The 72,089-nt window shown below is 34.1% G+C and overlaps 1 protein-coding gene across 2 annotated transcripts; it reads left to right on the top strand.

The window, feature by feature from the left end:
• Positions 1-26,037: 26,037 nt before the first annotated feature.
• Positions 26,038-46,430, top strand: LOC145614114 (histone-lysine N-methyltransferase ATXR2-like). Of its 2 annotated transcripts, none has more exons than XM_081669116.1 (16): positions 26,038-26,230; positions 27,105-27,301; positions 27,410-27,485; positions 33,065-33,150; positions 33,242-33,570; positions 34,180-34,292; positions 34,375-34,406; positions 35,138-35,286; positions 36,347-36,434; positions 37,292-37,340; positions 37,417-37,471; positions 37,571-37,640; positions 37,767-37,836; positions 38,159-38,235; positions 45,856-45,912; positions 46,027-46,430. In XM_081669116.1, the coding sequence occupies exons 2-16, from the start codon at positions 27,218-27,220 to the stop codon at positions 46,138-46,140; spliced, it is 1,449 nt and encodes a 482-aa protein (XP_081525242.1). In that variant the 5' UTR covers positions 26,038-26,230; positions 27,105-27,217; the 3' UTR covers positions 46,141-46,430. The 2 variants fall into 2 exon arrangements, with proteins under 2 accessions (XP_081525242.1, XP_081525241.1); XM_081669115.1 differs by having other exon boundaries at positions 27,095-27,301.
• Positions 46,431-72,089: the final 25,659 nt, after the last annotated feature.

Raw genomic sequence — 72,089 nt, 5'->3', positions numbered from 1 at the left:
TTGTACTCTTGCTTTAAAATGACCAAAGAGTGAGCATGAGGTAAACCTCTCTTTTGGAACTCAATCACATAGATCATTACTGCAACCTCCCCAAACACCTTCTTTTTTTTTATCAGATGCTTTAAAGCCAAAAATTTTGCTCTAAAGATCCTTGCAACTATATCTGGTTTGTCCTGTGCCTTTTCTCCAACAGCAAGCTCCTTTTTAATTTCAGACCAATTAGCATTACAAGTCATTGTAATAAATAGACCCGGCTTACCAAACCGCTGAACTAATGCCATTGCATTTAGGTATCTCTTCTTAAGATCGCGAGGACCACCAATAAATGTTGGAGGTAAGATCACTCTACGACCAACATTTGCTGCACAATTCTCCCCACAGTCAATAGTGTCTAGGATTCCTTGATAGAGATCTGCTCTAATAGCTTGCTGATTTTTACGAAAGAAATCCAATCGTGTATTCTCCACTTTGACATACATATCCACTATATACTGCTGAAAGCATCTACCTGCTCTTAACAGCATATTATTGGGCCTGCATTGAAGCTTGTATGCATAGTATTCCCTTGCTGAAATGTTTCTGTCTATCTTTGAAGAACCGCCATTTGTACCTACAAAGAAACATTATTTTTCCTTGTTAAAAAGCATAGCTGCAATGGAAAACAATGACTATAACGGGAGTGACACACATATTTCTAAAAGTGTTTTGTATCCATGGTATTTTTTTCTTTTTCTTAAGGATTTTTGGTCCTTTTGACTTGCTTGAACGATGGAGGTAATAGGATATACATACGTCTTGCTTCCTCCTCAAGCAAGTCTTCTGTTGTATGAACACTGCATGAAGAAACAGGATCAGGTTGTGATTGCAGCTGCTGAATTCCACCATGTGACATCTTTTTTAAGCCTTGAGTCCATCCACAGTCACCAAATGGAAAAAGAAGCGGGTACTGCAGACACTAGTAGAAAAATTCAAAAAAACACCGGTTCAAGGCCACCGGTTTTCACATGTAATTTAAGTTGCTCTTTTTATGTGAGTTATTTTGCATATTTATTTACACATGTTTATTCTAACATAATGTTTATATATTCCAAGTTTTGCAAGGTGCTAAAGGGTGATCCGTTAACAAGCAAGGACCTTAATGAAGTACGAGACATGTTGGCATCTTTCATCACTTTCAATTTGTAAATGTTACATCATTTTGATTTTAAACTTTAATTTGTTGAGTAAAGTTTAGACTACTTTATATTTATTGTTAATAAGTTAGTAGTGTGCAAATTTGTACTTATGTAGTATATGACACTTTATTTATTATATTGCATTTGGTTTTTAATAATTAATGTCTACATATATATTTATAAAGCTAGTTATATATTATTATATTACAGCAGAAATAATAGCAGCAATAATACAGGAATTACTGCAGGGAATTATTGCAGGGAAGAAAAAAAAAAAATAAAATAACAGAGTAATGGCCACCGGTTCAGCTATGAAACCGGTGGCAAAAAACTGCCATCCCTCCAAAAAAAAATGGCGGCAAATTAAAATTGCCACCGGTTAACCGGTGGCCCAATTAATTAATACCACCGGTTAACCGGTGGCAATTAATTAAATTGCCACCGGTTTTGAACCGGTGGCCATTTGTACTAGCTTTTGCCACCCCCCCACTAGCCAACGGTTCAAAACCGGTGGCAAATGGGGGTTTTGAACCGGTGGCCAAGTCTATTTTTCGCCTAGTGAGAGGATCGTAACAACCATAATAGTGCATTATCCTATGACATGACTTTTTTTCAGATAAACCACCTTTAGATGACTCACTGTGAGATGAATGATCTTCAGTTGAATCATTTTCAGCCGAATTTTCCTGGAATCCATCCCATCTTGCTGTAACCAAAATATGAGGGCTTTCTGCCTCGCTGGAAGATGTATTTTCTGGCCATATGACAGCAACTTCATCGGTGAAAGGGGCGTAAACACGCTGATCTGGCACAGTTGTTTTGTTTATCAAAATCTGCGTAGACTCATTAATTTGGATCTCTCTCAGTGAACGAAAGAACTTGGCATAAGGATTACTTCAGTAACTTTCATTAGAATAGCTAACACATCTTCCCTTAGTTCTGGAAAACAGCCTAGTCGTTTCTGAGCCTCAAGCTGTCCATCATAGAAATAGAGCTGCATATACTTAGGTCCTTCCTTTCCTGGAAGTAAGTAAGGAATGTAATGGTATATCTGACCATGCAGCTTAAAAACATAAATCCCTTTTTTAGTCTTAGCATCATATTTTCCACCTAACGATGTAAATGCAAACAAATTGTTATATAATCGTATGTACTGTCTAAAATGCTCTGCGTCCTCATCCATAGAAGTCAGAAGCCTCACAAGCTCTGCTGGGTAATCATTTGCAGCGATCTTAACCTCACCACCAAAACAGCAGAAATGAGGTGTTTCAAAAGCAAATTTGCGTGCCCTACAAGTAGAACACTCAGTGGGCAAGGAAGCTGATATGGCTCTGTAGGTAATCTCTTACCAATTGATGCATCAGGGACCTCTGATCACGATAAAAGATTCATAAACCACTCATGTATGTATATATCAATCAACATGTAAAACCAGAATGAAATGCTCTAGGAAAACATAAATTTAGTTACATGTAACTAGATGCCTAGTCTTTGGTATCTTTGCACGTTTTATGGAAGGTCCAGCCTGTGCCCTAAAAAAGAAAAAGGAATACAACATTCTATCACTGGGTATATTTTCTCCTACAAGGATGAAAAGCAACTGCTACTAATCCTAACTATTCTACAATTTAAAAGAAGTATCTCCATGTACACATACTTTTATCAGCAATCGCTTTTCTGTATCATACCTCTGTAGTTCATCTTGAGATCCAGACTCTAAACTCTTAAGGCGTTTAGTAAGATATCCATTTGAAGATGATGGTTCTCGTAATAAACGGTCTATAACATGCTCAGTCAAAAAAATGTTTGGGAGAATTAGGCTAATAATTTTAATTAGTTATGAAGGTGTGATTGAGTGTATTCGTCCTTTGTGTCGAACTTATTTGTGCTTTGCTATTTCGTTTAATGTTTTGGGATTTTTGAACATTGGTTTGGTTTTAATAAGGGCCTTATATGGTTTCAATTTGTAAGCTTTGACTTATTCGTTTTTCTAAACTATGTTATTTTAAAGACTTAAGTTTGATTTTCCGCTGCGATAATTTGATAAAGCCTTAACGTTTTAACACGTGGCGGTAGCATGCCAATGGTTCTCCACTAATTTATTTAAAGTAAGTGGTTTGGAATACGGAGAATTATTGGGGTGTTACAACACCTACATAACTCTCCCTCTCTAAAGTAGAGGTGTCAAAACCGAACCGATCTGAAAAAAATTATCCGTTTCGAACTGTAACCGATCCGATTTGATCCGAGAAATTGAAGACCCAAACCCGATCTGTAACCGAACTGAACTCAACCCGAATCCGAACTTGACCCGATCTGAACTTAACCCGGCACCGATTTGATCCGACCTGAACTCAACCCGAATCCGATTTGACCCGACCTAAACTCAAACCGAACCGATTTGACCCGACCCGAGCTCAACCCGATCCGAAATTAACCCGAATAATAACCGATCTAATCCAATCTGTTTTGACCCGAACTGATATTAACCTGACCCGATTATAACTCGATTTGATTTTTACCCGATCAGAATTTAACCCAATCATAGTTAGTTATTTACTTTTTTATTTAAGTTCTTATACTATATATTTATTAATTATTAATAAGTTAACTTTTTGACTACAAAGAAATAATCCGGAGTCTTAAGTTTACTTCATGTACATATCAATTATATTAATTTACTTTCTAAGCTGTAATAAATGCCACAAGATCTAATAAACCTAAACATTAAGCGGGAGTTTATTGATTTACTTGTAAAGCTCTAGTTAAATGCTGCCTAAAGCCTATTGTCATTTTTAATGAATTTCCTCCCATTCTGTTATATTTTATGAACTAATAATTCTTTTCTCTAACACCTACAACCAATTATATCAATATAAATCACATTACTACTAGTCTGATGCAACCTATAAGAAACAATTATGAAAGCAAAATAAATAAAGTTTTAATGGATATATCAAGCGCTTACATTTTCATTATAATAATTAAATATATTACATATACATAATCCAATTATTCAAACTTAGGTATTTTTTTCATTAGTTTCATTTTCATATACAAAATACGCTGCATATAATATCATTGCAACGTTCCGACTCTAATAATATGTTATGGGTACGGCTTCCTCAAAAATAACAAAAGCCTTGCACCTTCAAATAAAATTCTTGACTTCACAAAAAATACAAGGCATGAGATTTTAAACAACTCCATGCTCATTTAGATGCAAAATCATCACTTGAATCCAAATGACCTGTAAAAGAAAATGAACAAGAGAATTAGATATATAGTTGTGCAAGTTCTAATTGCTTCAATAGTGTGCCTATTGTTTAGTGATATAAAAGGAGTGTTGAATCATTTTACTTGTTTACTACTCTGTACATGGTAATAATGTCATATTTGTCGAATTTATCATCACTAAAATAGAAGGCTAAAAGAGAACAAAGAAATTAAATGGAAACACCAAATAACCTTTAGTTAAAAGACACTAATCCAACACAACAATGAAGACATACCAACCCCGAAGAGTAATTGCATAATCAGTTCAAACTCCAAAGTTTAATTTGGGTATCCCAAATAAGATAAACTGAAAGGAAAACTATAACATTTACTTTACTCTTGCTTCTCCTCTACAATTTTTGTTATAACAAGTTTGCTATGATAATTCTAAGATGATTCAAGAGTTACAATTCAGCTTGAATGAGGAAAGGAGGAAAGACTAAAAAGAGGAAGGATAGTTCAATCATACAGAACCGCAAAACAGAGCCACAAAAGTGACAAAACCAAGATTCACAGTTAAGGTAAGCAAAATTATCACCATTTACACCAAATCATACTAAGATAAAACAGCTCACACTCATACATTTTATAGAATCTTAACATTTTCCACCTACAATTTATTCCTACATAATGTTAAATGCTAATTTATAAACACAATGCAAAACAAATCTATCAACTATTAATTAGTAGCGTATCTCAAATGACAGCAAATTATAGAATGTCTCAATATTGAAATGATAAAGGGTGTGAATATACCGTGAGTATCTTGCTGCAAGTAACAATCTTAATCTACCAATTGGATACCTTCTTCAAAAATTTAAGTAGTTTTCTCCACCTAACCACAAATTTATTTACAAAAAAAGTCAAACATACCCAAAAAACATGCATGAATACATTAGGGGTTTTCTGAAATTTAAATAATAGAAGAAAGTAATTTAAACCATGCTTAACATTACTACTAAAGTGATTTAAACCATTGAAATTTGATGTTAAGAGGACAAAGGGACATACCAAAAAAATTCATTGACACAAGATCCCTTCTTGAAGCAGAGCACCATGAACATCATATGGTAGAAAACGACAATGTTAACTAATTAGCACTAATTATGTAAAAGAGCATATACTTATAGAATAAACACTTAAGAATAATTTTTTTTTTTTTAAAAAGTTACAATTTCCAAAACAAAACATATTTGCTCCTCTGGGTTCACTGTCAGATAAATCAATAACACAAAATGTAACAGCAAGAAACAAAACTTAGTTTCTACAGACGCATCAAACAAAAGAATGTTGAGATATCAAAGGGGCTTACCAAAAAGAGGGTCATTAATGCAAAAAGTGCTTCTTACTTTCTTAGTCTTCGTCATCAATCACTTGAGGCACAACCTCCCTAACAACATCCAAATTGGAATCATCTATAGGTTCATCATAACCCTTTATCCAACTTTGAGTTGTTATCAAAACCTCAACATTTTTACTCAACAACCTTGACCTGAACTTAGACAAAATTCTGCCTCCCATACTAAAGGTAGATTATGAGGCGACAGAAGTAATTGGAATGGCTAAGACATCCCTAGCCATACGAGCAAGAATGGGATACACAGAGGATTGACCTTTCCAATAATCAAGAACATCAAACTTTTTCCCTTCTATGACTGGCACAAGAGGGGAATTGAGATATGAATCAATATCAAATTTGACCCCCCTGCTTGCGCCCATACTTGCAACATATCTCTGTTTTAAATTAATTAAACATACAACAAAGCAAACACACACACAGTCACAAACACAAAACAAATTAAGAACCTCCGGAATAATAAACTTTCAAATAACATAAATAGAATCACCTTTCTAGTGTTAGTCTTCTTATAAGGCCGAGAAAGAACACTTGAACCACTTATAGTAGAAGATAAATCACTTTGATCAGACAACGTAGAAGTAGTTTTAACACCAGAATACGAGGTATAAAGCTCAGTAAAAGCATAATAAGCCTCGTCCACCTTTTTAGCACTCTCATCATGATGATACAATGTGTCATACATATCCTTCACAATTTGAGCTTTATAACACGGATCAAGCATAACAGCGATAGCAAGTATGGAAGTATAATTTTTCCAATACTTAGAAATTTTATCCAACATAGGAGCAGCCATTTTTTTAATGCAATCATCAGGGTCAGCATGAGCAGAAACCAACAAGCTTTCAATATAAGCAATGTTTTCAAAATACAAATTAGATGTAGGGTACTCAGAACCAGAAAACAGAACTGTAACATCATAAAATACTTCAAGAAAATCACACACATTTTGTATGGTTTGCCATTCAACAGCAGTTAGACAATATGGCAAACCAGATTCTAAAACACAAAACCTGTCAATACCAACTTTAGCTTCCAAACACTTTCTGAGCATCAAATATGTCGAGTTCCAACGAGTTTTCACATCAAGTTTGAGCATACCAGAAAAACCTGACTTTGATGACTTACATGCTTCTTCAAATCGAGTAAGTCTTGCATCAGACCAATCAATGTACTTTGCAATTGAGCGCAATTTAACAACACTTTCATCAACTATGTCAAGACCATCCCTTACAATTAAATTCAAAATATGAGCTGCACATCTAACATGAAGAAACTTGCCATCACATGGCAGAGAATGAGATTCTAGCAAGTCTTTCCTAAGCTCATCAACCATAACATCATTTGCCGATGCATTATCAATAGTAATAGAAAAGACTTTCCCTTTAAGATTCTACTCATCAATCAATTTGACAGTAATATTATAAATATCCTTGCCATTATGTGGAGGAGGCAAATATCTAAAAGACAAGACTTGGACCGAAGTGTCCAATCGTCATCAATAAAATGAGTAGTGAGGACAATATATCCACGAGATGTGCAAGCAGACCAAACATCACAAGTAAAGCATATTCGGCCAGGTAAATTAGACAATACATTAGACAATATAGCTTTGTGCGTGTCAAACTCACGAATGCAATACTTAAGAATGGTGTTCCTTGATATATGCTTAACAAGAGGATTTAAATATATATGAAGCTCCCTAAGTTCAGATTGCTCAACAATTTGAAGAGGATATGCATGACAAATTATGGCTTTAGCAAACTTAGCACAATAAACTTTTTGATCAAATTTACTAATAGAGTGAAGTTTTCTAAATTCTTTATATTTTTGGCAAGAATTACAGAGATATTTTGAATGATTAGAAGTACCCTTTACACTTTCTGATCGAAACACTGTTTTCAAGCAATGTTTACAACGACCCAAAATTTTCTCTCCCTCCATGTAAAGGATGAAATGTTGCCACACCCATGATTTCCGCTTAGCATATAAATCAGTGATGGAGTCTTTTACGGTCAAATCTTCCACAATTGGCTCGGGCTCGAGCTCAGAATGTAAATCACTATCATCTGATAAACAAAAAAAAATAAAAAAAAAAATCAATATACAATCAAAGTAAATGAATAACTAAAAAGAATAATATTGGAGAATCATACCTATATTAGACTCAAGATAAATATCATTTGGAGCCATTGATGACAAGAACAATGAACATCATTAAAGATACAAACAAAACAAAGATAAAACAAAATAAGCTAATAGATGAGTCTTTGATGCATTGGGGTAAGCAAGAGACAATTGACAGACCTTTTAGTGCAGACCTCATTAAGCTAATAATCTAGTTCATCTTTCATCATTATTTGATTTTTTAAAAAAATAAAATAATATAGCAACGTTCCCATACATAAATATAGTGCAGACCTTAAACAAGGAAAATAAATTCCATAAAACAAAGGAAAAAGCAAAGAACAAACAAAAACAAAAACACCCAGAAACAAAAGCAAATAAAAAACAAACTAAGCAAAGCTACTCCTGCTACCAAACTAAGGGGGAACCAGGCATGGTAGATCTACCCCTCTAGCATCCTCTTGTAAATCATAAATCATATATCAAAAACTTGCAATTAGTGCAGAACTTATTTAATAATAAATCATAAATCAAAAACTTGCAATTAGTTTTATATCTTTGCAATTTAGTATAGATGTTGACCGTTTACAAATTTATTTTAATCAAATGAGCATACGATCCCCATGTATATTATAATACTCGTATTAGCTGTATATAATAACAATTCATCCGAATAAAATAATCTGGGTAGCCTAAAAAGTCAGATCTATATGTATACTTTACTAATTTCAAAACAAAAAAAAAAAAAAAAAAAAAAAAAAACAAAACAAAACAAAAAAAAACTAGCAATAACAAGATAATTTAGTTTTATATAATGGTGGAACTATTAGAAATTAAGATAGGGAGGTAAATTACATACCTACAAATGAAATGGAATTACCAATGAATTGAAATATATGTATGAAACAGAGAAGTTACCCAGAATTTCGTTGCTTCCTTCAAATAAAATAAAATAAAGGAAAGAGAATGAAGAGGAGGAAGGAGCGGCTACAGAGAGAACTAGGGTTAGGTTGGAGTTCATAATGGGTTTTTTATACCACCTTTTCTTTTTTCTTTTTTTAACTTTTTACCTTTTATTTTTTTTTACATAATTCTTTTTATTACTTCATCATTTAGTAGAATTTTTTCCCACAAGATTATTATTATTACTCCCCCGTCCCCGATTGATAGTCACTATTGGTAGAAAATTACGGGAATTAATAAACATAAATAAGAGGTAGCAAAAGTATTATTATTACCAACTAAAAAATATGTAATTACACTCCCTATTATTTTCACTATCAATATAGATTGTATATTTGTGCTTCACTTTCGTGCCAACTGAACTCGTGATGATGTTTCATTTCATATACTACATATTTTGTATATATCTTGTCATAACTTAGGGTCTACTCTGTTCACCTTATTTTCACTAACGATTTCAGGTGTGACAAGTTCACATAAGTTCACTTCATATTTAGTAAGTTCTAAAAAGGGTTACCCAAGTACAAATTAAGACTAAAATAATAAGTTTTAATAAGGTCTAGTAAGTTCATATAAGTTCAGGTAAGTTAAGATAAGTCGGGTTAGTGAAAATCAGATGAATAGAACACACCCTTATAGACTTTCTTTTGAGCCTTATCTAGTGAGAATGGGGCTTTCGGCAAAGTGTCTTTCCCTCTCGCATCCTCCGTCACATGTAGTTGTGGTCGTTTGCAATATTTGGCAATGTCATATCTAGCTGCAACTGTGTCTGAAGTATGTTTTTTCACATCCATCACTGTGTGAATTAGCTGGTCAAAGAAATTCTTTTCAATATGCATGACGTCGAGGTTGTGGAGGAGGAGAAGAGTCTTCCAGTACGGTAGCTCCCAAAGAATACTTTGTTTAAACCACCCTAGTTTCTTCTTTTTCAAGCTTGCGAGTGCTTTAGGTCCATCTGTTGCCTTAGCCAAGTGTTAAACTTGTTGCCATAGCTCGTCGCCGGACATTATGTGTGGCGGTGTCCCCTTTTCAACCTTATTCTTACAAAAAGCAACTTTGTTGTTTCGAAAAGGATGTACGGGAGGAAAAAATTGGCGGTGACAATCAAACCATGACATTTTACCACCATGTTCAAGCCAAAAAGCTTTTGATTTGTCCAAGCAATATGGACAAGCTTTTTTACCGGCTGTTGCCCATCTAGAAAGCATACCATAGGCTGGGAAATCACTTATAGTCCACAAGATTGCTGCACGCAAATTGAAGTTTCTCCTTTGTGAAATGTCATAAGTTGTTGCACCAACGTCCCACATTTGTTTCAATTCTTCAATTAACGGTTGCATATACACATCCAAGTTCCCCTTCGGATTTTTAGGACCAGGAACGAGCAAAGAAAGGAACATAAATGGTTTTTTCATGCACATCGATGGAGGCAAGTTATAAGGGGTCGGAATGACGGGCCAACATGAGTACTGACCCCCAAACTTGCCATTAGGAGCAAACCCATCAGTACACATACCAAGTCTCACATTTCTAGGTTCAGATGCAAAATCGGGGAAGGATTTATCCAAGTGCTTCCAAGCTTCACTATCACTAGGATGCGCCATTGTGCCTTGGACTCTAGGATTTTTGGAATGCCGGGTCATTTCCTCCGCAATGTTCTTTGTTGCAAACAACCGTTGTAGCCTTGGAGTGATGGGAAAATAGATGATTTTATGGGAACCAATGACCCCTTTGAATTCCTCTTGTATCTGTCCCTATCGCACACTCTACACTTATCCAGCTCAGCATCAGCTTTCCAAAATAACATACAACCCTTTGGGCATGCGTGAATCTTCTCATGCGGAAGCTCAAGTCCGTTAGGAATCTTCTTTGTATCGTAGAATGTTTTTCCCATCTTATTATTGTCGGGAATCGCTTCATTTAGTAATGATGCAAACCCATCAACACACCTATGGGGCAAATTGTATTCCGATTTCAAAGATACAATTCGAGATGCCATTTCTAGCACAGACATGGAGCTACCTTCGTACAGTGGTTGCTCGGCAGCCATTAAAAGCTCTTGAAATGCTTTTGCTTGAGCATTTGGCTCTTCATCGGAACCACTAGTACTATCGTCACCCGATGGTTCATGATTACTCCCAAGAGCATCGAGAACCACCTCACGGTACGTATTTGGTTGCTCTACACTTGATGTAGGAAACCCTTCACCATGAGAAACCCAATCATAGTAATCAGGTATAAACCCCTTTTTGAACAAATGGAGTTTTACTGTGTTTGCATCATGAAGACGTCTATTCTTACATAACAGACAAGGGCATCTTACTTCATCTACGCCCGGGCTCTCAGGATGAGCTTCACAGAACCGTATGAATTGTTCAACACCATCCACAAACTCTTGCCTAAGTTTACGGGTATTATGGCCATCGTATCTATCATACATCCACCAACACTCTTTCCTTTTCATGGTTACAAAATCTACAACACTATGAAAAACAAATCACATTAATCATACACACTGAACTTGTATTCATTACAATAATGGCATAAGATCCAATTAGAATCGAAATGATATCCAAAGGTCCTTATCATGACTTGAACGGGAAAGTTGATGTTATAAATATTATTCTTTATTAAGAGATTTAACCATATATATGTCGATTTCACAAGCTTTCAACTTTTTACTCATCAAAATTATCACAAACCCCTCATATAAACACATATATTTTTAAAATAATTAATAATAAATAAAAAAAATAAAAAAAATAAAAAAAAGGCCATAGAAATTAATAATACATTTGTCCCCACTTCACATTTCTCCATTTTAATCAAGGATTATCATCATGTAAATAATTTCGATAAGCTAAAACAATTCTATAAGAATCCTTTTTTTAAACGGAAACAGAAATTAGCTAACACATGAGTTCATACCAACAAAATGTCTATTCCAATCAAAATACATCCAAATATACTTAAATTTTTTACCCACTACATACATTTATATGTGAAAATGCAGGAAACTAATTTAAATGGCCAAGGTACTTTAGAGTTTTACAAGTGAAAATGTACAAAACCATCCACCAATTTTAAATGGAGAAAACTAATTTAAATGCTGAAAACTAATTGAAATGGCCAATGTAATTTTACATGTGAAAATACACAAAACCATCCACTAAATTCAGAGTTTTGGCATAAATTAACTAAATTTCAAAAAAAAAAAAAAAAGAAAAAAATCAGCCACTTACCTGAGTATAATGGACAGCTAACGGAGAAGGCTAAGACAGAAGAGGACACCGGCGACGATAGGCCTGCGAAGGAGAAATTTTTTACCCAAATTTTAGGGTTTTCCCTCAATTAAACTGAAATTCAAAAAAAAAAAATTAACATCGACTTACCTGAGTACCGCCGTCGGAAAACAAAGGAGGGAAGAGCAGGAGGGGAATCCGGCGACGGTGGGCCTGCGTGGTGTTGATTTGCGACCCTAAGTTAGGGTTTTCGCACAAAATAACGACCCTAATAAAATTAAAAGAAAAAAACAAAATTAAAATGACATACCTGTGTAGCGTCGACGGCCGGAGTCAAGTCACCGGTGGGAACACCTTCGGAGCAGCGACCGCTTCAGTTCGGTTTGCGAACTGATTGAGACCCAAAGTTAGGGTTTTCGAACTAATTAACTAAACTAATAAAATCGAAAACAAAAAAAAAGAACGGCATACCTGTGTGTAGCGTCGGTGGCCGGAGTAAGGTGGTCAGTGAGAACAACGGCGGAGCAGCGACCGTGTTCTCCCTCTTCCCCCTTCTTCTCTGCTTCAAACTTCCCCTTAGAAAATAAGAAAGCCCGACTTTCTTTTAGTTTAGGATTCAGCGAAACAAAAAAAAAAAATTAAAATGTTACGACCGTCTCTACGACTGTTTAGAACGGTCGTAATTATGTTGAAAAAAAATAAATTCTATTAATTTTAACGACCGTTACAACGGTCGCAATTTATTAAAAAACGGTCGCAATTAATTAAATTTATGACAGGCTAATAAACGGTCGCAAATAATATTTATTGCGACCGTTTTTTGACCAGTCGCAAGAAAACAGTCGTAATATCCGCGAATTTTAGTAGTGTATTGTATATTATAGATCATTTTATGTTTAGTTTGATAACACATATGATTTGTAATACACTAATTAATATTACTTTAAACTTGTTGGAAATATTTTATATTGATAAAACTAATGGTATTGGTTAAAAGTGCGGAGTACAATTGTGCATTATTGTAGAATTATAGGCGTTATACGTCGCACGGTTATATACTCACTACATACATATGCAATAATTTATGCTTAAATAAAAAGAATTTACATAGTAACAATTAACTATCAATATGTTCTTTCAAAAAAAAAAAAAAAACTATCAATATGTATAATGTCAAGTTTTTAATATACAAATTGAATTAGTAATAAAGTAATTCTAACAACTCTAACAAATATCTTTAAAAAATTGAATTAGTAATAAACTAAACTAATAGTACGTGTACAGAACTCATAGCCTCATGGTAGGGAATATTTCAAGCATCATGATAACCCCAAACTTGAACCCCACTGTAATCATACACTAAAGTATGGTGGCGTTCCAAAGGGAAAGACAAAGAGCAAAAAGAGTCGCCAACAAGTTTTAGGAACTTGTAAACCCAAAAGACAATCCAAAGGACCGTCAACTACTCCATAAGGTCTTGAACCAAATAGGGTCCGGGGATAAAGGTACGAATCCAATCTACAAAAGAAAGGACCCGCCCTATAAAATAGGCCTCTACTTTGTTCTGCTCGTATTCATGTGCGCTTTTCGAATAACATACAAACATTATATTAAACCTATCCTGTTTAATCTATGTTGGTTGAATATTAATGCACAAATAATACTATTATTGGCGATCACTTGAGTTAAAATCACATTAGCCTAAACCAAATTAATAATTATCTTATTAAGCGTGATTTCAAGTACAAATTCCCTTTAACAATCATAAAAGGTGTGATCAAGCAATAACAATAAAACATAAATAATATCAAGCAACATAAGCATAAATCAATAACAATAATAATGATAATAATCAAGAGCATGATAAGGCATAATAAAGCTTGAATAATAATAGCAAGACCCTAGGCATGATACTAACAAGATTAATAACAAATCCTAGTCTGTCACTAAACAATAAAGATCAAAGCTTTAAACCTAACATGGTACTAACATGATATTAGAAAGAATAAAGGCACCCTAAACATGATACTAGAAAGCAATAATAACATCCTAACATGATACTAGAAAGCATTAAAAGCATCCTAACATGATACTAGGAATTAACAATAATAAGCATGCAATCTACATTGTGAAAGAAAATAGAGAGTAAGCTAATCTACTTACTTTGAAGCCTCGTACCTCTTTCTAATAACAAAATACACAAGTTAGTAAACTTCAATGAAAATAATAAAGAATAATTAAAGAATTAATAAATTGAAATCAAATTAAATAAAGTTTTGACTAGTTTTGGACCAAACCCTCAGAAATTATCAACCTTTCACGTCTAGGGCGAAGGCAACTTCGAACTTGGCTAGGTGATTCAAGATCTTGTGAATGCGGAATATTGTGTTTAATAAAAAGGTAGTTTAGAAAGAGAGAGAAAGAAAAGAATTAAGTAATTCTTGAGAGGGAATAGAGAGAATTAAGGAAGAGTATTGATGAAAATTGATGAAAGTTGATTATTGTGAAAATTGATAATTGTGAAAACAGGAATTCGGACCCTATTTATAAGAAAAATAGTCCGGAAAAACATAGAATTTGATAAGGAATAAAACTCCACTCTTTCGCTAACAAACCGACCTTGTCGCCAGAAATTTATCCTGTCGCCAGGCGACAGAGTCTGTCGCCAGGCGACAAGCCTGTCGTTTGGCGACAGAGACAGTTTTTACGGATTTTGTTTTTATCATATCTTTTGATCTAGAAATCCAAATAAGTCATATAATATGTAGTTGGAAAGCTCTTGAAGTCTACTTTCTAATGCAATTGGAATCAGATTAAAATCTTTTGTAGATAAAAAGATATGGACGAAATAGTGAAAGGGTGTCAGTTTATGATAGAGTTTCGTATATCTTTAATATCTTTTTCGTTATAGCTCGGATTTATTATTATAATATATCATTGGAAAGATAATTTCAATGTCTATCCAACCATATAAAATTTGGATAAAATATATGAGGCACGAAAATAATACCTGACTATCTTTGAACATCTTTAAATCCGAATAGAATTAGGAAAGTTTTAAAAAAGGAAAGTTTATATTCAAATCAAATTCTATGATCTTATCTTTTCAAAAAAGGATAATTAAGATATTTTAGAAACTTATAGAAGATTCTAATCAATCCTAATTAGTTTAGGAATAGGATTAAACCTTTGGACCCTCCTCATGATCATTGGGTCGTAGGTAAAATCCGGTTTGGACCCAGTTTAGTATTTTGGCCATAACTTCCTCATTATTCATCGGAATTGGGCTTATAATATATCGTTGGAAAGGTCTTTTCAAGCCCCATACAACTACACTATTATTGGACCCTTATCATGGACCAAAATAAACTGGATTGGACGTTTTCATAAAATAGAGGGGTTTTTTAAAACAGAAAGAAGGATTTTAATAAAAACTAACCGCATCACTTGACTTTTCACACTTTCACTTTATTCGATTATGGTTTGACGTGACAGGTATTCATCACTGGGTTTGGTTTTGGGGAGACACAAATGGGTGTCTACACTCATATGATTGTACAACTGATGAAGTGTTGTAAACTTGTAATAACCTAAAAAAATGACATACTTTTTTTGTATATATATCACCATATGTAACTATTATTCGTCAATACATTAATAGCTCGGTATCACTTCTCACTTATAAAGGTATGATAAGTCATCAATAATTATTCAATCTCAATTTTCCTCAAAGATAAAAATTACACATAACTTGATCAAATGAAAAAACTAAATCTTCGTGCTTCGTAATTAATAATCATATTGACCTAATAATAAGGTAAAAATTAAACAATATCTCTAATTTAAAATAACCTTATTTGGATATGAATTTGTTCAACTCGACCAAAAATCCAGCCAAACAGAAAAAGGAATTGAACTGAAATTGACCGAACCGAAATTAACCGGACCCAAATTCATCCGACCCGAAGTTACCCGGCTAAACCCGTTTTAAACCCGATCCAAATATATCCGAACCGAAAGTGAATCGATCTGAAGTTGACCCGACCCGTATCCGACCCGGACTCGATAGACCATGACCCGAATTTGACCCGACCTGAATTGGACCCGATCCGAGTTAAACGGATAATTTTGATCCGAACATATCTGACTCGAACAGACCCCACCCGAATAGACCCGACCCAAACTCCATCCGGTTATCCGAATTGACACCTCTACTCTAAAGTACATAAAATGGCATCAAATCTAGCTGTTGTCACCTTGTAATTAGCATCAACTATTACAAAGTTAAAGACATCAGAAAGATAGTCCACAGGCTTCCTAGCTAAGCTCTGCTTTGCTGCAGCTGCAGTTGGACAATAATCACTAAACAGACAGCGGAAACCTACTCCTTCTTTGTGAGGCATGATAGTAAACCATGAAGTGAACTGATCAGGAGAATGTTCAATGATTTCAATTGGAGTGCATCTTATATCGACAACTCTATAGATAGCCCTTAGAATAACAATAAAGTCCACTACGATCTTCTTATGGTTGTTTTCAAGCTCATAACTAACTTCCTCATGCATACAAATCTTAGGTTCCTCCCTTTCAATGCGCTCCAGCTCCTCCTTTTTAAACCAAAACAGCTGACCGCAACGGTCATACATCTGCTTCCTTAAATAGGTCACATCATCGATGACTATTTCATATTTCTTCATAAGATCATAGACATCCTTTCTAGCAGCCACCTCACAGGACTCTTCTACACTCTCAGTATAGCCACCTATATAAACAGAAGCAATGGGACCACAGTCTGTCTTTATCACCACACAAGCAATGCTACCTGGTTCATCTACAAACTGGTAATCTGGATCAGGGAAATTCAAGTAACTGGTAATCTGCTTCAGGAGAGGTCGGAAAGGCATTATCACTTGCGTGGGTGGTAAGTCCATGACCTGTAAACAATTATAATTCAATCAGTCCATCGATAAAGGTGCGATTCTTATTAAAGACTACTATGGTGCAGGCAATCCTAGACCTACACTATAACCCTCATGCTGGAACCAAAAAGTCCATTGCATCAAACCAATCCCTAACAACATAGTAGGTCCTTATAAACAGCTAGGAAAAAATAAGCATAAAATAATAACAAAAAAACACAAGGAACACCTTTCATGATCAGAGTTAGCTAAGAAACTACATAAATGAACACATGCTTCTCCTACAAATCAATGGCTCTAAAGGGAAAAAAAAAACTAACAACCACACTCATCTTTCCTCTACACAACTATGACTGCTGCTTAAAAACCAAGATCATTCATCAGCTCACTTTAAAAACTCAACACCTAAAACTCCACAAAAGAGACTAAAATTCCTGTAAATAAAAATTCACTACTACCCTGCACTCCAAACAGAACAGCCTCCCTTCCCCTCCTCCCTAAAAAAACACAATCTAATAAAATACACCCTTCTGCTAACAACATATGACATGAAAGCAGCATTCTAAAACTCAAAAGCAACAGCCATATTCCATGACAACTATAAGCTAAATCTAATGAACAACTCACTGAACAAAAATTAAGCTATAACAATGGATTTTTTTGAACAAAAACTATTTAACTTGAAACCCACTGAACAACTCCATAGACAGAACACACAGCATAGACAAAATCAAGCAAACAAAAACTATTTAACTTGTAACTAAATGAAAAAAGCAAAGAATGATTCAGCACATGAATTACACTCCATAGACAGAACACACAACATAGAAAAAACACCAATCAATCTACAAATTATAATCAGATTGCTGATTCAAAAGCACAAAATGATTTAGCACATAAATCACACTCCATAAACAGAACACACAGCATAGGAAAAACAGCACCAACACGAAAATTATAATCAGATTGTTGATTTGTCCTTGTCATAGTCCAGTAATGTATGGAATTGTCATTTGTCATGGCTAATCACAGTCCGGGTCCGTTTAATTTCTGGCAGTTTTTGCATCAACCAAACAATGCAATTAACTTAAAAGATAGCTATGTAACAATGTTGAGCTAATGAAAGCCAAGTTACCTGAGTTTCCTTTGTCTAAAATTTATCAGGTTGTCGAAGGCTTTCAGAACACAAAAAAGAAAAATAAATTTAGATGCAAGAATGCAAATGACAGACAGACTGCAAAGAATGTGAGTTCTTTATATACACATCTAACACAAGCACACACTAATAAGGTAATAATAAATAAATACTTTGCTAGTAAGCAAAAGGAGACACAAAGTCAAGACCTATAGCCAGTCAAAGAAGGCAAAACTCTAACAAGCCTTAAAATATGGAGGACCACACCCACACAAGCACACAACCTCATTGACTACATTTTTTTTTTGAAAGGACCTCATTGACTACATTAGTGTAACCACTCTTCTAACAAACCCATCAGCTGGACACTAATACAACAGCACTAAGCTAATTAATTCCCAATAATCCTTTGTTTTCCCTTTTTTAAAAACAAAAAAAGAGCCAACAACACTAAGTCAACTAATAAGCATATAATCTAACAGGAAAAAAAGGAAAAACAGAAAGCAACAAAGCTAACTTAAAATATTTTTCGAAAAAAAAACATAAAAAAGGGGAAAAAAAACCTTCTTAACAACACTTTTCGTAAAAATCATAGATAGTTTCTTTTCCAAAAAGGACAAAAGGAAAAAAAGGTAAACAAAAAAAAAGACTACAGAGCAAATTGCAATCCAACCAACTGGGCCCAGAGTAAAACAAGGAAAAGCATCAATCAGTAATGCCAAAATCCAGCACAAAGCAAACAACAAATACCACGTGGGAAATAAAGGAAAGGAAAAAAAGGGGGGGAAAGGTGTGCAAGGGCAGTACCGTAAATGCACTGTAGATTTGGAACGGTGACCCAACTTCTGGTTCTTAAAAGGGTAAGGATATTACAACAACAACAATAACAATAATAATAATAGTAATAATAATAATAATAATAATACTAATAAAGCCAGATTGTATCTCGGCTCCCCACCAATTTCTTGTAAATTGATTGACTTTGTAAGTTTTTTGATATTTTTATAATAATACTAATAATAATAACTATTATGCGGTTATACCATATTTCATTATTTAACAAGTTAGGAGTAAAAATAGGATCAAGTTAGTTTTTAAATAAGACCGGCCCAACTCTTTGTTTTTTTTTTAATTTTATTTTTTTCATTTTGAGAAATTTTTAAAAAAGTGTTTTGTATTCTTTTGTCATTTTAATATTTCATATGTTTTTAAAATATTTTAGGGTTCCATGTTTTTAATATATTTTTCGTAAATATTTTAATCATATAGTATATTTTTCTTAAATATCTTAATATGTATATTTGTATATAAACATATATATAATAAATAAACAAAGATCATTAATCTGTAGTTAAAAATCAATAATTAATAAGTTCAGGTAAGTTTAGTTCAGTTCTAATAAGTTCAGTTCAGTTCAGCTTATTTCAGTCAATGAGAACATGCCCTAAATCTTGTGAATAACAGGTGTACATTAATTTTAGGAAATTTTGACATTTAATTACTACCACTAAAATGCACTACTTTGATTTTACTACTCGTCTAAAATTTTATTTTATTTTTTAATACCGTCCAAAACAAACAAATACTATATATATATATATATATATATATATATATATATATATATATATATATATATATATATATATATATATATATATATATATATATATATATATATATATATATATATATAGGTTTTGCTACCATTTAACATTTTTAGTTACCATTTTTGTTTGTGGGACCCACTTAGTTACTTCCTTCCATCTTCTTCCTGTCTCCCCATGAATCTCAGTCATAATTTCCCACCCATTCACAACAGTTTGCCCATTCGAAACCTCACCTCTTTCCGGCAGCCTGATATGTCTATTTTATACAGTGATTTACCCCCATCCCTTGGTCATAATTAGTAGTGTTTTTGGCTCTTTAGAGCCACTTTTATTACTAATTTATGTATTCTAGTGTTTCCGTATTTTTGGTTGAGTTTTGTAGGGAATTGCACACTTGGAGCATTTTCCCGGAATTATTTAGAGCAATTACGAGCATTGGAAAAGCACGACCATCTTTCTTATCCCAAGGCTAGTTGGAGTCATCAAACTGGTGATTAAGGGCTCAACTTATGAGAAGACGAGGCATTGGACCGAGAATTAAAGCCCCAAGGAGGAAATTTAGTTTGGGCCGAAATTAATATGCCCAAACTAGAAGTCCAAATCGCCCAAAGAGTCATGGCCTAGTCAGCCACCTCGCTCAGAGGCGCGCCCGACCGGGCAGGGCGGAAGAACAAGAAGCGCAGCATCTCTTGCCCTATCTTGCGCCCAATCGGGTGCGAGAGATACACACTTGATGAAAAAGGCGGGCCCGATCGGGCGGTGCCTAGCCTAATCGGGCGCGTGTTTCCAAGGAAAAATTTAAGCGTTGTTTACTTTCGTTTAAGCTTAGGATTTGTTAGCTTAGTATAAATATGCTTTTGTTAAGCGAGTTTAGCATTCTCTTGTTACTTTTTATTCTCTTTCTCTCTCTAACTTCTCTCTCTCTCTCTCTCTTTCCTCTTAATTAAACTCTTAGTATTACTTCTTCTCTTGTTTCTCTCTCTACAACTCTTGATTTAATTCCATCCTTTACTTCCCTTAACTTTGGTAACGATTTCTTCTCTTTTACTCTTAGTAATTTAATCTCTTTCTTTGATCATGTCTTATTTAATTGCTTTGATTAGTTTAGATTTAATTTTGTGTGAGTAGTTTTCTTTCTAGGGTTTATGGGGATCCATAAATAATATGAAGGGGTAATTTATTATTATTAATTGTCAATGCTTGATTAATAACCTATTTATTGATTTAATGCTATGCAATTAGATTAGCGTTGGTTTAATTTGTATGAGTTTAGCAACATTTATTCGAGATTCGAGAGATGAGAATTGATGTTTAGGCTTAGTTTCAATAGGTAGGTTAATTTATAAATGGTCAAGTTAAGATTTGAGAGATGCGATTTGATACCGGTAGATTAATTCTGTAATTGTAATACGCAGCGAAAGCCCTTTATGATCTGATTAATTGATGCATTGATGATTGATTGTTATGTTTTACTCTGGAGTATTATTTATTGGTGAACCTATGCCCTAGACCTTTTATTCATTGATTTTCTCTATTCTTAATCTTCCCTACTTTTATTCTCCTTAGATTAGTTCCCTTTTACAATAATAATTTGGTTACTAATAATTTAGATTGCTTTAACTAATTAGGAATAGAAAGACTAGTTTCCCTATGGATTCAACCTTACTTCCCCATCTATTATTAGTTAGTGGTTTTAGGAATTACTTTTGGTTAGGTGATACGCTTTAGCCTGCCACAGCCCTATCCATTCTCCGGCAGCCCTTGCCCCTCAACAACAGCCCCATCTGAAATTCAATAAAAGAAGAAATGGGTATTAGAGAGAGAAATTCAAAAGAATAAATTTTGGTGAAGCTGCAGTAGCCTTTATTTTCATCACCAAAGATGCCAATAGAAAAGAAAAAAGGAAGAAAAATGAAAAAGAAAAAAAGACCCTTCTTAAGGATTTTGAGGAGAGAGAATGAGTGGAATGATGAATTTTACACTAATGAAGTATCAGAATCTCAGGAAAAAACCAATTTAATGCCACCATCTTTAATGGAGAATAGAAGAATTTCTATTCACATTTATTTGATGATTAAAAGGATGGAAGTTTTTGGATTATCAATGATGATGAAAAAGAAGAATGAAGTTTTTTGGATCAACATTAATCATGACAATTGCAACAACTTGGGACAAATATGCTAATCAAAGGTTGTGAAGACTAAAGATAAGAGCTATCAATTGGAATCAAAGAGCTATCTCCTAATCGTTAAGCTAGATGTCTCTACGAATAACAAACTAAGAGAATCACAATCAAAACCAATCGATAATTGCAATTCCTAAATCAATTGGTCGTGTCATTAGCAATTACAATGCAATCTAGCATAATTCTCAAGGCCTAATCGAATTCCACACATGCAAACTTACATTAATCAATTTAATTTCAACAATTAACCAACACAATCTCGAAATTAAACACAATCAATCAATCATAATAGTTTCACCCTATCCCTAGCCAAAGAACTACTCTAACATCATCATCTAATCAACAAACAACTATAGAAATCAAGAATCATCAAAATATGAAGAACCATTACACTAATCAAAGATCAAACATCAAAATCAAACCATCAAAACCAATATCAAAATCAATCAACAAAATCAACCAAACAATATCAAATTGAATAAAGCAAATAAAGAGGAGAGAGAGTGAGCAATGCTCATTGATTGATTAAGAAGATCTTCAATACAATTGTCACCATTGAATCTTCAATCTCTCAAACCACCATTGAAATCCCTTACTTTCTCTCTCTAAAACTACTCCTAAACTAGCCTAAACTAGATAGAGAAGCTCCCAACCTAAGCTAAAATATGAGAGAGAAATTATAAGTTAATACTTGGTTCTATTACAAAGGGAAGCCCCAAACTATTTATAAATAAAAGAAAGAAAGAGTAAAAATCGCAAAGCAGCGTAGCTTGGGCAGGCGAGATAGCTTGGGCAAGGAAACCCATATTTTGCATGGGTAGCTTGGCCAAGCTAGGCTTGCTTGCCCATGCTCGGGCTGCTAGTGGAGCTTGGGCAGGCGCATTAGCTTGGGCAAGCAAAGGTGCCTGGCCAAGCAAACCCATATTTTGCATGGGTATAGTAGCTTGGCCAAGCTAGGCTTGCTTGCCCATGCTCGGGCTGCTAGGAGAGATTGGGCAGGCGCATTAGCTTGGGTAAGCAAAGGTGTCTGGCCAAGCAAAGAAATATTTTGCATGGGTAGCTTGGCCAAGCTAGGCTTGCTTGCCCATGCTCGGGCTGCTAGGGGAGGTCATGCGCGAGGAGCTTGGTCAGGCAAGGTAGCTTGCCCAAGCAAAATGACTTGACCAAGACAGAAATTTTTCCTTCAAATCCTTAAACAAACTCTTCAATTGTTTGGGCAAGCAACTTGCCCAAGCCAGGCCACTATGCTTTGAGTTCCAACTTGATTTGCTTGCGCTCTAACTTTCCGTACTCGGTTTTGTTGACTTCCAAAGCTTGTGTTAGGCTTCCTTCTCGACATTTGAGCCTCGGGAAATCCCGACACACCTACAAAACAAGCCAAACAATATGGAAGGCGAGAGAATAGCAAAGAAATGCATTAAATGATAAGAAAGCTATTAAAAATATGCATTTCTCTAAAATAATACAAAAGCACGCAAATCAAGATTTATTACCTAAAAACACGAAATAAAAGGCTAAAAATAAGCATAAAACTACGAAGAAAACGACCTTATGAGTGCCATAAATGACACTCATCAACAACCCAAATAGACCTCTCACATTTTTAAAAGCATCCATTTGCAATTCGATCATCATTATTCTTTCATTGGGGTTGGGAACCATTCTTTGTAGACAACTATATAGTCCTATTTAATTTCTACATTAGCTTGAAAATTAGGACTATAATGAAATTGAGGGTTTCAAAATAGGCAGCAACATGTAAGGGTTTGTGCATGTGATCCACCCAGCGCTCATCAACAAACCAAATGTTTTAGTGGTATAAGAACTAACCAAATTGCAATTGTAAATGTTTGTAAATTGAATAAGTAAATGAGAAAAACATACTTTCTTTCCACAAAGATTTTTTGCTCGTGTCATTGCTTCATAGATGAATCCCATCATCGGGTTTTCGTCAGAATCTACCATACGTAAAAGTTTCACAAGTGGCAAGACGCCCTTCAAACACGTTACAACGCTTTACCAAAACCCTCAAGTATCCAAAACAATTCTTTGTATTTTTTCCCCTTCGACTAATTTAACAAACTTAATCGATCTCCACTTATTGCATGCAAACAAAGCCAACAATGGTCTTTTTGTTCATTTAAACACCTCAAAATCAGGTATGAAGTTGAAAATCAAGTGACACCATGCCTAATAAGCTATCTGCCTTTTGTAAACTCTTTCATCCATGTGAGGACTAAGGTTTTATTACAGTATATAAAAGTTGTTATCTTCCTAGCCTTTACAATTGTCACACTATGAACCTTTTATCTATTCTCTTATCTAGATCCTCTAACATTAAGTTAATACAATGGGCAGCACATGGTGACCAAAATAACTGACTTCTTTTCTCCAAGTCATCAATTTTTCACCAACAACTTTATAATTCGCAGCATTGTCGGTGACAAACTCATAACTTACACCACATCCTCTTCACCAACTTGTTATACAACAACATCTAACATCTCAAGGACTTTTTCTGCTGTCACAGAGATGTCTAATGTATCAGAAGAGGAAAGAAAAACAAGACCTTTAGGGCTATTAACCAATAAGTTACAAATATATCGTCTTTTTCCATCACTCCACCTATTTGAAAATTCCCATTAAAAATAATCAACCTAACAAAATTAAATTTACTTGTATGTTATCTAAAATTGTTGATTTTAATAGTTAGGGCAAGTTAAAAAAAAAAAAAAAATCAATTATAAACCTAGAAAAAAAAAATTCAATCATCAAGACATCAACCCAATAATTCTAGAGATACTAAAGAACTGAACCTATGGTCAAGATAAAATTTAAATTATTTGTCTTAAATTGTGTGTGTGTGTGTGTTTTTTTTTTTAAAATTGGATTAGTGCTTAAGTACAATAACTGTTAACGGAGGTAGTATCAAAATCCTCCTCAAATAACTTGGGTAAAAAGAAGACCACACAAATAATTGTGGTTTTTTTTTTTTTTTTTTTTTTTTTTTTTTTTTTTTTTTTATATTTGTTTGTAATTTAATATTTTTTATATTTTTAAATTTTTTTTTAAAAAATTGTGGTATTATTTTTTGTTTTTAGTTTTCAGTTTTTTTGAAAACCAAAAGCAGGAAACAAGAAAAAAGTGTTTTCACTTTCCTGTTGTTTTCAAAATCACGATTCAATAAGTTTGACTAATTTTCAATTCATTATATGATATACTTCCTCCGAATATTTATAGTTGCAACACACACTTTATCACGATATCCCTACCTTATAAAAAAGTAAAAAGTTACTCTTATGAATAGTGTAATGCCAAGTATACCCTTTAAAATGTGTATTTACATATATACCCTCATTAATGTATACAAGTTTTTTTTTAATGAATAGTGTTTGGACAATTATACCCTCTAAAATATTTAATTATGTACTTATTTGCTCTCATGCTTTAATGTTAGTTGTCTTGGACATTTATATACTCATAAACATAGTTGTTTACATATTTTTTTGTCATTAAATCTGTCAACAACTAAATTTATGATTTTAAGACCAAGCCGAAAGAGTCTCTAGATTTGACTAGCTATGTGCGCGCATCGCGCGCGTTAACTACCTTAGTTTAAGAAAAGTGGACCTCACATGTTGTAATACACTTAAAATGGGGTTAAAAGGTTGTTAGGAGTATAATCTAGTGGGCCATGTGCTTTAATTAAAGGTAATAGTACAATTTTCACTATACATACCTTCCATTTATAGCGTGTTGCAAGTCTTGCAACTATTGTGACATTTCCATTTTAGACTAGAGTTACAACTATAAAGAAATGGAGGAAGTACTTCGTATATCATATGATTTTAAAACCAAAAAACAGAAAACCGAGCTATAAACTGAGCTAAACGACAACTAGCAATCGGAGATCAGAGCGCAACCCACACCCTTGGTCACGGTGGGTCGCCTACTCACCTGACCTAGCCCAAAAAAAAAAAAGTTTAAAAAAAACAAAACAACGCTGAACGAAGATTTGAAGAAATTGAAGGGAAAAAAATAATTCAAAACAACAGTATTGTTTCAAAATATAAAAAAAAAAAAAAAAAAAACAAAACAACAGTATTGTTACTCTTCTCTCTCCGACAAATTGAAAGCCACACCGCTGCCGCCGCACTTTTCAGCCGCCGCCTAGCGCCCAGCGCTCACGGCCCACCGTACAGCCGCACTCCAGGACTGCCTCCACTCCTACAGCCTTCTAGGTAACTTTGATGATTTTCAAGTTTTTTAATTTCGTATTATACACTAATTGTTTACTTGTTGGGTTGGTTTTGTGCTTAATTGAGTTGTTTGTGTTATTTAATCTAGTCAATTAGTGTGTATGTTCTTTCAAATTGTTGATTTGTTATTAAATTTGTCAAATTAGAGAGTTAGCGTTTCTGAATTTTTTTGGAATTGATAATATTGAATTTCTGATTTTTTTTTTCTTTGAAATTGTTATTTTTAATTGACAATGGGCTAGTAAATTTGATGATTTCATATTTAATCTATGAATGAAATTAGGGGGTTAAGAAGGGTTTCTAATTTTTTTTTTTTTTTTTTTTTTTTTTTTTTTTTTTTTTTTTTTTTTTTTTTTTTTGGAATGGATTAGTTTGGATAATTGCATTTCTGATTTTTGGAAACTGATATTAGAATTGGTCAATTGGATATAGTGATTAGTGGTTTTTAATAATTACCTTGAATTTGTATATGTTCAGTGCTAAGCTCACTATTTGTGTTTTAGGCTTTTAGCTATACTGTATTATCAAGTTAGTTGCTTTTGTAGTTGGTTCTAACTCTATGTCTCTCTCCGTTGCTATGGAAAGTGTAGAAAGAGTATTTTCTAGAGTGTTGAATGATTGCTTGATTACTTGTATAGAGAGAGATATGTTTTTGAAGGTAGTCATAAATGATATTATAGATCGACATCAAAACATGAAAACTTGAAAACTCGTGGAGAGCAATTGTAATATTTTTTTATTTGATTGTAATATGGATATTCAATAATTTTGGAATGTTTTTTATTTATTTATTTATTTATTTTTTAAATTAGCTTTTTTAATATTCTTGCATTAATGATTGATTAGTATACGGCAGTGACCCAACACTCGAAAAGTCCTGGATCCGCGCTGTACTTGGCTGGGTACGATTGTTCTGGTTGGGACTTGACAACAGTACGCCGACATCTCCTCCTCTGCCGTCATCCAATTATGGCATGCAGTTGTCCCCTTGATTTGCAATTTGCGACTGAAATTTATGCTTTACTCCAATCTCCTTCTTCTCACGAAACCCAGGTACCAATACTCCCTATATATATATATATATATATATATATATCTTTTTACTTTGATAAACAATGAGTGTAAGTGTAAATATTTTGACATTTATTTGTGGGTTGTTAGGAATATTTTGATAAACTGATAGCAACAAGACCATGTCACGGACTCAAAGTTAAAGTTGATGGTGAACTTGGAAAGGGTAACTTATAACTTTTATTTGTTTTTCATTTCTTCTAATTGTCTATGTTTGTACTTTGTGTATATTGTTTCTTCGCATTATCATTATTGGGAGCAATTTTTTTTTGCTCATTTTTTATGGTGCATTGAGTTGGCATATATCTAGGTTATTTGCAAATTTTTTATTTTATTTAGGCGTGTTTCTTGAATACCTTAGTAAATAATCTAATAAGCTTAGTATGGTTCAAATGTGTTGTTTATTTATTTTTTTATTTATTACTTCATAACATGTTAGCTTAGGTTGAGTTTGGAATGGATTTTGATGCGTCGAGTCATGTAAGTTAGGCTCATTAAGGTTATGTTGACTCATCGTGTTCGTGCATAATTAAATTCGTGCTTTGGTCACTTTGGGATAGATTGGGCAGTTTTTGACAACTCTACTTTAAAGTTAAGACACACACTCCAAAGTGATAAATATATGTATGTATGTATGCATGCATTTATACAAGTAGCAAAACGAAAAATTTATTGGTACTTCATATTTCCACTTTGGTTATGTGCATTGTTTAATGCACAGTTTTAGTGTTGTAATCGAGTACTTTGTTGCAACTACTTTGTTGTGCAACATGGAGATCCATTTGTCTCACTAAACCTTCTAGAACTCAGTAGCATGATAGCATCACAAGATTACCACATGAAATTATATACTCCAATTTGAGTGTTGGTCAAAATTTGGTGTAGGATGATTTTTGAATTAAATGGAGTTGAGAATGATGAAGAATACACTAGCTTTCTTATGTCCTTTTGATTGGATTATTGTTCATATGGGATTTATAATTGTTAAAGATGAAGTGATAAATTTGATATATTTTGCAATCTAGTACATGAATAGAATTTAGGGAAATTCTCTTTGGTAACACTATAGTTTTTAATTTTCTTTTTGGTGAATTGTTATAATTCTTGTTATCCTTGGTAAACTACAATTATTTATATAAAATCAATGGTGACATTAATGATGCTAATATGCAATTATAAGCCTAACTCTAGTTAAGTAAAGACCAAATGACTAATTTAACCCTATTTTATCCCCAATTTTGACTTTACCTCCAAAAGTTTTTTCCCTATTCCCTTCCTAATCAATTTTCCCCTTTTATACAAACTCTAGTTTACCCAATGTAATAGCGTAAATCAATGAAAATTACAAATCCAGCCCACCTCCCAACCCCAATTCCCACGCCACCACCCCCTACCCCTCCCGGCAGCATCCACTAGAAACCCGCCACCCACCGTGTCCACCGAGCTCATCATAGCAACAATTCGCCACCAACACCTCACTTCGCATCCACCAATGCCAAACTTTTGACCTTATGATAAACGACGACAATTATTCGAATCGCATCTCCATAGCAGCACATTCATCCTTTAACCTCAATTTCTGCCCCAAATTCGCATGCGTTAGGAGGGGTGAAGGGAGGGGCGGTTTTTATTGGGTGGGGGTGGGGAAGCGTAGTTCAAATTTCACCCCAAAACAGTGTAAGATCCACACTAAAATTAACCTGAATATTCAAATATAGTCCCTCAATGTCGTCTTCAATTGACACAATATACTTTACAAGATCCCTGGTGTGGACCTAGATTTTTCTCCCAAGAAATTGCACTACAATTGTGATAAAATCTCATTGGAAGATATTGAATGGAGATGAATGAAAAAATTTAATGGTAAAAAAAAGAAAGAAGAAATTTAATTGTTTAAACCTTCCATCTTTGATGATTAGACGCATATGGTCAGACAAAATAAAAAAAGGGCATTTTAGGCATTAAAACTTCTTTTAAATTTTAAACCTTAGCCATGGTTAAATAATTACTAACTTGATTAATTAATGTCACCATTGGTTTAATATAAATAAGGGAAATTCTCAATGGTATCCCCCAATTTCTGTAACACTGAAATGGTAACCCTCTTTATTTTTAATTATACAAAATGACCCTCATTAAGAAATTTATCCTACTCATAACATTAATGAGTCTTATTTGGTTAAAAAATTAAACCATGGTTAGATTTTTTTATAAAAAAAAAAAAAAAGAAAAACCAAAAAAAACCACCCAACCACTGTACCACCTCCAGCAACCATCACCATCAGCCTCTCCCATCCACCACCTCCACCTCAGCTCACCCAGTCGCCGCCTCAGCGCCACGGCCGCCAGCAACCCCTCACCCCAACCCGACAACCCCACCAGACCCAAGACACTTCCTCTTCTCCTTTGACCCACGACCCATAGTATGGTCACTCGCCGGCTCGTCGTACCTCCATCTTTCTCTGTTGACGAGCCACCCGAATTCGAACACCCTCCCCAAACCAGACCCGAAACCAAATCCCTCCTAACCTGAAATCGAAACCACCACCTACAAACGAAATCGTGTCGGTGTTTGAATTGGTGTGCGATGATGGGATTCGGTGTTGTCAGAGGACAGAGAGGGAGAGGCGGTGGTTGGGAAGCGTTCATGGGTCATGGGTTAGGGTCGCCGGTAGTGAAGGATGGTGGCGGTGGCTGCCAGGTTTAATTTGAAGGTGGTGGTGTGCGTGTGAGTGGCTGATTGGTGGGTTATTTATTTTTTTTTTAAAGTTTTTTCTTTTTTTTTTAAAAAAACAAAACCTAACCATAGTTTAGTTAAATTAACCTTTTAGTGAAATAAGGTTATAAGTGAGAATAAATTTTTAAGTAAGGTCATTTTGTACAATTAAAAAAAAAGAGGGTCACCATTTCAGTAAGTTGGGGGTTACCATTGAGAATTTCCCTATAAATAATTGTAGTTTACCAAGGATAATAAGAATTTTTACAATTTACCAAAGAGAAATTTAAAAACTATGGTGTTACTAAAGAGAATTTCCCTACAACTTAACACTAAATTTGGTTAAGAATAATTTGGTTATGAATGATGGGAGATTGAGAGGTTTCAAGCTTGTGTAATTCATGTAATGATGTGATGCAATTCAAGGGGCTTTATTGGTGCAAGGCAATAATGTATACACCATTAAGGCCCTGTTCTCTTCACCTTAATTTTGCTGAACTGAAATTATTTTTGCTGAACTTAATTTATTTTTACTGAACTTAAATTAATTTTACTGAACTGAAATTATTTTTGCTGAACTAAAATTATTTTTACTGATTTTCTATTATAATTCTTCTTTAAGAAAACTGAATTTTATTGAACTGAACTTATTTTTACTGAACTTAAATTATTTTTACTCTGAAATTAATTTTACTGAACTGAACTTATTTTTACTGAACTGAAATTATTTTTACTTAATCTTATTTTTTTAAGGTGAATAGAACATGGCCTAAGTGAAGTTATAGCGACTTATCTAAACAAGAAATGACCTCATTGCTTGATATTAGAGCATCTTCAATTATCACATTATATTTCAAGCTAATTTCCTTTCTACCTAGTTTGTACCTTAAGCTTTACTACTTTAGTTACTACTCCCTTCATTCCTTTTTATTCTTTACATTAGTATCATGAACACAAATTTTGTGTTTACTTTAATTTAAAGAGAGCCGTAAAGATGTAACAAAAATACTGAATTTATAGTAAATAAATATTTATACAAAAATTGGTTTCAATGGGTATATAGTTAATGATGGTCACATGTTTTATGGAATAGCAGAGATAAAATTGGAATGTTTCTAATTTTAAAACAAAATTAGTTAGATTTTAATTTTATTTCTACTTTGTGATGAAAGGAAACATAAAGAATAAAGGAGAACGCTTAAACTGAAATAAGTAAATAATAAAAAGCAACTGAGAGAGTATCTTTCTATTTAAATGTGCTCCACTTGTCAATCAATGGTTAGTTACCATTTTTCGTTCTATTGTCTGATAGCTAATATTCCATTGTAACTCCAATGGCAAAGGTAGTAGCTTGGACTTATAAGAATTGCAAACTAAGTCCCTAATTACAACCATTTTAGATGTTCTTAGAAATAACTTCATGTTGTTGTTTGTTGTGCAACTCATACACGATGATGGTTTTTTCTTTATCTAAGTTCTTTTCCGTCTCATAAATAAACTCTCTATAACACGTCATCTTACAATACTTCCTTTGGTTTTTTATTACCCAAGAAATTATGCAAGTTATTTTGTCATTATTATTAATTACAATGTGGCAATTTATTTATTTACATTCATTGCAACTTGGGCACATTTTAACGAAAGAAAAGTACTATGCTGTTAAGCTTTTCATGTTTAGTTCTTAATTCTTTCATTTTCATGAATGAAATTATCCCGTTTATTACTTACTCCCTTGGAAAGAAAACAAAACTCTACATGTGGATTAAATTTGAGTGGCATATTTCCTTATGTTGAACTTTTCAAAAATATTGGTTGTGGTTATTATGATGGCAATAGTTTTTATACCATTTTCCTAGGCAATATGATGGTTTAAGGTTGTCAAAACTTAATATTATTATCGTGGTAAGCTAAAAACCTTTATAATGTGGTATTGTAATTGAGTTTCCAAAAATATAATAATAAATGAAAGGTTTTAAAAATTATTTATTATTATCGAAAGGTAGTTTTGTAGTTGAATATCATAATAATTGCAAAAGATTTCTATTTCAATAAAATGAGAAAAAGGTTGATTAAAACCAATTCAGTCCAATGTATATTTCCATTCCATTCTGAATGTGACATTTTTTGTTTAAAAGTAAATTAAGGTAGTTGTAGAGAGAGTGTTGATGTGGGAGTGTAAGGAAATGGTGGATACAGTAATAGTGTAAAACGATAGATGAGTGTAAGGAAAAGTTAGATAAAAAAGGGAGAATGAGTGAAAAAGTGTAAATATTGTGCGGGTAAGAGGGGTAAGGTACTAAGGTAGTCAAAGGGGTTTGTCAAAGTTGAAGTATAGAAAATATGTAGAAAACATTATCAAATTAGTGAAAACGAAAAGTGTTAACAACCTTCAAAAAGAGAAGTAGAATCATCTTATTAGAATGTTTTAAATTCAATCATTTCCTCCAACACAGACACACACCACGAATAGTTGTTAGTTATCAAATTTCATCATAACAAAAAAGGTAGATGTGATAGGATATAAGAGTGTACTTTTGACCATTGCCTAAAAATGGTCAAATTAAGTTGGAACAAATGATAAAGGAGTTTTAGCAAAATGATTAGGAAGAAGTATGTAGCTTTTAGGTCTAAGGTACTATACCTTCAGCAGTCCTAAGACTCCTAACCTCTCTGTGCCAATGAAATTACTAATTTTCTCAAGAAGACTTTGTTTCGATGGACCATATATATATCTATATGCCGGTCTTTATCTTTTCTCATGACTCATGTAAAATATTAGTAAAGAAGAATTGATATACAAGTATAAATTATTATTTATGTTTGGCCATATTTTTAGGTGGTTTAATGAGTTGGGCAATGTTTGAGTTTTTAATGTTTAGTACTTGAGTATTTTTGTTGTGTAGAATGCCAATATTGCCAACCTAATTATTTGTATGCTTCTGTTAAGTATACATTTTTATTATATATTACTGTTGCATTTCTGTTTGTTATACAAATCTGATGTCATTTCTTCGTTATATTTACTGCAGGAGTATATGCTGATGCTGAATTTAAAGACGGAGAACTTGTGCTGAAAGACCAAATGCTAGTGGGCTCACAGCACTCTACCAACAAGGTCTCATTGATGTGACCGATGATGTTGTTTCTCTGATCCGCTTAATACTCTTACAAAATAAGTCACTAGTGGTTAATCTTGCCATTTGCAGATGGATTGTTTTGTATGTGGCTCTTGCTTCTGTTTCATAGGCTCAATTGAACTTCAAATTGGGAGAAAACTATATTTTCAAGGACTAGGTGCTTCTTTTAGCAATCAATGCCATAGTGACTCTTCTGATGGGGAAGATGGCTCTTGTGAACTAGAAGATTCTAATCTAGGAGAGTGTTCTGCTTCGAACTCAAAGGACAGGATTCCACTTTCTCAGGAAGTTATTGAGTCACTAATGGGTGGCCAACTTGTATTACCCTACACTGAAAAGTTTTCCTTGCCATCACCATATCCTTGCCCTGGTGGTTGTGGAGAAGAGTACTACTGCAGGTAACGGCCAAAACCTTATTTTAATAAAATAAGATATTTTTGAACTTGTATGAGGAGAATAGGTAAGGTTTTATGTTCACAAGTCATAGCATTAACAATATCAACAGTATGAGGAGAATGATCAGTAATAGCTGAAAAGCATTTTGTTAGTTGATTATAATATTAATTGTAGGATCAGACATAAATTGGGTTTTGGTGGGTATGGTGTATGGATCATACTATTGGCTTATCGTTAACAAGTTGGAATTTATGTTTTAAACCATTTTCTTCCTGTGCCTATCTGTGTTTACCCCTTATAATTTATGCTAATTGATTAAGTTATAATATTAAATAGCAGCAATGCACATAATAATATATTTACAGCAATGTTCTATGATCATATTAATATAAAGTCCTCTTGGCGGTGAAAAAAGGTAGAGCCAATTTGTGGAAGAATTTTGAGGAGCAAGACTCAGACATACAGTCATATCATAGAAGAATCCAACAGCCTTAATACCAGTACATATTTTACGTTGACCAACCAAAAATTGTTTTGTACTTGTATATAACTAATCTCATCTCACAGCTGCTTGTGTATACCACTTGATATCTTATGTTGTCTGTCTACAGTAAATCTTGTGCAGAGATTGACTGGGAAACCTGTCATTCTTTGCTTTGTTTAGGGGAGAATTCGAAGTCTGCTTGCCGGAAATCACTGTCCAAGTTTGTAGAACATGCAAATGGTAAGACTCTTGATTTATTGATTTTGTGATTATTTTCCTTTTTGTCTTTCCAACTTATCCTCTCCAATTTGTAATACTGCAGATACTAATGACATCTTTATTCTAGCTGCCAAGGTAAGAGTTTCCCACCCCCCATTCACCAAACCCGAATTCAAGCTTATGAAACTATTTATGCTCAGCTCATTTAACATAGGGAAAGAAGTAAAAAGTTGAACCAAACAGGCACACACCAAATCAACGAACTGAGGGGTCTCTTGTTCTCAACAGTCTTTATCTATGCTTACAAAATTCCTTGATTTCGGCCTTTGAAAATATTAGAAGAAATGAGAATATAATTTTGGAAGTGAATGGGACATGGAGTAGCTTTGCAAATGTATTGACTTGTGATAAACATCTCTAAGAGTGTGTAACATCGTAATCGTTTTGGAGAGTCACCATATGTGTTACGTACTACAATTGAGTCACATCTTTTGATACCTTGAGTAAGTGCGTGTACTCTTTGAATCGACTTCCTGTGTCCTTAATATTAATTTTTGATGGACAAATACCCAGATCCACACCCATTTTGATTCTGTATCCCTAGTATTTCTAACACATGTTGACCCTTTGGTTCTTGGTCCAAGTGGTATGATGCATTTGTGCCTTTAGCATGGGCTGATTGATATCTTTATTATCATTTCATGCGATGTACAGAATATTGTATTGAAATGATAAAATTTACAAAATATATTCCTCTCCTGCAAAATCTGATTTGAATGTATTTTTTTTTTGTCACTGTTTTAATGTAAGGTGGTGGTGTTTAAACATTACTAAGGTCATTTGCTTTTCGCGGTACTGGATTTCAGGTCATTGCTATGACCAGTCTGAGATACAAGAAGTTGAAGGAAGCTCGTCTCAAAGAAGTAGGCTGCTGCAAAGCATCGAGTGATGCACCAGTTGACTTATCATTACTTCTGGAAGCATGGAAACCAGTCTCTATGGGGTACAAGAGAAGGTACTAGAAACAAGTGGTATTGATCAATATTATCCCCATTAAACTATTAATTTGATGCAGAAAACATCTTGATTCTTGAATCTGTCAATTAAACTACTTTCTAGGTATTTGATGATAAATTACTATCAAGGAGTCATTTAAGATCTAAAATAATTATGCTGTGTGCTCCATATCTATGTCTGGGTATGATGTTTTGAAGGTTTGAGAACTATGTTGGAGTTTGGAACATAATGAATTCTGACTGACTGATTATTGAGTTTGTAAGAAAGCAGTCCTTGAGAAATATCTCTTCATGCAATATGTATCTTTGAACGTAAAAGTATTGTAATTTGGAAGACTTTTTTAATTTAAGAAAATTATTTTACTTTATAAATAAACATACTGAAAGCTTAAATGATAAATTCTTTTTAAACTTTTGCAGCTTTGCATATGACCCTTGATAGTACCCTATGCCTTTCAAAATTCTAAAACAGACTACATTGATATGATGGTGATGTAAACAAATTGTGAAAGGATAGTTATGGTATTCATCTCCAAATCTTAAAAATGATATTCAATCGAATGTGGCCTATATTATAGGGACAAAAGGAGTAATAATTATTACTTACTATTATTACGCTATGCAATGCAACCCTCTAAAACACTCATGTGGCAGTAAATTAGTCTTTGTAGTCAATTTGAACTTGTAATATTCTGAACTGTATGTGATTATTGGCTTATTGCCTCAGAAGTCAGAGTCCTATTGTTATACTTGTCATTATATGTAAATCCTTTAACGCGCTTTGCAAACTGAATAGGAAGAATTAAACTTGGATATGCAATTTTATTTTTATTTATTCTATTTATTTATTTATTCCGACCTTTGTTTTTTCCATTTTGTATTTACCAAAGTCTGGGTCACAAACTTCTTTGCAAGTCATATCTAGCTTAATTTTACTGAATATGTGAAAGATGTTAGTATTAATTTTAGAAGAAGATGATGATGTAGATATGTCTAACGTTATGCAATCATTCCTGGAATGTCTTGAAGGACTAACAATATTTTATGCCTTAAATTTAGGTGGTGGGATTGCATTGCATTACCTGAAGATGTTGAGAAATGCAATGAAGTTGCATTTAGATTGCAGTTTAAAGAGCTTGCATTTGAGGTAATCCTTTTTGTACTAAATAACTTTGTAAATAAAGCCATTGATTTTATGTTATATGTTAATAGTTGTGCTTTCTAGGGTACAGTTTTTATTTGTAAAGCTGTACGTAAATTTTGCAATAAATGTATGAATACAGTAAAATTTATGCATAATATCTCTTGCAGTGGAACAATAGGAAATTTCATATTCCTTATAAATCCTGTTAATGGAACAACTAACTTAGTCTCAAATAATGGGATGGAATATCCTCTGAAATCCATGGCGGAACTTTAGGCTGGTTCAGGGTTAAAGCTGTAGTAATGGCATGGTTTGATATATATTTGGAAATCTAGAAGCAGTTAGCCAACATAGTTGAGAAAACAAGCTGTAAAACACCCAAAACTTGAAAGTCTGTGATTTTGATTTGTGTGGGTGTGTGTGAGGGTGGGTGGGGGGATAAAAAGCTGAAAAACATTGAAAACTTATAAGGCTTTGTGTGTGAGTGAGGGTGTGGAATGGGGGTGAAAAAAACTGCAAAACATTGAAAACTTGAATACTCTGGAGAATACTAGATTAGGGAAAACAATATTGCTGGAAAACGTTTCCCAGCTAACTAATCAATTCCCTAGTGATGGACATATTTCCTGTTTAAATATTGCATGATGCGGGAAACTGAAATTTTTTCAAAACATGTTCTAAATTGTTCATTTATTATTTTCTTTTTAAAGAAGCTTAACATTGTTCAGCTTAGCATCACCCTAACCAGGATCTACATATATGTATGCCGAATTGCCGATATTCATGCATTGTGTTGACACTACTATGCTTTTTCTTTATAGCTATAGTAGGCAACCCTAATGTCATACTATGCTTGCCAGTCACTGCAGCTCTTGAAAGCAGCCATATTTGATGAAGAGTGTGCACCTCGTATCCTTGCTCTTTACTTGAATAAGTCTTTTGTTTTGCGTTTTAACTTTTGACATTTATCCTTGACAATCTTGAGTATTCTCGCTGGAGATTTATGGTCATATCATTGGCATGTTTGAGTTAAATAATCTGTAAGTAAAATTGTTTATACCTCCCCCCCTCTCTCTCCACAACAGAAAATGAATTAGAAAAAAGGAAATCATCATTTTTAATTTTTCTTTTATTTATAGTGATTTGGTTGTGGCCTCTCCTGTCGAAGATTATTTCCTCTTTTTAGACGATCTACCAGGATCCCCAAAGGTTAGATGCTGCTTCTGACTTGTTTCTAAACATTGCCCTGTTTTCCTTTATTAGATGATCTACCAGGATCCCCAAAGGTTAGATTATTTCCTTTATTACAGCCTGTTTTCTTGAAAATTTACGCAGAAAGCAGCTGAAGCTGTAACTCGTTCAATATTGGATGCCCTTGGTGATGATTATTCAATTTGTTGTCAAGGTAGGATACGTGTACTTAAATGACTGGGGATTAAGAATAATATAGTAGACTTTGTAGGTAATTTATGCATTTGCTGCAAATATTGAACTTTGTAATTGAGTGGCCTGGATTTGCGTTTTATGCTAATATTAGTTGAACTGAAAACGCTCATTTTTCTTGAAAAAATAATGCGTATTGTAATACTAATTGTACACTTTTTCCTTCTCATTCAAGCTCATAAGATAAATGAAAAAGAAGATAATAGAACTCTTACGAAGCATCTTATTTTATTTAATTTACTTCTTAAAAGTTTGAGATCAACATGTATATATCTTCCATGTAGGAACCGCGTTCTTTCCTCTGCAGAGTTGTATGAACCATTCTTGCTGTCCAAATGCAAAGGCATTCAAGAGTGAGAATGTAAGATTTTTTTATTTTATTTTTGTTTTTTTTTTGTTTGTTTTGTTTTGTTTTGTTTTGTTTTTTGTTTTGTTTTGTTTTTTTTTTTTTTTTTTATCAATCTCATTCGAATTATATATTCATTGGATTTCGACAAAATTTGTTGTCTAATTTCATTTTGTTGCTGTTTCTAAATAGAATAAAAGAAAGGAATATCTATCTACCTAATATAATTCACTCTTTAAAATAACTACTATATACAAGTATATGTTATATGTTAACAGATCATAAGATATCATCTGTAAAATTTTATAGAAATCCCTTAAGAAACTTGATCTTGAATACCTTTTGTCCTGTTTTGTAATAATTACACATTGTAGTATGTTACTGAACCTGTACACTTAGGTCTAACACCTAGTTATATTCCTACATAGTTTTCTTCTTCATATAGTAAAAAGGTTTAACTAGATGAAGTTTTCATTGTTATGAACTTGGAATATATCAAATTATTTTTATAAACATTTGTAAGTAGGCTATAGACTTGTGGAAATCAAAAGACAAGCTGAATAAATACAAATTTCAGAAGTTTGACATGATGTGTGACTAGTTTGTTTTGTTTATCTGGACTTGCTTACTGTAAAGTTGCTGGTAATGAAAAATTCTCCATGCAACTGTTCAACCAATTCTTAGATGCTCCTTTCCACTCCTATTTTTTCCCATAATTTGGACATTTTATATTTACAATTTTATTTGTTAATTATATTTCCCATGATAGTTTGAAGAAATATCGTCATATACATCCTTTGCTCCACTTTAGTTGCAATATTAGGAATTTGGCACTATTCATACTCCCCTTATAATAACATATTTGTTTCAAGGTATATTTTAATCTTTACTAAAACACAACCAAAGGTGTTAATAGTTTAAGTATTGTATCGGTAAGCGTGAATTTACTAATGTTTGAGCAGAGGTAATATGTTTTTCAGACTCCTCCTATCCATCATAAAACTACGTATTACCCGCTTCACATTAAATTTGAAAGTGAGCTTTTGGGATTAAAGGGAAATTACGGATACCCATTTATAATAATCTCATTGATGTGGTTCTAGAATCTAGATGCATGATATAAGGCACTAATTCCAAATCTCTTAATTTTTCTACTTCATTTAGTTTAGAATTTTTTTTTTTTTTTTAATTAACTCAAAATAAGTTGACCTTTGCTACCCCTCCACTCACCAGCTATAGAAATATAAGTAGGTAGTATTTTTTTTCCTTTATTTTTTAAAACATCAATTCTCACCTTGGAAAAAAAAAATTAAAAAAGAAAAAAAAAAAAACCACCTACCCACAGCCACCTCAAATTCTCCTAGGTCTCGCAATTGATAACAAAAGGCCCTTTTCAATTTGATTCAATTGTGGGGAAGGGAGGAGGTGGTAATTTCGTGGGAGGGAAAGGTGGTTTCGAGGGTATGGGAGGGAGGGAGTGGTGGTTTCGAGGGTATGTGAGGGGGGGGGTGTTGGTTATTTTGGGGTCATGGGAAGGAAAGGGGTGGTGGTTTCAGGAGTATGGGGAGGAGTAGGGGTGGTGGTTTCTGAGGTATGGGTGGGAAGGAATGGTGAGAAGGGGTGGTGGTTTCAAGTGGGGAGGGATAATGGTTTCTGAGGTAGGGGTAGTGGTTTCCGTGGTAGGGGTGGGGAGGAATGGTGAGAAAAAGAGCTTGGGGCAAATGGGTATTTGAAATTTGAGAACCTCGAAATTCACCACGTGATGTTCAAGGTGCTGATGCTTTTGCCGCCACTCCTTTTGCTTCTTTGGAGGTTAATTGGCCTATTGGGCCTAATTGACATGAAGAAGAACTAAGTGAGATTTTTGAGTTGCATGTGGGTGATGAGAAAGCATTTATGCAGTATTGTTATGCGTTTGCAAATATACAGCATAACAAATACTCCCTCCGTTTTTAAATACTTGCTCCACTTTTCTTTTTCGGCCGCTTTTTAAATACTTGCTCCATTTCCTTATTTGGAAAGCTTTATCATATATAATTAATTTCTCTCACCTAGTGGGCCCAACATATATTCTCTCTCCTCCAATTCTCTCCACTACTTTTGCCTTTTACATTTTTTTATTCTTCCACCAACCCCACTACCTCTATATTTTATTACTTTTCTAATTTCTCCTAAAATTCCGCGCATGGAGAAATGGAGCAAGTATTTAAAAACGGAGGGAGTACTAAATATTAAAAGTCACATGGAAAAAAAAGAAAGGAGGAGAGAGAAAGATGTGTGAGACCACATTAAATCATACCACTAAAAGCTTATATAATACCATTAGTTATTTATACTATATATTCACGTAGTTAGTACCACTGAAATATTAAATGGTACTATTTGATCACCCAATGATATAATTGATCACTTAATGGTACTACTCTAAAATCAGAATATACATTATGTGTGATTACACTCTTACCCTCGTTATACAATTGTTCTTGCATAACAATACTCCCTTTCAACTCCCTCGTGGGTGATGAATCGGCCGAGTCGAAGGCTGAGTTGGTGTGGTTGACAAAGAGTGGGTATACTCCGTAGGATGGACTAAGGAGATGATTTGTGTGGGTACTTGTTTGAATCAACGTCATTTCATTGGTTGATTATTATGGGGATGGGGAAGGGGGCTGCAAGGGATGTAGTGAGGTGGGGGATGGGGAGGCAGGTAAAGGGAGTGGTGTGCCACTAGTGGCCGGTGGGAAGGTGGGCAGGGGAGGGAAAGGGGGGTTGGTTGGGGAAAGTGGAGAGAGAGGGGGTACTTTAGCATTTTTTAAAAAATATTTTTCCTTTTATTTTCTTAAATTGAAATAAATAAAGATTTTGTAATAACTAATAACAATAATAAGTTTAATTAATTTTTTAAAAAAGAACCAACTACATTATGACATGTGTCATAATGGTTACCTCCTAAGTCCTAACCCAATAGGCTTTTGACTCATTTTTGGAAGATATCCTATAAAATTGACTTAATTTGGGTTCATCCACTACTAGAAAACTGGCCATTTTCGACGGAAAAAGTCCGTCGAAAACACCCCGAAATTCGTTTCCGACGGAATTTCGTCGGAACTCATCGTCGGAAAATGGTTTGTAGTTTCCGACGAATTTTTGCCGAAACGGGTTTTTCCGGTACCTGGAAATTCCGTTGTACGAAAAATTATATTACGAAATAAAAAAAATACGTCGCTCTATCACTGGCACGGCGTATCACCACCTCCAACCCTAAACCTATCTAAGCCAAGAGACACAACAATAAACCCAGCGCCACCCACCACACCACCGCCCACCACCAAACCCACAAATCAGCACCGCCCACCACCAAACCCACAAATCAGCACCGCCCACAAACCCACAAATCAGCACCACTCACAACCAAAACCCACAAATCAGCACCACACACCACCACCACCACTACCCACCCCACCCAACACATATGCACCCAAAGACCTAACCCTTATCCAAAACCCCACCAAACCCAGATCCACCAAAAGACCGAACCCTTATCCAAAACCCCACCAAACCTAGATCCACCTAAACCTTGACCGAAACCTTATCCCAAACCCAAAGCCAGCCACCTAAAACATCAAACCCTACCGAACTCGGCCAAACCAAAAACAAAAATAAAAAAAGTTAAACTTACCTTCAATATCGAATTAGCTTCGAATTTCACCTCGAACTTGGTTCAATGAGGCCAAATTCAATCATGAAAAGTCTAGATCTAACATTTTCATGGTCGAAGTTGACCTTAAAACCCATTAATTTGTTTTAAACGATGACCATAAACAACCATCACCATTAGAGAAGAGAAGAGGGCGTGAGGGAAAGAATCAGAGGAGAAGAGAAGGGGCGTGAGAAGAGAAGAGGGAAGAGGAGAGGAGAAGAGAGCAGAGGTAAGAGGAGAGGAGAGAAAGGAGAGAGAGGCGCAGAAATGAAAGAGTGTATGTGGGGTTGAGCCGTTTTAATTAGGGTTTTGTTTTGTTTTTTGTTTTTGTTTTTTTTAAACTAAAATTCCGTCGGAAAGGGTTTAAAATCCGTCGGAAATTTCCGATCCGTCGTAAAATATTATATTTTCGACGGATTTTCGATGGAAATCAAATTCGTCGGAAATTTCGTACTTTGCGACGGATTTTAGCGTCCGTCGGTACCGTTCCGTCGGAAATGAGCTGTTTTTTTGTAGTGTTAAAAAAACCCGACTTATATTGAGAATACCGACTAAAGATTGGTTTATTCTTGACAAACTTTGAGCACTTATTTTGAAACTTGGCAAAAGTTTAAGAATTTTTTTTGTGAATTTAAGTGACTAAAAAAATGAATCTTGTGACTGAAATATAAATGATAGAACACTAATTCCATAGAGGGTTTTTTACTATTCGTAACTAAAAAAATGAGCACACGCCACAATAAGCTAGCTAACAAATGTTCTTAGTTAACAACTAATAAAGCAATGCTCAAGGATTAAATCTGAACAATACAATCTTATTTTTAAATCATGTTTGCGTGCCTTTATAGGCATTATAACCCTAAAAGATAAAATTAACTACGGAGACCTTAAAATAGCCTCTTAAACACGAATAGTGTATATGCTTAAGAGTCCTACTTTTAAGTAAAACTTTATACTCTATTCTGTTTTGTTTTGTTTTTTATTTTTTTTATTTTTTTTTGTTTTATTCCATTATTGTTGATACACTATTTAATAAAATATTTAAGATGAGTAGGTTGAAGATAAGTAAGAAAGAGAATGCAAATAAGGTGGGTTTGTGTAAGAATCTCCTTGTCAATAACTTTGTACCGCAACTAAAGGCTCGTTAGCTATAGGCTTGAGCTCTAAGGTAAATCAAGTAAGATACTGGGAAATGATTATTTATTATGGGGATGAAGGGATAAGATGGTAAAAAAGATAAGGCAAATATAGGATATAATTTGTGAGTACAACAAAAACTATTAAATTAAAGGAAATTTTGTCAAGAATAAGCAAATCTTTACTCGGTTTTCCCAAAATAAGCAAACCTTTTGATTAACACAAAGTAAGTTGATCTTTATGGGGTATTTTCTCAAAATAAGTCATGACCTGTTAGTTTACGGGGTGACCGGTTATTTGGGTTGCTTATGCCACATATCGTAATTTAATTGGTCTTTTTTAGTTATTTTAATAAGTTATTAAAATACTCTTTAAAAAAAATTTAATTTCTTAGATACACCCATTAGAGCCGCTAGCCCCCCTCCTCGATTTTGCCCCATCGGCCACTGTTAACACCATCCCCACCATCGAAATTACCTCCACATCCCATCCCCACCACCGAAATCACCACCCTCCCACCTCCACCATCGAAATCTCCACTGAATCCACCGTCCCTTGCCTTCCCCACATCCCGACCCTCTCTTTGTCCCCCTTCAATTCCTACACCCCACATAATTAAAGTCACAAATCCGCATAACAATAACAATGTGGTGGTTGTTGGTTTTCGAGAGGGTATTATTGGGTTTCGGGGTAGGGAATCGAGGTCTGGTGGTTTTCGGGAGGGTTTGTCTAAAATTGAGTTTTGAGGTGGGGTGGTTTAAGTGGGTTTTGGGCTTTCTGTGCGGGCCGGCGTGTAGGGAGGGGAAGAGAGGTTGGTCGTTGGCGCTTAGGGAGGGGAAGAAAGGGGTCAGGATAGGGGAGGTGTTTTGTGTGGCAGTGCGGTGGATGGTGGGGATGGGAGTGGAGCGTTGTATGTGGTGAGTTTTTGTTTTTATTTTTTTTCCTTATTTTTTATTTATTTAAATACAATTTAATTACGTATCAATTATAATTAGAAAAAAATTGAATTAGAATTAGGGAGAAGTTTACCTGTTTGGTAGGTTGTAAGTTATCTGACTTATTTAAAGAAAATACCTCATAGAGGTCAACTTACTTTGAGTTCATCAAAAGGTTTGCTTATTTTGGGAAGATCGAGCAAATGTTTGCTTAATCTTGACAAATTTTCCTAGATTAAAATGGAAAGTGAAAAAAAAAAAAAAAAAGAATAGACAAAATATTAAACCGATAATCTAAAGGTAAAGTAAAGAATCTTAAGGTGCTTAAGAAAAAAAAAATCCTTTTTAATGAGTTGAGTGGTAAAAATTTATAAGCAAAATTTAGACTTAAACTTTAAGAACTTTTGGGTCATTTGGTTTGTTAAGTTAGAGTGGATTGGTATAGGATCTCATACTAGAGAGGTATGGATTCTAAACCCCATACTTCTCTAAACTTGCTTGGTTTATTCTTTGGAATGGTTTTTACAATTCATTAAAGCAATAGATTGTGAATTTTAGGGGGTAAGGTGGGTATGAGATTTCAGAGGGATGGGGTGGAATTAAAACCCCTTGGTATGAGATTTTATACCTAAATTTGTCTAATCAAACAATAAAATGGATGGAATGGACTCTAACTCTATTCCAATTCATTCTAAATAGTCCAACCAAACAATCCCGAGAAGAATTTCTTAGAAACTTCAAGAAAGTTATAATAACTCTCTAAGAAAGAAAGTATCATGCATGACACAAATGATTTGGTCTTGAATATCCTATTTAGTCTTGAATACCCTATGCTCATTCGCGAGGGAGCCTCAGTTTATCTTCTTGGGTAAAATTGTAATATCACAGGCAAAAGTGCTACTTGAGATTATAGTTTTTCCCTAGCTTGCACGAGAACGGATATTGATACGGATAAGGGTATGATACGGATATGAGAAAACGTCTATCTCAAAATAAGGGACACGAGTACGGGATGTTAAAATTCATACTTCCTTCGTCTTTAAATACTTGCTCCATTTCTCCATACGCGGAGTTTTAGGAGAAATTGGAGAAAGTATTAAAATATGGAGATAGTAGGGTTGGTGGAAGGTAAATGGGAGGAGAGAGGATCTAAAAGTAATAAAATTGGGTCCACTACTTGAGAAAATGAATATATATTATAAAAGTTTTCCAAATAAGGAAATTAAAAGAAAGTGGAGCAAGTATTTAAAAACAGAGGGGGTATAATATATTTAAAAAAAATATATTAACCATATATTTGTTATTCTGTCCTCTTATTAGATCATACTATATATGAAGGCACTCATATTATTTAACAATTACCTTACTTATCTTACTTAAATTTTCTTATTAAAAAAAGTTGAACAACTCATATAATAGTAGGATACAGTTCAAGACGTATCGTCGTGTGTCCCACTAATGTCGGTGTCTGATACGGACACGACATTTGGATGAAGTGTCCATGTAACCTAAGTTTTACCCCTTAATCGCAAGTTTAAGTAGCGCTTGGGCTAAACTGCTACTTCAAGTATCGGTTTTAGGGCGAAATTATTATCTTTAGTTGTTTTACCTAAGTACCATTAAAATATTATGCATTTATTACAACATTGCCATTTGATAATTATCAAGAAGATAACTTGGATTTTCTCCTCATTTGCCAATTAAAAGTCTGAAAGTTAACAATATGATTTATTTATTTATTTTTAAAAAAATCATTATCTTGTACTCATTTGTCAATCACTGTCCAAGAACTTTACTTTACTATTTAACTATTCTATTGGAAAACAAATTGAATTCTTGTTTGCTTTTTGTGCTGAGAAACAGGATAGAGATGGCCAAGCGATGATAATTGCTCTACGTCCCATTGAAATAGGAGAGGAGGTATAGTGACCTTAACGGTTGTAGTTTGAATCTCAAGAGCATTCAATTTTTCTTATGAGATGATGTTCTGGTGAGAGTGTTTACACTAAAATGATGGCTTCTGTTTATTTTCAGGTAACTATCTCATATATCGACGAGGAACTGCCCTATGAAGAAAGGCAGAAATTACTGGCTGATTATGGATTTAGATGCAAGTGCCCCAAGTGCATAGAGGAAAAGTCTAATTGAAACAAATAGGATATGCAATCCATTTTTGGTATTTTTGGTAGGTCTTTAAGAATATGTTTTAGATATCTAGATATGCGTTTCGATATTAAGCAATCGGGTTTCATTTCTCTCTCGGGTATGGTTATTGTGTAGAAAGTCGGATCACATAGTGAAAGATTTTTTTGTATGGTTTATAATACCTCGCCTAGTTGCCTTTTTATGTTTATCTGCTTCATTCACTACTTTGTATAAAATTTATTCTAACTTGGTGTTATGCTTCATCCATTAATTAGGTGGATGTGACTCTTTTATTATAGTGTGTTATTACTCTTAGTTAAGTATAATGAAGTTTTGCATAATTGTTTGGAAAGATTGACATTTGCTACCAGCTAGGGCTGGCAAAAGCTGACCCGACCCGAACCGAACCCAACCCGAAATAAATGGGTTTTGAAAGAAATTTTCAACCCGTTTATGTAATTGGGTCAACCCGAACCCGACCTGAAGTTAAACAGGTCGGGTTCAGGTTGGAAATCCCAACCTGAAACCAACCCGCCTGAACCCATTTAACTAATTGGGTCGGTTTTAGGTCGGGTCAATCCGAACCCAACCCGCTTTAACCCGTTTACCACCTTATTTTTACCAACCTAATGTTTAAATATGGGCCAAGCCCAAACTATCTAATGAAAAACCCTAAAACATGTTTAAGTAAACAGGTCGGGTTCGGGTTGAGGGGTCCTGACCCGTTTATCTAATGAAAAGCCCAAACTATGTTGACTTCTTTGACCTGTTTAAGTAAACAGGTCGGGTTCGGGTTGAGGGGTCCTGACCCGTTTATCTAAACAGGTCGACCTGAACCCGACCCGACTTGTTTGCCAGCCCTACTACCATCAAAAGCACCTCATGTCACATTTGCTACCCGTTTAATTTTTTATTTTATTTTACTACCACCAAATCCCAAAATTAGAGATTTCACTACCTGTTGTCTTATGCCGTTACTTTTTCCGTTAGTGGGGCCCAACCACTGTTCAGCCACCACACCACCACCCAAGCCACCTTACTACCACCGTTCAACCTCCTTTTCCCATCAACACTGCCCCGAAACCTCACTGCCACCCCCTCCCCTCGCCAGCCACCAGCCAGCCCCTTCTCGTCGTCAAAGCTAAGCCTCTCCCCCCGACTACCACCGCTACATCATCAGCCCCCCTCCCCTGTTCATTTTCTTTGGCTGCTCTAATTCGCTTCTTCCATCCACTATCATCTAAAATCAACATCTTCAAACGCCTCACCTTCAATCATCATCAAATCGCAACCATTGATTCGATTCAACGCATCTCAATTCTCAACCGCCCAATTTCATCAATTTCGCTCTAGAGTCTCTGAATCTTTAGTTGAATTGGGGCGTTAATTTCCAATTATGGGGCTCCAAATTTCTAAAATTGCGGGCTGAATTAGAGTTTCTTGCGGGCTGATATTTGTTTGATTGGGCTGTCGGTTATGGTGGTGCGAGGCTGCTGGTGGAGTGTGCTTTTTGAGGTGGCGCTGCAGCCTGCAGGCAACAGTGGTGGTTCTGAATGTGCTCGCTGCAGTGTTGCGGTGGGGGTTGAAGTGTGGGATGAGCTTTGTGATGTTGGAGAGAGTAAGGAATTTGCAATGGTTTGATGTTGTGGGTGCGCAGGTTGTAGTTTGCAGTGGTTTGATGTGATGTCGGTGATGGTATGAATGGTGGTGTTGCTGGAGGTTCGGCTGATAGGGGTTAGTGAGGTGTTTGCGTGAGGAGCTGGGAGTATGGGAGTGTTGGTGAGTGGTTAGTGTAGTGTAGGTTAATAAATTAGTGTGTTGAAGGATAAATTGGGCCCTACTTAACGGTAATATTGACAGAAACCGTTATATGGTAGTGATATGTATAGTTCGGGAATTTGGGTGGGTAGTAAAGTAAAATAAAAAAAGATTAAACGGGTAGTAAATGTGACATAGGGTGTTTTCGCTGGTAGCAAATGTCAAAGTTTCCTAATTGTTTACATGATTTGAATAAATTTTGCTAAGCTCAATTCGTGTAGAAGATAAAGTTGACTATCAATACAACCAAAACAGAATAAAGTTATTAAAATATAAATTGACAAATAATTGTAATGACGGGTTGGGTCAAGGTTGATTACGGGTCGAGTTAGATAGGGTCACATTTTATATGGTTAATAACGAGTCGGTAATGAGCAGGCCAATAAAATATTGAGTATAATAAATATTGGATAAAGCCAATTGGTCTTGGCTGCACTCTACTGCAGCCAAGATAGCTACATCAAGTGAGGCCCAAAACGCGCGGCCCAAATAAAAAATGAATATTTAGTTAAAAAATATGAACATGAAAAAAGAAATGAACATATAATAACAAAAAATGAATACGTAAAAAAAATGAACATTTAATACTAAAAAGTTTACATGTTATAAGGAAATAATCATTTATTAAAAATGAATTTGATTATCATATAATCCTAAATTTGCTAGACCATGACCTTAAAAATGAACGTTTAGTTAGAAATAAGAGCACATAAAAAAAAAATACAATAATAAAAATGAACACATAAAAAAAAAACATTCTGTAATAAAAAGTGAACATGTCACAAAAAAAAAAAAAAAATGAACATTTAGTATATTAGAAATGAACCTTTATCATACAACCATAAAATTGGGATCATATACATCAGAAATTCTCTTACTTAAAGGCAAATTCGTTGTACATATCATATACTTATTCATCACTTCTTACTTGTTTCTTCACTAATTCAGAGTCTTTGTCTTCTACAAATACAATAATCTGTACTCACTAAAATATAACAAATAATCAAAATTCATAACCATCACAACATATGTTCATAATAATTATTTATAATGTTCATTATATATAATCATCAATACAGTAGTTAAAAATATATATAATTATCACTCTATATGTCATATGTGTTCATAATCAGTAACAAATATGTTCATAATGAATAACGAAACATATATAAGGAAATAATACATCACAGTATAAAATATTCATATGAGTACTACATTATAGTCATTAATTATAGAGTATTGATCGTATAGTTTTTATCTATATTTCATGGTTTTTTTTTTTTTTATAAATTCTATAATTTTTTTATATAATATTAAAAAAAATTATTTAAAAATTATATTAATATTTAAATACGGTTTATTGGTTTACGGTTTGGTTTGGTTTGTAATTTTTGCAAAACCAAACCAAACCATAAACCATATTTACAAAAAAACCGTAAACCAAACCAAACCCCTAAAATACGGTTTGGTCTGGTTTGGATACGGTCCAGACCAAACTATGTACAGCCCTAGCTGCAACAGCCTAAAGTATGAACATATTGTACATAAAAAAATGAACATATGTTTTTTTTCCTCTTCCTTATTATTTTAACTCTCCCTCTTCTTCCTTATCTCTATTAATTTTCTCTCTCTTTTGTGTTCTTTTCAATTCAAAATTTTCTCTCTCCTCTTTTATTCCTTTCATTATGAATTTACCTCACTTCCCTTCAATCTTTAAATTTATTTGTCCTACTTTAGATATTTTTCCAATTCGTTACCACTGTAGCATTCTCCATTGTCATCATCTTCGTCGCAGTCATGAATCTTGGGGTGTTTTATTTATTTTATCTTTTTATTTTTTATAATTATGTGAATGTTGTAAAATTGTTGATTTCTATCAATTTTGTATTTATGATTACAAATCTATCATGTTATAGATCGATAATTACTATATCTATGATGAACCAAGATTAGATTTAAGGTGGATATTCAAATTTTTAGAGTTAAAATAATCACAATCAAAGTTGTGTATAATATTGTAAAAAAAATGAACACAAAGTACTTTAAAATTGATTAATTTTATACAAAATGAACATTTGGTTCATAAAAAATGAACATATTTTAACGATTTATTTGAGATTTATTTGTCGTGAATTTTTATATATAATGAATTTGAACCTATATGAATATATGAAAATCAAGTTCATTTTTATTGTACTAAATGTTCATTAATTTTTTTAACGTGTTCATTTTTTTTACTTGTTTTTTTGTTTTTAAAATACTAAATGTTCATTTATTTAAGGTGTTCATATATTTTTATGAAATGTTCATTTTAATTGTTATTGTCCAACTATTTTATGGTTGTATGATAAATGTTCATTTCTAATATACTAAATGTTCATTTATTTTTTTGACGTGTTCACATTTTGTTACTAAATGTTCATTTTTTTTATTACTGAATATTATTTTTTACGTGTTAATTTTTTTTTTTTTAGTCAATGTTCATTTTTAAGGTCATGGTCTAGCAAATTTATGAGTATATGATAATCATGTTCATTTTTAATAAATGATCAATTTTTTTTTTTATTATATGTTCACTTTATGGTATTAAATGTACATTTTTTACATGTTTATTTTTATTATTAGATGTTCATTTTTTTTCATGTTTATATTTTAAAACTAAATATTTATTTTATAGAGAATGGTGTTTATTTGGGCGGATATGTTGTCTGGGCTATTTGATTTGGGTTACGAATTTTGGGCCCTGTTGCAGCTAGAATAGCTGCATAAGTATGCAACTAAAACCTATTGTTATGAGATTATGACAAACCATGAAAGGTGTTGGGCTAGAGTAGTTTGATTAGGCTTAGAAGTTTGGGCTTGACATAGACTTTTATCTAAAGATCTGATCTATAAATAAAGTCCATGCCTAGGGTTGAAATAAGTTACAATTAACATATAGTTAATTGTGACACAAGGCAACCAGTGTACCCAAATCCTAATTTCCCTTTTCTCTCTTCTCAGTCACGACACTCTCTCCTCCCCTTCACGTCCGTGTGGCCGGCCACCCTAGGTGGTTCGTGATGGTTTGTGGTTAGTTTGTGTCTCTCTTCTCTGTTGAAGGTTGATTGAAGCGTTCAATCACAACTAACTAGCATTAGCGGAGGTTTAACTTGTGCCCATGGACCAAGTAGAGGAATCACGCTTAGGGTTCTTTATCTCCCATTGTTTTCGCTTGATCGCACGTGGAATTACGCTTCAAAGGTATAATTACTTTTTCTATATGTGTTATGCAATGATATTGGTTAATAAATGCTTATGAATATGATTCATGAAATTTCGCTTAGAGTATATTAAGTCCTATAGTGGTATCAGTTAGCCTTTTGCATTTACGCATATTGACTATAAATCTTTGATTTCCAAAAATTTTACTTCAATTAAGAGGGAGAATAATTTAGTTATGGTTCATTTATTATATTAAATGTGATTTAACCCTTGGAATTGTTAAATGAGATTTAATTCGCTCAAAATAGCAAAAATGAGGATCGAATTTTTGCCCTATTGAATTCGAGTTTTTCGAACCCTAACCCTAATATTTTTGAAAATTTTCGAACTTAATAAGCCCTAAAAATCTGATTTTATGTGCTTGTTTTTGTTTGATTTTGATTTATTTATGCTTCATGAATTTAATAGCATTGATTTGATGTATAAATTATGAATTTTATATGATCAATAAATTATTTAAGTGTTAAATTAATTTGGGATTAAATTCATGAAAAACCCTAATTTTAAAATTAAAATGGGATTTGATTTTAATTTTGGACTAGTTTAATTTAATTTAAACAAGTGTTGTTTTTTATTAAATTAAAAAAAATTAGGTTGGTTTAGAGGTGCCAGCCACGCCTTAGTGGCGCAACCACAGTGGCTGGCTGGCTGTCGTTACTGCTGGTCCAAGAGGGAGGGGAAAGGGAGGGCAGGCGGTCCAGGGATGGCTGGGTAGCAGCTGTGCAAGCGTTGCATAGGGGTGGTAATAACGGGTACTCGAAAGTGCGGGTAATGATTTAGACGGCCCGTTACCCGACCCGGTAATAGCGGGTACCCACCCGAAAATTTAATATATATGCTTTTAAAAAAAAATGTTGAATATTAGTTGTAAAAACTTACTGATTTTATATAGAAGAAAACCTTTTTCATTAACAATAAAATCACTATCGTATGTTTGGGAATTTTCTAATTATTATAACAATAATACAATAATAAATTAATTATAAACAAAAAAAAGGCAAAAAAAAAACCAACCACAATCAAAATAGAGCTTAAATCTCAAACTTTTACACCCCTTGCAGTCGTTGGAGAATAGATGAGATGAGATCTAAGAACAAAAACAAACCGGAATCCAACCGTTTTAACTCGCGATTTACTTCCTCGCTACTTCAAGCATGATAATTTCTCCTCCTTCGTTCGGAGAAGACGATTCCCACGCGCCTCATCGTGGAGAAGACAATGGTCGCCTGAGAGTGAGGACAACGATCGCCGGAGACTGATTTCGGTGGTAGCTTGGAGTGAGTACGGTGGTCCCTTGTGTCGTTTGAGAAATTGAGACTGAGTCTAAGAGAGGAGAGAGACAGAGAGGAAAGAAGAGGAGAGGAGATAGAATTGAGTGCAGTGACTAGTTACTCACTATAACCTAAACCTTAAAGTAAAGTGTTGGCAAGTAAAAAAAAGAAAAAGAAAAGAAAATATATATTCGGATATTTAACGGGTACCCGCTACAGTCAGATAGCGGCCCATTACCCGACCCAAAATCTGATATTTTAGCGGGTCGGGTACCCGACCCGGTAAAATGGAAAAAAAAAACTCATCGGGTACTCTGCGGGTCAGAGGGTTGGGTCAAACGGGTCAGGTAATTTTGAACACCCTTAGCGTTGCACGCTGCTGCCGTGGCTACTGCTGCTCGCTGTTTCCTTGCAGCAGTGGCTGCTGAAAAGCGAACAGCCACCGTGGCTAGCCAACCACAGTGGCCAACAGCCGTGCAGTACAATTTTCAAAAAAAAAAAAAATTTTATTTTAAAATTCAAAAATCAGATTTTATTTTGAAAGATATTTTCAAATTTTCAAAAGTCGTAAATTTGGTGATTATCCATAATTAAAGTGGTTAATTTTGGATAGGATTTGTTAGGATATTTTGAGCATATTCCAAAAGGATAATAATTGATTTAAATAATGTGATTATCCCATAATTATTTTAGGATATAATTGATTTAAAATTATGTGATTGCCTGGGCAATTAGGATAGAATCTCCAAAATTAATTAGGATAATCCTGGAAAATAAATATGATTTATCTTCCATAATTAAAATGTGATTTGATTCTATCTTATACCTAAATTAAAATATATGATATATTATAATTGGTCATCAGTATTATTTTACTTGATTGTAGTAGTTAAAATATGAGATATTTAGGTGTCATGTTTCCTTAATTATGAACATTCAATGTTGTTGTTTATGAAAGCATGATGAATGATTTATTATATGGTGTAGGGAATATTTCAAGCATCCCAAACTTGAACCCCACTGTGATCATACACTTAAGCATGGTGGCATCCAAAGGGAAAAAAGCTAGAGTAAAAGAGCCGCCAACAAGTTTTAGGAAATTGTAAACCGTTCACAGGGTGAAGGTTGCACCCTTTAACGATCCATGAGATCGCTAACTCCATAGTGGTCTGTAACCATGACTGGATATTCAGGGATGAAGGTACGAATCCAATCTAAAAGAGATTGAACCCGCCCTAAAATAGACATATACTTTATCCTTCTCATATTCATGTGCGCTTTTTGACTAACATACAATCATTAGATTAACCTTAAACCTGTTTAATCTTTGTTGGTTGAAATTTAATGCACAAATAAATCTATTATTGGCGATCACTTGAACTAGAATCATATTATCCTAAACCAAATTATTAATTATCTTATTAAGCATGATTCAAGTACAAATTCCCTTTAAACCTGCATAAAATGCATGATCAAGCAATTACAATATTATATAATATCAAGCAACATAATAATAATATAACAATCACAATCATCATAACAATAATCGTAACCATGTCAACAATAAAGCATAATACTAACAGCAAGATCCTAGACATGACACTAACATGATTAATAACAAATCCTAGCATGTCACTAAGAATTAAAGATCAAAGCTTTCTCCCTAACATGATAATAACATGATATTAGAAAGCATAAGAAGCAACCTAAACTTAATGGTTTTCAAAAAAAAAAAGAAGCAACCTAAACATGATATTAGAAAGCAATAAAAACATCCTAACATGTTACTAGTTTTTATAAAGACATCCTAACATGATACAAGGAATTAACAAAATAATCTAAACATGGTTCCTATATCAAAAGGATCGATAATTAAGTAATCAAATCATTTACTTTGATGCCTCGTATCTCTTTTTAATTAAAAAATACACGAGTTAGTAAACTTCAATAAAATATTAAATCAAAGAAGTAAAGTAAATAATTAAAGAGTTAGAAATTGTATTTGTGGTCTAAACCCTCAGAAAGTATCAACCTTTCACGTCTAGGGCGAAGACAACTTCGAACTTGGCTAGCTGTGTCTAGAAATAATGTATGCAATATTATGTTTGTGTAAAAGCTAATTTAGAAAAGCTAGAGGGAGAAAGAATAAGCTATATTACTTAAGAGAGAAAAGAGAAGAATTAGAGAATGTATTGTTGATGATTTGAAAACGGGGGTCAAGGACCCTATTTATAAGAAAATAGATCCGGAAACCGATAGAAAATGGTTCAAGTTCTATTCGGGATAAAATACCACCAGTCGCCTGGCGACAGGGGTTAGCGCCGTATGACAACCTTAGCGCCAGGCGACAGTTATTAGAGCATAGCGACAGGTTTGTCGCCTCGCGCTATAAAAAGTACCACACGCTTTCAACGCGGAATCCTCTCCTTGATATGATTAAGCAGCAAATTCTGTGTTTATCAAATTAAAATCAGAAATATGATAAAAACACTTATTTTATTCCAAGTAAAACTCAAATAATAATAATAATTATCAATCCTCATTCTACTAGAATTAAAAATAACCTTCTAGATTATTCTAGAAGATTAAAGTTAATCCTAACAACATTAGGAGTAGTAATTAGTAGGCCCTCCTCTAGATCATTAGGCCGCATATAAAATTCATTTCGGGCCCAATCTAGTGTTTTGGCTATAACTTCCTCATTATTCATCGAAATTGGCTTATAATATATCGTTGGAGAGCTATTTTCGAGCCCCACCCAACTACACTATTGTTGGACCCTTATCATGGACCAAACTAAATGTTTTGTATATTTTCACAAATAGAGTAGGTTTTCAAAAACAGAAAGAAGGTTTTTAATAAAAACAACTGCAACATTAGACTTTTTACACTTTCACTTTATTCGATAATCAAGCGACATGAAAGGCATTCATCATTGTTTTTGGTTTTGGGGAGACACATTTGGGTGTCTGCATATGGCATTTTATAATATATGATGTTATTCATTGCTATATATAGACTAGTATGGCCAACAGATTCTAAATACGGTCTGCGCATCATGACGTATTTTGTAATCCAAATATGGTTTGCGAAACGTTAAGTTTTTTTTTTTGTAATTTATTTTATTTTATTTAAGTAGTAGATAGAATAGAATAGCATTACATGTTACAATTGATCCAAGAAGCCAATGGAGTGAAGGCCCAAAGGAGCAGGATGGATGAGATCCATGAAGGTTCAAGTGGGAGCTTTTGCTTTATTAGTTTTCTTAGGATTAAGGGGCCATACTATGTCATGTTTTTATTTATGCATTAGTAAATTAAACTATGCATGTTAGAGTTTATTGGTGCTTGTGATGATGCGCTAGAGTTCAATATATAATCACAACATAATGAATCTAGGTCCCGATAATACTGAAGTTGCTTTTCCAATTGAAAATCCAACAAACCTTCGATAATTATGATAGGTCATGCTAAAGCTGAGTGTCATTTTATATCCTGGGAGAGTTGGGGTAAATCAAGTTTTACAACTTTAATTGGTTATACTCAACAAGGTTACCTAAATAGTTTAGAACCTTGAAGCAAAGGGTAATAATTAAACATGTGATGGTTAATTATTCAACCAATAACAGTTACAAGAGTTGTAATCAGTAAAGAGTTTATTCACCTTAAAAATGTAATGGTTGATGGAAGGGCCAAAGTCAAGTCAATTATTGTACAAATAAAAGGTCTTGGAATCACTTAATTCAAATAGGGATCATTTAAATTGAATGAAGTGTTTTAAAGTAACCAATTTAATTCGCTTATGGTACTTAAATTTTATTAGACATAATTGAATTTTACATTTATATATAAGTAATGTATCGTTCTAATTTTATTGTTATATATAATCTCCTCAATTTTGAAAGTAAAGTTTAGAAACGTTCTCAAAAGGTTAAAAGATCATTCATAAACCTATATTCCAATTTTGCTAAGATGGTTCTAAAAGGCAACTTTAGAAACCCGTGTCACATGTCTAAGGTTGGTTTTATTCAAAATGTTTGAGTAAAATGCCAACTGTAGGCGTCGTTTGAAGTGCGCCTACGTTAAGCATGTGGTGAATATGCTTGGCACTCAGAGGAAGTGAGAATTAACAAATACGATTAGGGACATGCATAGGGACAAGGAAAATAGGGAGCAACCAACAAATTTTTAAGGAACTTGTAAATCGTTCATAGATCATTTAAGGAAACCATGATTAAGGGATAACGAAGGCAACAACGATTGACCCGTGAAGCTAAGGTTACACCCCATTCATAATCCATGAGATTATTAACTCAATATGGTTCAGAACCACGAAAGGAGGATCGAGATGATGGTACGAAGTGAGTAATGGAGTTACATTCGTCCGTATTGGCCTCTACTTGATTCTTATTGTGAAAAGTATTTCTTGCAATCTCAAAGGCATGCAAACAAAGATTCAATTTGCCCCAAACTAATATTTGGCTAAATTGGTTGAATATCAATGCACACATAATTCTAAAATATTGTGATCACTTGATTAAACAACAAGATTAAAAAGAATCCCAAACTGGTTGTCCAAATTATCTTATTAGGCATGATTTTCAATTACATATTCCCTTTAAACATGCAATATGGTGATCAATAAATATAATAAAATAAACATTAATATTGGAAGCAATTCAACCATAATAACATTAGTAAAATTAAATGATAATAACCCTAATCATAATACTAGCAATAAGAATAAAAACAAGAGTAATTAAGTGAATTACTAACATTTCGCGCTTCTTTAAATTGCTACATCATGAATAAATTGTTAGTAACTTCAATAAAAATATAAATCAAATTGAAATTAAATTAAATAAAAGGAAAAGTTGATTTGGTCCAAACCCTCAGCTAATTCTACCTTTCACGCCTTGGTTTGAGTATAGAATTTCGGGTTAAGTATAGACTCCTTTGAGTACTTAGGGGAAGTATTATGAGAGAATAGGGAAGACAAGAGCATAAGAGGGAGAAGAGAGAATGATTTTTGGTGTATAAGAGAGGAAGAGAGGATGATTTCATGCCCCGAACTGCAGAAATGAGGGGGTATTTATAGAGGAAATGCACAGGGGGATGCACGGAACCCTACAAAAAAACCCAAATTGGGCACCGTGACAAGGTACTGAGCACTGTGGCACGATGAAACACACCGTGTCGCGGTGTATAATTTGTCTAAAAATGTGTCCGGATTCATAAGCGCATGAGAAAAAACGCGGAGAAGACACGCGAAAGCACCGGGACATGGTGAAGAATACCGTGTCACGGTACAAGGCACTAAACACGTCAGCTTGCACCGTGACGCGGTGTTTAAGCTGCTGCGCAGTAAATTCGGTTTTTTACGCGTTTTTAAAACTATGATAACTTTTAATCCGTAACTCGGAATTAAGCATATAATATACCATTGGAAATCTTATCAAGTTTAATTTCTAAACCAATTAGAATCAGGTCAAAATAATTTTTAGATTTTAAGATATGGTCGTTTTGGTGAAAGGTTGTCGGTTTTGGATCGAGTTTAGTGTTTTGCTCGTATATTCTTTATTTTAAATTGGAATTGGGCTTATGATATACCGTTGGAAAGCTTATTGAAAGGCCTATCCAACCAAATAATATTTGGATCTAAATTTGACGTAAGCAAAACTAGGTCGTTGACTAATCCACCCTAGTGTCAAACAAAATTTATAATCACTTAACTAACGTAAGTATAAGTACAGAGTTAAGTCAAGGGTCGTACCACTAGAAACTGTTATGTTCAAGTATTTCTAATCAATGCCTAAGCTAGGTTGAAGTCAAGAGGATAAAAAGAGTAATACTATCAACTAACTAAACCAAGAACCAAACAAACAAATGAAACGTTAGGGAATGGGAACAGGCATTCTTGATAATCAAGCTACTTAGTGAATCAAGCAATCCAAGCAATGCAAAGAAAAATAGTAGGAGAAACTAGGAGCATCCAATTAATCATCCTGTTACTCTGTAACCTAGATTTCTCTAGTGTTAAACAAAAAGAAGAAACATAATCAAATACTCAACCAATTATGATCAAATTGATATCAAGTGGTCATGTCAATCAATCTAATCATGCAATCAGTGTTATCATCATGGTTAGCTACTCCAATCAAACTTAATAGCATGCAAACCTCTATGAATCAATTTAATTACAACATAAGAACTACTCAAATTCCCAAATTAATCTCAATCCATCAATCATACAAGTTTACCCAATCCCTAGCAAGCAACTACTCACTATAATCCATCATCAAATAAACAAGAAAGTAAAATCATCAAACATCAACAAATAATGAAGAACAACTACACTAATCAAAGATCAAACATCAAAACCAAATCAAACAATGAAATCAAACAATGAAATCAAACAATGAAATTGAACAAAGCAATAAAGAGGAGAGAAAGAGTGAGAAATGCTCATTGATTGATAATGGAGATCAACAACTACACTAATCAAATATCAAACATCAAAAACAAATTAAACAATGAAATTAAACAAAGAAATAAAGAGGAGAGAGAGTGAGAATGCTCATTGATTGATAATGAAGATCTTCAATACAATTGTCACCTTGAATCTTCAATCTCTCAAATCACCATTGAAATCCTACACTTTCTCTCTCTAAAACTACTCCTAAATTAGCCTAATCTAGAGAGAGAAGCTCTCAACCTAAGCTAAAATATGAGAGAGAAATATAAGCTTTTCTGAAGTTGTCCCAAAAATAGAAAGGTGTCAAGTATATATAGCAAAGGAAGAAAAGAAGCTTGATAGCCTGTGGCGCGCACGACAACAGGGTGTGCGCGTGCGCACCACCAACCTATGGTGTGCACGCACAACAAGGTGTGTGCGCGCGCACCACAGGGTGTGCGCCACTCATGCTCCCTACTGTGCTCATGCACCATAGTGATGGCCGTGCACACGACCTCTTGCTTTGGTTCGTTCTAGCGCTCATAAGCATGCTTCTCATCGACGCTCTCGCATGATGCTCACAAGGGGGGCAGCCTTCAAATCTTCATTTTTGCGTGTTTATGATCAAGACATGCGATGATGGTGATGTACGCGAGCGCTAATGCCAAATGTAGGAGCTTGCTTCTTATCTTGAACTCTAGCCAACCAAATTATATGAGGTCTTTGAAGGAATTGTGTCTTCGATAAGTGCAATTACTAGATATATCAAGGATCACTATTATGGAGATAATAAGTTCATTTTATTGGGGCGTCATCCTCTGTTGCTAGACTATGAGAGATGATCTTTGGGCTAGTCAAATAGTCCAAAGCCCTTTAGAATAGATCCTATATTGGTCACACACAAGGGTATTGGGTTAAGCAAGTAAGAGGCCCATTAATGGGCCTCATGAGCAATTAACTAATCATGAATTGGATTGGGCTAGCATTGTTAGATTGGAATTAGGTTTTGGGCTTTTGACATGGGCTCTTATTTAGAGATGAGATCTATAAATAAGATTCATGCCTAGGGTTTGGATGAAGTAGTCATAATTCACACACTGTGAATTTTGACATCAAGGCAACCAATCCCAAAACCCTAATCCTCTCTCACATTCACGGCTCTCACTCCTCCCCCCCTTTGGACTCACGGCCGGCCACCCCTTGGTGGCGCATGTGGTGGTTCGTGGTGGTTCTTGGTTAGTTTGTCTCTCGTCTCCGTAGAAGGTCAGTTGAAGGGTTCAATTGCAACTAACTAGCATTAGTGGAGGTCTTAACTTGTGCCCGTGGACCAAGTAGAGGAATCACGCTTGGGGTTCTTTATCTCCCTTTGTTCTTGCTCGATCGCAAGTGGAATCACGCTTCAAAGGTACAATTATTTGTTCTTTATGTGTTATGCATTAGATCCTTGGATTAGGTACTATATGAATATGATTCATGTTTATTTTCGCTGCGTAGTACCTATAAACTCCTACAGTGGTATCAGTTAGCCTATTGCATTTACGCATATTGCCAATAATTCTTTGATAATCCACAATTTTAATTCAATTAGGAGGGAGAATATTTAATTATGGTTCAATTGTTATATTTAATGGGATTAAACTTTTGGAATAGATTAAATGCGATTTAATTATGCTCAAAATAGCCATGAAGAGGACCGAAATTTAGCCCTAAAGTGTTCGAAATTTTCGAACCCCCTAACCCTATTTTCAAATAATTTCGAATTTCTAGCCTTAAAATATGTTTTTTATGCTTGATTTTGATTTAATTCGTTTTGTATTATGTTTCATATTTTTAATTGGATTGATTTATGCATAAAAATGTTTTATGTATGATCAAAGATTTAATTTTAAACGTTAGAATTAAATTGGAATTAATTTTATGATAAACCCTAATTTTAAAGTTGAATGTGATTTAATTTTAATTTTATGGACTGATTTAATTTAATTAAGATAAGTGTTATTTTAATTAAATTAAAACACAAAAAAAAAATTATGGCCGGCAACCGCGGCTGGGTGGCGCAGCCACGGCGGCTGCCGACCAGGTGGACAGTCCAGAGGGAGGAAGGGAGGGCAAGTGGTCCGAAAGGTGGCTGGACAGCAACGTGCAAGAGTTGCACGGCTGCTGTCACAGCCACGCTAGGGCTGCTGCTGCTGCCTCTTTTGCGCGGCAGTGGCTGCTAACCGCAGCCAGCCACCGTGGCTAGCTTTGGCTGGCCACGCACGGTGGCCTGCAGCCCCGGCAGAGGCAACTGCCACGCTGCTGCCCTTGCGGCAGTGGCTGCTGTCATGGCAGCCAGCCACCGTGGCTAGCTTCGGCTAGCCAACCACGGTGGCCGGCGTTGGTGGCTCACGGTTTTCAAAAAAAAAAAAATCAGTTTTAAAAATTTATTTCAAGATAATTATGAATTATTTTGGGATAAAATCGGTTTTATTTTGGATAAGTTAAAATATTTTGAAAATATGATCTTTTATTTTAAAAGATAAAGTTGGTTTTATTTGGATAAAATCTTTTATTTTAGGATAAAATCAAATATTCAAAAGTTGTTATATTTGATATTATTTATATTTAAGTTGTTAAATTGGTAATTATCCTAAATTAAAGTGGTTAATTATGGATAAGATTTGTTAGGATATTCTGAGCATATTCCAAAAGGATAATAATTGATTTAAATAGTGTGATTATCCCATAATTATTTTTGGATATAATTGATTTAAAATATTGTGATTGGCTAGTAATTAGGATAGAATTTCCTAACTTTGTTAGGATAATCTTTGAGGATAAATATGATTTATCTTTTAAGATTAAAATAAGATTTGATTCTATCTCATGACCAATTTAGAATATATGATATTTTATTGATGATCATGAATAATATATGATATTATCTAATTACATTAATTAAAATATGAGATATTTAGATGCCATGTTTCCTTAATTATGATCATTCGATGTTATAGTTTAGGAAAGCATGATGAGTGATTTATTATGTGGCAATTTTATAATATATGATGTTGTTTATTGCTATATAATGACTAGTATGGCCCAGTAGATTGCTAAATACGATCTGCGCATCGTGATGTATTTTTGTAATCTTAGTACGGTCTACGTACCGATAAAGTATTTTGTAATTTTATTTTATTTTATTTAAGTAGTAGATAGAATAGAGTAGAATTACAGGTTGCAGTTAATCCAAGAAGCCCATGAAGTGAAGGCCCAAAGGAGCAAGGTGGATGCGATCCATGATGATTCAAGTGGGAGCATTTTCTTTATTAGTTTTCTTAGGATTAGGGGCCATGCTATGTCTTATTTATGCATTCAGTATTTTATGCATGTTAGATTTTATTGATGTTTTGTGATGATGCGCTAGAGTTCACTATTTAATCACAACATAATAAATCTAGATCCCAGTAATATTGAGGCAGCTTTTCCAATTAAAAACCCGATGAAACCTTTGACATTTATGATGGGTCATGCCAAAGCTGGGCATCATATTTTTCATTGGGGAGTGGGGGTAGGACAAATTCTACACTTTTAATTGGTTATACTCAACAAGGTTACCTAAAGATAAAGTTTAGAACCTTGAAGCTAAGGGTAATAATTAAACATGTGATGGTTAATTATTCAACCAAGAATTACAAAGAGTTGTAATCAGTAAAGAGTTTACTCACCTTGAAAATGTAATGGTTGATGGCAGGGCCAAAGTCCGGTTAATTATTGCACGAATAAAGGATCTTGGAATCATTTAATTCAATTGGGATCAATTAACATTGAATAAATGCTTTAAAGTTACCAATTTAATTCGCTTATGGTACTTTAAATTTAATAAACATAATTGAATTTTGCGTTTACTTATTAGTAACATGTCGTTCTAATTTTATTATTATATATAATCTCCTCGATTGAAAAATAAAGTTGAGAAACGTTCTCAAAAAAGTTTAAAAGATAATCCATAAACCTATATTCCAATTTTGCTAAGATTATTCTAAAAGGCAAGTTTTAGAAATTCATGTCACATGTCTAAGGTTGGTTTTATTCAAAATGTTTGAGTAAAATATCAACACATCTTCATTTTGAAAAATGTTTCAAGGGATATAATGAGATGAGAGGTACAATCCCTCAAAAGACAAGTGTACAAGTCCAATAAAATCTCTTATCTTCAATATGATTGAATATAAGAAAATGATTGGAAATCTCTATGATCAAAAGTTGATCAAATGACGCTATTCTTCATCCACTTTATATAGAGTTTAATACTTGATTAAACTCAAATATAACTAATGATAGAATAGACTTAGCAAAATCATGAAAAATGCTTAAAGTAGTTGAGCAAGGTATCATTTTGAACCTAAGAGAAATGTTCTAGGTGGCTCAAACGGGAAAGGTTTAGGAATATATGAGGATTGCATTAAGAAGTTATAGGCCAAGAAATGCAAACAAGTTGCTACTTCTCAAACCTAGAACTACTTACATGCTAAAAGTTGTTATGAACAACAAATGTTTAAAATTAAATAAATGAATTCCAATTGATTAGATACTACCTCATATAGTTGGAAGGTAAAGAATGGAAATGTTCCAATTTAAGAATTATATTATAGAAATTGATTTAGCATATTGCTACTTCTTGGACATATGATGTCTTGTTTAGATCACTCATTGCACAATGTGGTCGAACTAAAGGAAGAAATTAGCTAAAGGAGAAATAAATCTACAAGTTTAGAAGCAAATGTTGCAACTTCACAAGTAGAATCTACAGGTCTGGAAGCAAAAGTTGCAACTTTACAAGTAGAACCAGTATTTTACCACTAATAATTAGCTAGAATTAAATAAATGTTATTCATTCTTGCCATTATCAAAACACCATTCAATGTTAGTAATGACTAAGCATCGAAGATTCAAAAACGTGGAATAAATGTTATTCATGCTTCATTGAGTCATAATGTGTTTTGAATTGCTAAATAGGTTTAAAATTCTATATGATAGAAATAATTAAACAATTTCTATATATATAACTTGTCTCTAATATGTCAATTTATTCGAATGAAAATGAAAATTGCATGCGGAAGATCCAAATGGATGGACTTTCAATATCATTGGATTATGAATCCATTGATATATGTAATTATCATTCTAATTTGAAATTATGACTAAGTCACCATTTAGAGAAATGATGATGAGAACTTAAGGTTGAATACATATCGATGTAAGAAAACCAAAGGTTCAAAGGTTAGAGACGACAATGAAACTTCATTTGTGATATGATCACTACTTGTGCTTAGTTGAAACATAAGGGTGAAAATTTTGAAATGTTCAAAATGTTCAGTATGAAGTTCAGTATCAACTTGACAAGATAATGATTACACTACAATATGATTGTAATTGTGAAAATTTAAGTCAAGACATGTACTTGGCAACATATTCGAAATATTACGATATGATCGTAATAATGAGAATTTAAGCCAACACATTGATAAACATCCAAGAGTTGTGAAATCGTTTTACAACAAACTCTGAAAACAAACCTTGTGAAGTGTTTATGAAGGGAGCTATCAACCTATATGAGATATATTTTGATAGTGGATGTAAGTTACCTATCTTCCAACCATTGTTCAAGGGATATACTTTTAAGATAAGCTACAAAACTAAACAAAAACTACATACGTCAAATCAAAATGTAGCAAAGACTTCATATGTGATATGGATAAGAAAAGTTCTTATTAAGTCTTTCTACAAAGCAAGGAATAAACCATGTATTAAACCGTTTGATGCACGTTCGATTCCTATATAGAGCACAGGGTACTACTACACAACCATACTTAGCACAAAATGTTTGTTGCTCAAGTAGGTGCCCTTATGGAAATTGTTCCAAAAGGTCAAGTGGGAGTAGTGTAAATCTCGAAAGAGTTCGAGAAAAGCAACAAACAAACATGGTTACAAACCTTGGTTGGTTCACCCTATGCTAAATATGCCTCCTCAAAAGGCAAGTGGGAGTATAAGAATTTCGAAAGGTTCGAGAGCCTTGAAAGAGTTCAAGAAAAGTGATTTCGAAAATCTCGAAGAAATTCGAGAAGTAATCGAATAAAAGCAACAATATGAGCATGATTCACCTCATGTTACAAATGACAACGCGTGGTCTCATTAAGTGTAATGGGATTAATAACCATGTGTCGAAGGTAGTACATTCCAAGTGCACATCCTCTATTGTCGTTTCTCATTGAAAACTAAACAAAGTTGTTGTATGAGTTTCAATTGTTGCATAAAAACCCACAATGATGACTAGCATACGTAAAACTTAGCCAAAGAAATATGATTTCATATTGACTAAGAGTTCTAAAACATTTATTTTGGAACATGATGATTATGCAAGTAATAAAGATGATTTGACAAGTTATGACTCCAAGTGGTTTAAAACCAGGAAATCTGAAATAGATCCTAAGTCTGTAAGCAAGTGTATGACACTTGAATAATTTGCCTAAATTGGGTGAAACCCATTGTAAGCAAAGCAGACAAGAAAGAAAAATGTTTTCTAACTAAAGCAAAGACTTGTTAAAGGATTCAACTAATTCATAGTATGACTATGATTACGATGAAACCTTTACATGTTGCAAAGATCTATTAAAGATATTTAGTGATTTCTACCTTATAAGATTTGGTAGATGGATTTCAAAACACTTTCTTGAAATTGTTCATGAAATAAGATTTGTATATGATACAATCAAAAGTTTAGAGATCCAATAATCCTAGGGATGCATAAAAGATCCATAATGGATTGAAGTTAGCATTAGGGAGTTAATGTTCTTAATTTTGTGAGTTAATCAAATCGTTTGATGTTCTTGTAAAATGAAGAAAAGGTCTTGTGTGTACAAGATGTTTAGTGGGAGCTATGAAGTCTTCTTGGTCTAGTATAAAGAGAAATTATTCATTGCTTGAAGAGTCAAGTGGTGGGTAATGCATTTTGTATGAAAATCTTGAAGAAGATGAGTACATTTGGGATTCAAGATCTATATAGATAGGTCTCGAAGGATGTTTGAGTTTTGATTAAGAAGCTTATATTGATAAGATTCTTATAAGGTCAACATTATATTGAAAAGAGTTTCAATCCCTTGTGACATGGCACGTTGCTTAATGATTCAATACCTTGAGAAAGGGATGATGAAATTAAGGATTTGAGTGATGATCCTTATGCAATTTGCAAAGGACGCATCATGCGTGCCATGGACTATACTCGTCTATTTGATTCACGTGTTTTAAAGAACAAGTGATGATAGATTTCAATCGAAATCCAATGTAACGTTGGAATACAAATTAGAAATTCCTAAGTTCCTTGCGAAAGGGCGAAGGAAAATTCTTAGTGTATGGAGATAAAAATGATTATAAGATTTAGAAATTGCAAAGTTCATGTTTATGAGAATGTCTCATGAACTCTACTTACTGAACCCCTTCCACGACCAAGGTATGAGAGTCATACTAAGGTTTTTGGATTGAAGCAAGTTATGTAATTTTAGTTGTGTATGTTTTGAGAAAGCATATTACAAAAGTAAATACATTAGCTTGCAGAATTATGTTTATCAATTGGAACAAAGTTTCAATCTTATTTAATCGTGGTTACAAGATTAAATAAAATGTCCAAAATAATTATGAATTGATGGGCTCACTAGGTTAATGACCTTTTGAATGAAACCCCACAGGTGAACTAAATTCATATATTATTTAAGTTCCTAGTTCGGAATCATTAAACTGGACATAAATGATTTCCAATAATGGACTAGCATGTTAAGATTGATTGGATAGCGCAGTTTCATGGGCTATGGGAGTGTAGTGAAGCTCGGTCAATCACATGGATATGCATGAATGATGCATGATCGAACTATAGACCAACTTTGAAGTTCAAGTATAGAACTTCCGGATATATTAGTGGATTCCTTTGACATGAGTGGAACATTGGTTTCATTCAATGGATGATATAACTGTGGTACATTCAAACGTCTTCCCGTAACTGGAGATTATAAAGGGTGTTTCCCGGTTATTTCAGAAGTTGAGTGGGAGCTTTGGTTGCCATAAGATTGGATTGAGTCTACCTATTTAATTAGGAATGTGTCTTGGCCCCTTGAAGAGGGAGAATTCAGAAAATGCATGGCCGTGCTCAAATGGATTACATAGTAATCATTTGTTTTGTAATTCTAACTCAGATTTCAAGAAAAGATTTGTAGATTAATATGATCACGACATAAGATGCAATCATATTATCAAATCGACACACATTGACTTAAGGAATTTGAATATTGCGCACTTGTCTCAGACAAGTGGGAGATTGAAGGAATTGTGTCTTCGATAAGTGCAATTACTAGATATATCAAGGATCACTATTATGGAGATAATAAGTTCATTTTATTGGGGCGTCATCCTCTGTTGCTAGACTATGAGAGATGATCTTTGGGCTAGTCAAATAGTCCAAAGCCCTTTAGAATGGATCCTATATTGGTCACACACAAGGGTATTGGGTTAAGCAAGTAAGAGGCCCATTAATGGGCCTCATGAGCAATTAACTAATCATGAATTGGATTGGGCTAGCATAGTTAGATTGGAATTAGGTTTTGGGCTTTTGACATGGGCTCTTATTTAGAGATGAGATCTATAAATAAGATTCATGCCTAGGGTTTGGATGAAGTAGTCATAATTCACACACTGTGAATTTTGACATCAAGGCAACCAATCCCAAAACCCTAATCCTCTCTCACATTCACGGCTCTCACTCCTCCCCCCCTTTGGACTCACGACCGGCCACCCCTTGGTGGCGCGTGTGGTGGTTCGTGGTGGTTCTTGGTTAGTTTGTCTCTCGTCTCCGTAGAAGGTCAATTGAAGGGTTCAATTGCAACTAACTAGCATTAGTGGAGGTCTTAACTTGTGCCCGTGGACCAAGTAGAGGAATCACGCTTGGGGTTCTTTATCTCCCTTTGTTCTTGCTCGATCGCACGTGGAATCACGCTTCAAAGGTACAATTATTTGTTCTTTATGTGTTATGCATTAGATCCTTGGATTAGGTACTATATGAATATGATTCATGTTTATTTCCGCTGCGTAGTACCTATAAACTCCTACAGTCTTGTCCCGAGCATCCAAAATACTTGGAGAGCCTTCTAAAGTAGATCCTGAGCCCTGAACAGAGCCTACAATAAAAGAAAGTAAAGTGAGTAAAGTAGAAAAGACGAAAATACCCTTATTTCACAAAAAAGCACAAAGTAAGAGAAACGAAGACACTAAAGTATAAATGAACGAAGCTAAAACATTATTTAAAGAGAAAAGCTATAAAATAGAAGGAAACGCCTGAAAATGCTACCACATGAGTGCCATATATGACACTCATCAAAATTATAAAGCCACGAAATTAATCATCTCAGTTTTGTGATGTGGATATGAAAAGTGGAAAGTAAGTTATGGTGTGGGGAAATAGGCTAAAAAATTGAGTTGGTTTATGAAATGTATTGAATGGAAATATAGATTAAGCACTCCAAAGATTAAATACTCAACCGGACCAACAATGGCGGTGAAAGGTTGTTCATCATTGGTTTTGGTTTTGGGGAGACATTTTTAGGTGTCTTCATAAGCCCCCACTTTGACTGAGTTTGTAGAAACGCCAGTTTCAAAAACGGTAGTCGAAGTAGTCGATTGGGACGGAGAATGATTTAAGACATTCTGCGATCCTAAATCACTCTGTATACGCCTATACCTGCAGAAAAATGTTAGTTCCATCGATAAAAGAATAAAGATGATAGAATACATATCTGACACCATTGTATTGGTGGCAAACAAATTTGGTAGTTTTCTATGCCCGAAGAAATCCATCCGATGAAGATTGTTGTGATATTTTCCATGCTTGAAGAATGTTGATAGATGATTGTAGGGAATATTTCAAGCATCCCAAACTTGAACCCCACTGTGATCATGCGTTTAAGCATGGTGGCGTCCAAAGGGAAAGAAGCTAGAGTAAAAGAGTCGCCAACAAGTTTTAGGAACCTGTAAACCGTTCACAGGGTGAAGGTTACACCCATCAAGATTCTAGATGTAATACCCCGTATTTTTGAACCACTATTTTATGTGCATTTAAACCTAGTAAAACTAATTTCTAATTTAAATAACAATTTCTAAGTTGAAAATGTTGATTTCGTTATTTTGATATGAGGGTCATCTCAAGCTTTTGAAACCTTAATTATAATATTTTGACAAAACGTTTGAAAGGCATTATTTAAAACGGCTTCCGTATTTGAGTTTTAATCATTTCAAACTATATTTGACTTGTCTGAATTGATATTAGCTTTAAATGGTGATTCCTTAAGTTAAGTGTCAATTTAGATATTTAACCTATTAAAATTGATACAGGTCATCATGGGTGATTCCTTGACTAGAGTGTCAATTCTATATGTATAAAATGATTTTAGAGTTTTTAAGACGTTTTACGTTCAACTGTATCAATATCGATAAATAAAGTGGTATTGGGTGATTTTGACGTGGGGAAAACTAGGTCGTTGGGCTAATCTTCCCTAAGCCAAACAAAATTTATAAACACTCAACAAACCTAAATACAAGTATAGAGGTAAGTCAAGGGTCGAACCCAAAGGAACGGTAATGTCTAAATGCTTTCAATTATGTGCCTAAGCTAGGTCGAAGACAAGGGGTAAAAGATGACTCTAACAACTACTAAAACGAGGAAACCAAACAAATAAAGAGCTAGGGATTAGGATCCGCAAATAATAGGAATGAACATAGCAAATTGGAATGGAAAGTCGACTAAGTCAAGCAATGTGAGGGAAAATCAATCATGCAACCAAAAGAGCATGTCAAGCTATTCTCCTAGAGGTCTAACTAGCGTCAACTACGATAAACTCTAGCTAGGAAACATCACAAGACACCTCAATCGTGTAAATGCAAGCCATAAATCAATGGTCCGTATCAATGTGAACTTACAATGCAATCTAGTGCAATAATCAAAGTTAGCTACTCTCTAATTAATCACACACATGCACATGATCAATCAACCAAGTTTAATCACATCATCAACTCCATCAATTATCCCCAATTTACATCAATTCATTACATCATAAGCTTCACCAAATCCCTAACCAAACAACTACTCAAACATGATCATCAATACTACCAATACAAACATGAATATCCAAAATCAATCATCAAATCATAAAATTCCAATCAAATCAATCAATCAAAACAATGAATATTAAACAAAGCAATAAATGAGATAGAGTTAGAAATGCTCTTTGATAATAGAGTAGATCTCCAATACAATTGTCACATTTGGATCTTCAATCTCTCAATCACCATTGAAATTCCTCACTTTCTCTCTCTAAAATCTACTCCTAAAATTAACCCTAAACTAGAGAGAGAAGCTCTCAACTAAACTAGGAAAATGATCTAATTTCTAATTCTAATTCTCTAATTGTTTAATTCTCTACCCAAAAATGGGTATTTGTAGAATACAAGGATTAAGAGAAAATAAAAGAGAAAAGAAAATAAAATAGAAGGAAAAAGAAAGGAAAGAAAAGAAAAGAAAATAATTAAATAAAAGAAATTGGAAAAGGAAATGAAAAAGAATAAAAAGAAAAATAAATAACAAAGAAATAAAGAGGAAAAGAAATCGGTATTTGCTGCTCATAAATGGGGAAATAATCCATGCTTCTTCTCAAGCATCACAGCCGTTCATCATCATCAATCAACGGCCCAAGCTGCTCATCATTATCAATCAACGGCCCAAATTATACCCAGCTGTGTGCGGCCGCATTCATTGAATGTGCGCCCGCACCTGCTGAGGTACGAACGAAGGCGGAGCTGCGGTGGCTTGCTGGAGGTGAGGAAGGCGTTTTCTGCAGCTGTTATTGGAGGAATTAGGGAGCTGCAGTGCTGCTTAGAGGCTTGAATTGATGGCGCAATTGGTGGGATAAAGGCTGCGGTTGTATTGGTGAATTGGGGGAAATAAGGGAGTGCGAGAATGGTGGCTGGTTTGATGGAGCAGGTTGCTGCTGGTGTTTGCGTGGTTAAGGAGGTGGAGGTAATTGCTGGTGGTAATGTGCGGCTGTTGGTGGTTAACTGGTGGTGAGTAATTGGGGCTGGAGCAAGGGAGGTGCGTGTTGGCTGTGGTGTTGCGTGAGGTCGGGGAACAGGGGAAGTTATGTGTGGAGCAGGGGAAGAGGGGAGCAGGAACAGGGGAAGTGGAGGAGAAGTTCCTGCCTACTATAATCACCATCACCATCATCACCATGATGGTGATGAAGGCTCAACCATGCAGTAGCTAGCACCAATTTGGACTTGGAACAAACACCTACAAAACACACATAAAACCGAGAAATAAAATAAAGTGAAATAAAACTAAAACCGACAAATAAAAGTAAAAGAAATAAAATGAAAATGAAAATAATAAAGGAAGGAAAAATAATAAAATGAAAATAAAATAAAGTAAAGGAAATGAAATGAAAATAAAATCAAATAAATTAAAATAAAATATAACTAAATCTATAAAATCTAAAATAAAGAGAAAACAACTAAAATAACGAAAATAAAAGAAATAAAAGAGAAAATACTAGAAAACCATAGGAAGGTAGAAAAGAGAGAGAAAGCATAAAACCGAGCATTTATTGAGCAAGAAAGCTATGAAAATAGGATAAAAAGGACCTAAATGGTCATCAAATGTGTGCCATTTATGACACACATCAGATTTCCGTCAACTCGTTTATCGAATTGATATTGTTTATAAACTATTCTTTAATTTATATTTATAAAACTCATTATAATGTCCTTTTTATTAATTAGGTCATTATAAATAAAGAATATTATTAGTTTCGCATATCGCCTTTTTATATTGCTTTTCCGTAAAATACGAACTTTATATACATTTTTGTTTTGTGATTTAAATTATTGTTTTCGTTATTATTATTGTAATTGTTTTTAAACATACTTTTAAATCGCCTCTCGTTACATTTCTTTCCTAATCTAGTTTCGGGCCAACTAGAATTTATTTACAGGTCGGGTTTTGCCTTACAACTTCCATGACTAAATAGATTAAGATAAACTTGTTATTAGCTTTATTAAACCCATTCTTAAGCT

Source organism: Chenopodium album, chromosome 25, assembly GCF_948465745.1.
Source record: "Chenopodium album chromosome 25, dcCheAlbu1.1, whole genome shotgun sequence".
NCBI classification, from domain to species: Eukaryota; Viridiplantae; Streptophyta; class Magnoliopsida; order Caryophyllales; family Amaranthaceae; genus Chenopodium; species Chenopodium album.
The sequence above is the reverse complement of the archived record's forward strand: the minus strand, read 5'-3'. Positions and strand labels throughout refer to the sequence as shown.

Coding starts and splice junctions, on each gene's coding strand:
- LOC145614114 (XM_081669116.1), top strand. CDS start 27,218: ATGGCATGCAGTTGTCCCCTTGATTTGCAATTTGCGACTGAAATTTAT. Junction 34,293..34,374: donor GTTTGTAGAACATGCAAATG/GTAAGACTCTTG, acceptor GTAATACTGCAG/ATACTAATGACATCTTTATT. Junction 37,472..37,570: donor ATGTTTGAGTTAAATAATCT/GTAAGTAAAATT, acceptor TTTTATTTATAG/TGATTTGGTTGTGGCCTCTC.